The following is a 72,089-nucleotide window of genomic DNA, read 5'->3' as shown; positions in this document are numbered from 1 at the left end:
TAAACAATAAAATTCAAAGAATGAAGTAGCCAAGTTTAAACATTTTGACTATCTTGAATTGTGGCATGAGTTACAAGCTGCACACAATCATTTATTATAAATAAAAGGTAAATAGTAGTGGCATTTTGACTTGCACACTTTCATGGTCTATTTTTACTTTTTGGGGTTCATATATTTTCATGTTTTTTGACCTTTTTCATTCTTTTTTTCCTTTGATTATTCTTTTAGGAAATACCCTCTTTACATTTTTAAATTTTTATAATATGGAAAACATTTGCAAAAAGAAAAGGTATGTACAATATTAAAAGGTTTAATATAAATCATTCAAAATTATAACTCCTATTGGTATAGGAACATAACAGTATTGAAGTCAAATCCTAAACTAATTGTAGAAAATGAAATGCTCGAAATGAAAACCTTAACCTATTGCAAGAAAGAAAGTACAAGGAAATAAACCTATTCTAATTGCATAAAGATCATGAAATAAACATTAACATTACATTTCAGAGAGTTTGTATCCATTAACAGAGTTCATTGGAGGTGAAAATCAAGAAAATCATCATTGTATTACCCAATCCATAAATCTGTCCATTAAGCCAAAACGTTGAAATGTTTTGCATAGGTAAAAAGGCGAGTCCTAACTAGTATTTAGTCTTCCCTAATCATTTATTTAGAGCCTAGAGGTATTGATGCAATCCTAAGGGATAATAACCAAGCTTCTTGAGTGAATCTCGGCAAGTAAATGCATGTTGGAAGGCTACTACAGGAAACTACAAGTTGTTACAGATTTACTATAGGAAGTTATAATTCATCGAATGACCCAGAAAATTAATTCCAAATTTGATGGGACAATTTTTATTATTGACTAAGATGTCTTAGGTCTCCATTCCAAGTGCAATCACTAAAAAATACCTCCGTTCACCCATGCTAAAAAATAGCAGAAAATTACTAGTCTAAAATCTAGAAATTCGAGAACTAGTGAGCTAGTAAGTCTATCAAATGCCTAACCTAATCAAGTGCAAATGCAATAGATTAATTTTTATTATTAAATAGATTTTTTTTTAATCTAATGCAAGTGGAACCAACTCAATTGAACCTCATTACTCTAAAAAATAGAATAAATTTACCATTCTTTGCCACAAAGGAGTTCCAGAAATCTAGATTTGGGAATAAGAAAACGAATCCAAGTAGCTCAATGATTAATATGACCTTCCAAATATTTTCCAAGGATGAAATAATGCTTTTTATCCTGCAAAAAAACTTACACAAACAATTTAACCCAATCCCACAACAAGAAATCATTAATACTAAATGCATAAATAGAAAGAAACAAGAACAGGAGATGCATGTGAATAAGAAATGAAAAGAAGAAAAGAAAATGATACAAAAGGGATCTGAGGTTCCTGGGTTGGCCAAGCCCAAGGAAACTCAAATTCATATGAATGAGACCAAGATTTAAGGTAAACATGACATCAATCTTCATTATTTCCATAAATACAATTACATCTCTGCAAGAAATTACAATGGAGTTACAAAAATACGAGTTTTCTCCACAAGAAGACTAATAAAAACCCACCACAAGAGGCAAATTCGACTTGGTACTTATAAAAAATGATTAGGAATCATTCCAAATTAAAGGAGGAAGATTTCCCCCACCAAAATTCCTTGATTAGTGGATTTGGTTTCCAATACTAGGAATTTGCATTAAATGGCAGGGAACACATTCCTATATTTTCTCAATCATTGGAGCTCCACAATCTATGCCATAATTCCAGAATATATTGTTGATTTATTATTTAATATTGATCCTCCTATAGTAGGAAGCAGGTCCTTAGATTATCTCCTCCTCAAAATCTCCATAATCTGCCAATATTCTCATAATATTCCACAAAAATAAATAATATTAGGCAAAAATATAACGTTATCCATAAACCTTCCTAATGAACATATTAAAATTAAAAATACATTATCTAATGTAAAAGGAGAGATTTAATGTGCTGAAGGATGATCATATGGACTTTAATTTATGTCTAATTTAGAGGCCCATCATACCCACTTACTGAAAGTGTTTCTCATCCTCTGAGCAACTTAGTGACCTCATTGTGCCTCATTCATGGCCCTAGTGGCCTCTCTCTTGTGCATTCCTCGGTCCCTTCTCTTAAGAATCTTGGTTGTAAGTTTTGCAAGGAAAAGCCCAAAAATGTAGTTGTTCTTTTCATGATCGTTTAACAGTATTTCAAACAAAAACAATAACTTTCCTCTTTGCAAGTGAACTCTAGTGGCTTGTAGATCCATTTCATTACTATCCTCTCCCTTGAAACCTTCATTCCATTTTCACTCATTTTTCCAGAACTGTTTGTGCATAGAAAAATCATTGTTCCTTGAGACCATTAGCATGTCTTCTTCCCCTTAATCAAGATGGGTTATTGAATATTTTTCAGTTTGGCAAGGTCTTCCACATCCTTTTCCAAACATCTACTATTTTTTCAACATTTGGACACCTCTCAAACCCTCAAAACGCCTTTAGATGAGAACTAGGACATCTTGTAGTAATTCCTGTAAAAAATACAAGAAACCTTGTAATGGTTCATGTAGTACTACAAGAAACCATGTAGCAATTCCTGTAGTACTACAAGAAACCCTGTTTAAACCTGTTTTGAGTAGAAATGGTAGTCTAAGCCTAGGGTAGGCCCTCAACTTACGTTCCATGCCTTTCTTCCAGTTTTATAACATCTTTTAGGCCTTGGACAAAAGCTATAAAGAGATTACAGACCTCTTGGAAAACTTCTTTTCATCACTGCAGTTTGAGTTTTATTTTGATGGTGAATTCTTTATTTACTTTTGTTTCCTTCTTCTATTTTGTGGCCTAGATTATTTCCTAATGGCCATGGAGTTCTCTATTTTTATTAGGTCTCTCTTAGGCACTTAAATTTTGGGTTTTAGCATAATTTGTTCCTTTGTTCCTTCTTGTCGCAACATTCTATCTTCCTGCAGCAGACATTCCTTCTTCCTTCAGGGTCTTCTAACTGTATAGGAGTGATGAGATATGATGTATAGGGGTTGGAAGATGATTCCAGGGTTTAGAGGGAGTAGTGTAGGTTTGTGAAAATGGAGAGGATGCTCTGTTTGTTTTTTTTTAAGACATTTTCAGAGCGAGATGGAGTGTAGGGTTTTTTCTTGAAAAATATAAATTTTTTCTTATGAAATGGGATGGATGAATGATGGATAGATAGTGGATATGAAGTGGATGGAGGGCTTGGAGTGTTGTGGTGACTTGGCCTTTGCAAAAATTTCTTCTTTTAACTGTTGTTCCCATTCCTCGAAATCATCACCCTTCCTAATTTGACTTTTCCACATTGCATGCATGAAGGAGTGAGATGCAATTAACTAGTTCAAGGTGGCCGAGAGTGTTGACCCATCCTTAGCTTATAAAACCTCATCTCTCATGAATTTACAACAAATTTATAACTATACTATGCTAAAGAGAAGAGGTTAAGTATATTGCATACGTGTACCTACCTGATGGTTATTGGAGAGACATGCATGTTGCTTTTGAGTTGATTATTAATCCATGGTCCTTTGGAGGTGATAATTTTCGTTGTCTACTTTTGCACAGGTCTCCATATCTTGGTGATTCTAAACCTCTGTCTTCCAGTTACCATGAGCAAGCTATCCTAGTCAAATTTGGCCTTCTTGTAGTGATGGGCTTGTTCATGGGTGATTTTCACCTTCCCTATACCTTATTCCACCATTAGACACCTTTCCCAAACTTTATTTTACCTTCCCTACCATCTCCTAAGCTTTCGGCCTATTTCCTGTAGTAAAACAGGGCATCCTGTAGTAGAACTAGGACATCTAGTAGGAGTAATACAGGAAACAATATATTTTCCTTGTTTTGTCCATATCTCCAAAATGATAGAATGGATTGGCCTAACATTTTCTGAGCATGTTTCCATTAATTCACCTCCCCATAAAACAAGTTTGGCCAATGGATGCACGAATCTCGAGAAAAAAATGGTTGAAGTTCATGGAGGTCGATTTCTTGGACATTGTGCACTGGAATTTGCTGAAATTGCTTGGGCATGTTACCATCATCCATATGCATCTCCCCATGAAACAAAGTTTTAAATGGATGCACGAATATCGAGAAAATTAAAAAACGGTTATAGGTGATGGAGGTCGATTTCTCGAAAAGTGTGCATTGGAATTTGTTGAAATCAATTGAGCATGTTACCATCATCCATATGAATTTCCCACTGAAACATATTGGCAAATAGATGCATGGTTTGAAAGATATGACAAAAATAGTTTTATGCTCTATGTATTTATGTTTCCTGTAGTAAAATAGAGCATTCTTGTAGTATTTTAGGACAATAAGGAAAATGAGTGGTAAAATCTTGGGATTGATCAGTGGATGGTGGAAATAGGTGAAGGTGATGGATTTGCATGGCCTTGGTCCTTCTAGAGCATCTTAGCAAAGGAGGAGAAAGTCTAAGTTTGACTTCCTTTGACTAGAATTTTGTCCAATCTTTTATTTTTTGTGCCAACTTGTTTTTGTTGCTTGTAGTTGTTGGAGAGAACCTACATTCATCAGAGAGATCCATGGAGCAAAGTTTTTTTTATTTTTTCCTTTTTTTCTTCTAAGCCTACTAGTCGCCTCAATGATGTTTTCAAATAGTAGATTTTCTTATGCACCTCAAAGAAGGTTTTCACTTAGGATCTTTCTTTTTTCAATTTTTTTCTCTTTTTTCTAACAAATTGACCGCCTCATGGAGGTATTCAATCAATGAGCCAATCTCAAGCGCCTCAAAGGATATTTTCACCTGAGTTTTTTTTTTCTCATATTTTTCATTTTTTTACTTTTATTTTGATTTTTACACTACTCTAATTGAAAAACAAAATCACTTTCAAGAATAAGAATACTTCTAATGGAGCCATGTGCACATCAAGATGAGAGACAAACTGACATGTAGGTTTGAAATGTATGCTTTGACATGTACCTGAATTTGAGAGGTAAAATGATTTGACTTTGATGATATCAAGAATAGTTGAAGAAGAGAGTGTTTGTGCAACTTAATGATTGTATGGAACCGTATTTGAATAAATTGTGATGCGCCTGGTCCACTTGCTGATTTGGTTCATCTTGGATGTCTTCTTTTTCCATGACCTTTAAATATTCATCTTTTTGCTGATTATTCTCTTGAACACATGGAGGATTTGATGGTAACCATGAGGGAGATTTATTAATCTCTGATTTTGATGTCCTCTCTTCATCAAATGCAGCCCATGATCCTTTGCTATTCTTTTTTGAATCTTCTTCTTTTGGATGTGTTCCTTCAATGATATCAAGATAATTTCTTTTTCACACTACTATTCCTAAGCTATGGTGAATACCATTTAGCTCAAGAGAAGATGTTTGGAAGTTTTGTACCTCAACATTGTAAGTGGGTTAAGCTATTTCAATATGTGGGTTTGGAAATGCTGGTACAGGTAGTTGAGTGGGAGTGGATATTTGAGATGGATGTGCTTGGGGTTGTGGTTGTGGTGGAGGTGGATGGTAGGGATAAAATGGAGTTGGGTATGGAGGATATTGTGGATGGCTCCCATAAGTTTCTTACCAACCTTTTTTCCAAGATTGGTTTTGGGTTGAGATGACCAATGTTGCCAAGGAGATGGTGTGTTCCAATTACTTTGAGGTGAATATGCATAACCTTGAAATTATGAATTAGGCTCTTACATTATACTAGGTTGACTAGGCTGTTGTTATCGTCTTGGAGCTACATAACGTAGTTGCTTTGGTGATTGACTTGCTCCATTGTCCTCTTGGTAAACTTCTTTCAACCTTGGTAATGAGGGGCAATATTTAATAGCATGTGATTTTGCATGGACAACACAAATATTAGCATCTTCATTTTCCTCATTTTTCTTTCTTAACATTTCTACTTGTTTGGTTATAGTGCTAAGAATTTATGTTTTAAAGTCATCAAACAAACTTCCAAGTTTAGCTTGACTTACAGATCTTGATGCTGATTGACTTACTCTTGCCCTTCCTCTTGATATGTGTTTTCATGTTTCAAAAATTTCTTCAAATGATAATGGGTATACATCACCTATATTCATGAGATCAAGAATATCAACCCACTCATCCCTAATTGTTCTAAGTAAGAGGGTTTTTAATGTGTCAGGTCTTAAATGATGTAGTTTTTCCCTTTTAACATTATACATAAACCTATATATTAGATCCTCTAGACTCTCATATTCTTTTTGATTCATTCTAAATATTTCTTCTTTAAGAACACAATCTTTATATTTTTCTAGAAATATCTTTTGTATTTTACTCCATGATCTTATTGAAGTAGTCCCTAAACTCATGAACCATTTAAGAGCTCTATCCTTCAATGTTGTCAGAAACAATCTCAATTTTTGAGTGTTTAACAAGTAACCATAAGATCTACAATGGATTTAAAATTCAAAGAGAGAGGTTTCCAGATCATCTGACCTTATACCATGGAATTTTGGAAGAAAGGATGGAGGGATGTTCTTCATATACACACTGATCTCAATATCTTGAATGGGAAATCCGAGAGGATCTTCTTCATTGTCATCATCTCCATCCATTTCATCTACATTCTTTGCCATATCTTCTTCTTCTACCTACAAAAGTGGATGGTGATGTGGGTCTTACTACACACGTGATCAAATGGGGCGGTGAGTTGGTGTTGGAATTTGTTTTTGTTTTATGATTGAATGAAAACACTAATGCAATGCACTTTTCTATTTTTGAAATGAAATATTCCTAATGAAAATATTTTTTTTTTTTTCTAAAAGTAAAAAGAAATGAATCAACTAGGGAAGAAAATAATGCATACTTTGACACCTCCTTGACAATGACTCCAAAAACTGATGAGCCTCGATAATGCAATAAGAATGTTGCAACTTGATGAGCCCCAAATTTGGTAAAATTTTGGGCTCATTTGGCATAATTACCCTTGCTCAACCCTTCATTTTTTATCACTTATGCATCATTTCTTAGTATATTCATGTTATTTGTAGGAAGGAGGGCAGTCACTATTCCTAGGTGGCTAATACATGTTTTTTTCAGGTTTTTTTGACATTAAATGGAGCAAAACCACGCATATGGAGGCAAGGAGACAGCCAAGGTGGCATTGCAGTTTTCTAGGAAGGTTGTCCACAGCCTTGAATGACCTTCCTCGTGATCTCCACGCCAACTCCGAGCTCCAACAACTATCACCACCGAGCTAGAAGGCAGCCAACGGATTCTAAACGAACAACAGTTTACTTTTAGTTGGACAGCCAAGCCACACTAATTTAGGAGGCCAGCCTGGCCCTCATAATGTATAAATATTGAGGTTGTAGCCTTCGATGAAAAGCTTTTGAACTTTGTTGTTTATCCTAGACTACGAGCGGATAGCTCTGTTTTTCTTTTTGTAAGCCATTTTCGGCATGTTATCAGACTTTTGACTATTATCTCTTAATGAATAAGTAGGCAAATTTGAGGCAGCTCTGAGTTCTTAAAAGGAGCTTAAGCTCTCAGGGTTGGGCCCAACCTGAGAGCCTAAGGCTTCCTTCCTTTGTACTGTTACTTGTCTTTCCTTTCAGCATTTCATTTCTTTGCCTTTACATGCACTTGGAAACACAGTTTGCTGATTCAAATTCCTTGATGTGATTAAGTAGGTTAGTTTTATGGATAAAGTTCTTTCAGTAGTTTAGATTAGAGTAAGAGGATTAAAATTCATCGAGTTCAAGAAAAGGTTGATTGTACACTCATTTCCACCTCTGTTTAGAGATTGGGAGTGCAGACCGTGCCAACCACCAAAAAACACAGTTTTACATGTTCATGCAAGCTTTCACGTAATATTTCCATTTGTAGAAGTGACCATGCATTTAGATCTCGAGCAATAACTCTTTTTTTCAGCACCATGCACGATTTCTCTCTAAACTACATTGTTGTTCTTTGGTTTCTAATAAAACAGTTAGAGTAGGTTGATGACATTTCGGTTTTGTGCAAGATACAGGTGATTTGTTTCATTTACACTGCGCAGCACCACTCTATCATTCCCTTATCCTTTTGAGCCATGCCTAAGCCATCTACTTACCTCCCAGTTTGATCATTTGCCTCCCAACTCTTCTATCATCCGTGTTGGATTATCTTTTCGGCCTTCCATTGGCTCTAACCTCCTCTAGATCAACCAGCTTTACACACTCCCTATCCATCTCATCTCTCTGTCCATAAGCTGTCAAAATCTCCCCTCCTACCTCTCTATCCACCCATACAGCTCATTCACCCATCCATCACTCAAAAATCCTATTGCAGAACATCCTGTAGAAGTTAGCAAACTTCCTGTAGAAATCCTGAACTTCCTGTAGAATCCCCTGCAGACATCTTGTAGAAGCTTGCAAACACGGTTGCCAGGCATCTGAACTTTGTGAACTCCTGTGGAATGATGTGAGGGATCCCTTAGACCATCTCAGAGTCCTCCTGACCTTTTCCAAGCCTTCCTTCCCTTGATCTACCCCTGCACAGTCAAGACCGAGTAAGAAGCACAGTCATAATAACTCCAACAACTTGAGCAAAAATACAAAAACATGTTCTCTTCAGATGAAAGTAGTTTAGACACATGCATCTCATCCCAATAGAAGTAATGGCATCACTTTTAGAAGTTGCATCCCCACCATTGCATCATAAGGATTAAGCTGGTAGAATTAGGGTTTACTAGGGTTTCCATGTTTTGTTGGTTTTTCAGTTCATTCTTGCAAAGTAGGTTAATTTCCTTTGAGATAGCTTTCGTTCATCACTTAAACAGCTTCTTCTGAGAACATATAGAAGTTGGCTTGAGCCCTAGCGGACATGTACCAGCTGACCAAGTGATAGCTGCGACAAGAGCTAGTACTTGTGCATACAACACCGTCGCTTCCAAGTTTGTACGAACTACCGGGTTGATAAAATTAGAGAAGGAAGCTCTGGGAGTTGTAGCATTATTGCAATACTGGAGCCCACCATCTTTTTGGCGCCACTGCCGGGGAAGGGTCAGAGTATTAGTAATTGTTGCTTTTCTTCTATTTTCCCACTCTCGCCTTCTGCCAAGTAGTTTATTTCATTTCCATTCTACAAAAGTAGCATAGACATTTCCTGCTTTCATAGATTAACATTTCAATTCCACAATTTCAATTTTGCAAGCATAGATTAGCCTTTCAATTCTGCAAGCGTAGACTAGCATTTCCATTCCTGCAATTTCATTTGAGCAAAGTAGATTAGTTCTTTCCTGCTTTCATTTCAATTCTGTATTTTCATTTTAGCAAGATAGTTAGTTGTAGATCAATATGTTTCAGTTTTTGCAGGTACCAGAGAAAAAACAAAAGCAATAAAAAGTCTTTCCATTTCATGCCTCATAGGAATCGAGATAAAACAGGAAAATTCTTACCCAACACCCCCACCACATCACTGAGTCACCCTTCTCTCTTCTTTGGTGACAGTGATCCAGAAGAACCTATAGGTGAACCTCTTGAGATATATGAAGATCCTATAGCAGAAGAAGAATTAGAGACCATTCCATCTGAAGCTATGGCTGACAATAGAAGAGAAGATGAGAGAATAGAAGGTGCCTTCCCATCCGAGAGACCAATGGAGACATGAAAATGAAGAACATTAGCCCCTCCGCTTTACCTCACTTCCATGGACTGACTACTGAAGATCCTGATACCTTCCTGTTTGAGTTTGTTGTCCTTTTTCGAACCTATGACTATACTGAAGATGAGCAGAAGCTGAAACTCTTCCCTTCAACTCTTAAGGATGCAGCATTACGCTGGTTCATGGGCTTACCTGGGAACAATATCACCACTTGGGCTCAGATGCAACAGGCTTTCAACACTAAATACCAGGACTACTGTAGGTCCAAGGAAACCAAGGGAGAAATCTTTCGGATGACCATGGGAAATGATGAGTCCTTAGAGGATTATGAGGAAAGGTTCCAACTTAGCTATAAATGGGCCAAGTGTACACTTGACCCTGAATCCCTCAAGTTGGTCCTACTCCGAGGAGTCCCTGAAGACCTCTTAGATACCCTTCACATGTTAGCTGGGGGAGATATTTACCAACTACCTTATGAGGACATCAAGACTGTGTTTAGAAACCACTCTAGGGCAGCCCGGAAACGAGGTAGAGGAAACCTCCTCTCAGCTGGTATTCCTTTCTCCAAACATGAGTTTGCAAATCAATTAGAGGATCTCAAAAGTGAGGTGAGACAGACCATTGCCATGCAACTGGATACATTCAGGATCCAGCAGAAGAAGGAAGAAGCTGAGAGGGCCTTGGTTATCTTCTGCCCTAGGTGTACAAGGAGACACCCTAAGAACGAATGCCCATTGCATTCAGTCGAAGTATGTTTCGTTTGTAGGAGGACCACCCCACAAATCAATGTCCAACCTTACCTGGGCTCAAAGCCATGTATCAAGGGACAGAAGCCCCCACCGAACCTCTCTATTTCCTCAACCAAAGGAGGGCACAAGGACCTAGACCTTACCAACAGGGGATGCAAGGGGATTGTTGGGTTGTGTTATATTCTTTCCACGACTAACCTACGTAGTTAAATGGGGGGTTAGAGGGGGGCGGTAGCCCCCCTTCGTTGCGCCGATTGCGCAGCGGGGTGGTCAAAGGGGGGCGGCAGCCCCCCTTGTCTGGGGGTTTGAGTGGGGCGGGTAGGCTCCCTCTACGGGGTCCAGGGCAGCGCCTCGGGAAAAAAAATTTTGGACCCTATATTAGGTTGGGCGAACCTACCTATGGTTTTGTGCATGATTTTCGCACATGGTATTGGACGCGATGGTTTTTTGGTCCATGGTATTGGATGCTTCGGCATGTATAAATATGTATTGTAACATTGAAAGGAACATAATGAAAAATGAAGCTGGTAGTCCCGGTTTTGTGATCCAGGGAAAAATCTCTGTGCATATGTGTTTTATGGGTTATGCTCTCGCATTGTTTATTTTCTTTGTTTAAGAACTCGTATGCAGGTAATTTTTTGTATAGGGTTAAAACCTACATTTGGTATCAGAGCTGTTTTGGCTTCAAGGGGACGCCTTTGTTGCTGAGGGGTTTCGCTCGGGCCTGTGGTAGACCCTGTTCAGTGGGAGATCTGCGAGATCAATTCTGGTGGTGAAAGAAGATGGCGAGTAGTGGAAAGATCAAGATTGAGAAGTTCAATGGTCAGAGTTTTGAGTTGTGGAAACTCAAGATGGAGGATCTGTTGGTCAATAAAGATCAGTGGATCGCGGTAGATCCAGGTACTAAACCATCAGGAGTGACCGATGAAGAATGGAAGAAATTGGATCGGAAGGCAAAGAGCACAATACGATTGTGTGTCTCAGATTCAGTATTGCTGAATGTATCAGGGGAAGCTACGGCAAAGCCTTTGTGGGTCAAGTTAGGGACTTTGTACTAATCTAAGTCTCTGGTGAATAAACTGTTCCTGCGGAAAAAGCTGTATAACCTGAGGATGAAAGATGGAGACTCGGTGACAGAGCATCTGAATGCGTTTAATACTGTGGAAAGTCAATTATTATCTGTTGATATTAAAATTTCAGATGAAGATAAGTGCATCATTCTATTGTGTTCTCTACCAGATTCGTGGGATAGTCTAGTTATTGCAATAGGTAGCAATGCAACTGCTTTGCAGTTTGATGAAATAGTCTCAGCCTTGCTGACGGAGGAGATGAGATGGAAGAATATGGAAAACTAGAATGGTGATGCCTTGTCTGTACGACGACGGTCCCAGAACAGAAACAAAAATAAGTCATCGAGTGGGAGATCTAAATCTAGAGGGAGATCTAAATCTCCAGCAAAACCTACAAAGGTGGTGTGCTGGAAATGCGGAAAGGAAGGACACTTCAGAAGGGATTGTAAATCTAAAGCTCTTGATAAAGGAAAGGGATCTGATGATGCTCCTTCTGCAGAGGTGAAAACCACCTCAGATGAAGGTGGGGATGTGTACTTGGCTTCTTCAAGTACGCATGTAGATCATGAGGCATGGTTGATTGACTCAGGTGCATCCTTTCACTTCAATCCCCATAGAGAGTGGTTCTGCGAGTATGAGAAATACGATGGTGGTGATGTCTTCTTAGGAGATGATAGGAAGGCTAGAATTATTGGTCGGGGAAAAGTAAAGTTGAAGCTGCAAGGTGGAAGGGTTAGAACACTTCCGAGTGTTCTACATATTCCTCCATTGGCCAGAAATCTGATTTTTGTAAGCAAGTTGGATGATGCAGGTGTAAAGACGGTGTTCGAGAAAGATACCTGCAAGATGGTTCAAGGAGGACTGATATTGATGCGGGGAGTTCGAATTGGAACTTTGTACAAGCTGCAAGGTAGCACTGTTGTTGATGGGTGCAATAGTTCTATGGTTCCTGAAAATGGAGTAGAAAACCTAGTGGTCTCTGGAGAGAAGACCATGTTGTGGCATCAAAGGCTTGGACATATTGGAGAGAAGGGCCTTCGAATACTTCATGGTAAAGGTATGGTAGAAGGTATGAATGATAGCTCTCTGGATTTTGATTTCTGTGAAAATTGTGTGTATGGGAAGCAGAATCGAGTGAGTTTCCCCTCTGGTGGTAAGAGGACGAAACAGATATTAGAGCTTGTGCACAGTGATGTGTTTGGACCTGTGAAGGTTCCATCACTGGGTAAGTCTGTGTACTATGTATCATTCATAGATGACTTCTCAAGGAATACATGGATATATTTCCTTAAGAAGAAATCTGAAGTCTTTGACAGGTTTAAAGAATTTAAGGCTCTGGTGGAAAATCAGACAGAGAAGAAGATAAAGGCGCTGAGGACAGATAATGGTGGAGAATTTTGCAGCAAGGAATTTGAAGAATTTTGTAAGAAGTGTGGTATAGCATGGCAGAAGACTACTCCATATACACCTCAACAAAATGGAGTCGCAGAAAGAATGAACAAGACGTTGATGGAAAGGGCAAGAAGCATGCTCAGTGGTGTCGGGTTAGGACAGGAATTTTGGGCAGAGGCGGTGGATACTGCACGTTACCTGATCAACAGATCACCCTCATCAGCGTTGGAGGATAAGACTCCACAAGAAGTATGGACTGATAAGAAACCCTCTCTTTCACATCTAAGGGTATTTGGATGTGATGCATATGTACATGTTCCAAAGGAGAAACGAACCAAGTTGGATAGTAAATCTGAAAAGTGCATCTTTATTGGGTATAAGGATGGTTTAAAGGGTTATAAGCTTTGGAACCCAATCACACGGAAGGTTGTGTACAGCCGAGATGTGGTGTTCAGAGAGGTAAAAGATATTATTCAACATGAAGTCCAACCAAAGGAACCTGAGAAGATAGAGTTTGATCCAAAGGAGGAAGAATCAGACTCTGCAGCAGAGGAGGAATCAGAAGATGAAGAGCCACTAACTCCAGCTGTGAGAAGATCAGGTCGAGAAAGAAGGCAGCCAGAAAGGTATAGTCCATCTGCTTTCTGTTCAAATTTTGCTTTGTCTGTTACTGATGATGATCCTAGAACTGTGAAGGAAGCAGTAGATTCAGAGGATGGAAAACTCTGGAAAGAGGCCATGGTTGATGAAATGGCATCTTTGCACAAAAATGAGGCTTGGGATCTAGTAGAGTTGCCGGCTGGAAGGAAACCCATTGGCAGCAAATGGGTGTTCAAGAAGAAGACAAATGCAGAAGGAAAGGTGGAGAAATACAAAGCTCAGTTGGTAGCAAAAGGTTATTCCCAGGTGCCGAGAATTGATTTTGGTGATATTTTTTCTCCTGTTGCCAAGGTAGCTTCTATTAGATTACTTTTATCTGTTGCTGCTGCTTTTGATTTTGAGGTAGAACAGATGGATGTGAAGACAACATTTCTTCACGGGGATTTGGAAGAGGAAATCTACATGAAGCAACCTGAAGGCTTTGCGGTGAATGGTAAGAAAGAACTGGTATGCAAGTTAAAGAAGTCTCTGTATGGGTTAAAACAGTCACCAAGGATGTGGTATCAGAAATTTGATACATTTATATGGGGACTTGGCTTCACCAGAAGCAAAGCAGATCATTGTGTGTATTTTAAATTAATTGGTGACCCTGTCATTTATCTGGTCTTTTATGTGGATGATATGTTGCTAGTTGGAAATGACAAAGAAATTATCCAGGATTTGAAAACCCAATTGTCCTCCAAATTTGACATGAAAGATCTTGGTGCTGCAAACTATATTTTGGGCATGGAAATTAAAAGAGATCGGGAAAAGAGGAAGCTCTGGTTAAACCAGAGGAAGTATTTCGAGACAATACTGCAGAGGTTTAATATGCAGGATAGTAAACCGGTGAAGGTTCCTATTCCTGTAGGTGTGAGGTTATCTGCTGAACAGTGTCCCAAGACACAAGAAGAGGATGAGGACATGTCCCGTGTTCCATATGCAAGTGCAGTTAAACCGGGGTGGTGGCGCCCCTTCGTTGCGCCGATTGCGCAGCGGGGGGGTCACAGGGGGGCGGCAGACCCCCTTGTCCGGGGGGTTTGAGGGGGGCGGGTAGCCCCCCTGTACGGGGTTCGGGGCAGTGCCCTGGGAAATTTTTTTTTGGACCCTATATTAGGTTGGGCGAACCTACCTATGGTTTTGTGCATGATTTTCGCACATGGTATTGGATGAGATGGTTTTTCGGTCCATGGTATTGGATGCTTCGGCATGTATAAATATGTATTGTAACATTGAAATGAACATAATGAAAAATCAAGCTGGTAGTCCCGGTTTTGGGATCCAGGGAAAAATCTCTGTGCATATGTGTTTTATGGGTTATGCTCTCGCATTGTTTATTTTCTTTGCTTAAGAATTCGTATGCAGGTAATTTTCTGTATAGGGTTAAAACCTACAAGGGGCACCCCAAGCTTATTACAGCCCCAACCAATCTACTCCTATGCCTTCCTGGGGTCCCCCTGCTCATCCTTCCTGGTCTGTGCCTCCTCCATGGTCTTACCCACCTCAGTACCATACTCAACCCACTACTCATTCATATCACTCACATGCCCAGCCACAGCCTCAGTGGAATGCACCTCAGTCGGGGTGGAGGCCCTAGTACAGCACTCCTCCCGCCATTTTGCCTCCACCACCAGTTCAACCTCAACCATTACCTCCTGCCCCTCCAAGGCAACCTCAAATGCCTGCTCAACCGAACCCAAACCCCAACAACAGACAGGCCCAGCAGGTATACACCGGGGAAACATCATGCCCTACCTATGTCGTGGAGATCCAGGAGATCAATCTGCGATCTGGGAAGACTCTTCCGGATCGCCAACCTCCTCCCCCAGAGGATGAGGAAGACAAACAGGAAAGTGAACCAAAGGCTATTCCACCCTTTCCTGAGAGACTAACAGCCACCACACAACCCAACCTAGAGGAGGATGAGCTTCTGGGAGAGCTCAAGCAGTTGTGTGTGAAAATACCACTTCTCCAAGCCATCAAGGATGTGCCAATATACAACAAGCTGGTTAAGGAAAAGTGTTTCAGACACCCAGGCAGGCGAAAGAGAGATGCTTCAACCATCAATGTCTTAGGACAGCTGTCTGACCTTATGTTAGGACAAGTCATCTGCCCAAAGTACCTAGATCCTGGGAGTCCTGTAGTAGATGTCCACATCAATGGCACCATCATACCTCACACCTTGATTGACCTGGGGGCTGCCATTAATGTAATGACCAGGGATACCATGCTCAAACTCAACCTTCAGGGTTCCTTGAGGAAGACCTCGACAGTACTACAACTAGCATATCGCTCCACCGTGACTCCCGAAGGGATTGTGGAGGATGTCTTGGTCTCTGTTGACTCTTGGGAATATCCTGCAGATTTCTTGGTACTGCAACCAAAGGCAAAGCTCACTAGATATCCTCTTATTTTGGGAAGGCCTTGGTTAGCCACTGCAGATGCTTACATAAGTTGCCGTGCAGGAAACATGACCATCAAAAATGGTCCTATGTCCAAGCAGCTAGTCCTATACCCTCCTGCCCAACCCTCATTAGAGCATGACTTACCACTTTGGTTAGAAGAAGGAGAAGAAGACGAGGTGTACTCAACACCTTTGTGTACCCTAGACACCACTAGGGGAGACCCCCCAACCGAGGATGATTTGATTGAGACCTTGATCCAGAATCCACCTCCCAGTGCACTGACCTTAGAGGAATTGGTGGAGGATACCCAAGCTAGCACCTTAGTGGACCTTTGTGCAACCAACCCTGTCACTCCCAGAGTCAAGAATGTGGAGTTCAACCCTGAGAGAACGTTAATGATCAGCTCCTCCCTATCTCCTTCCTAGGAAAAGGAGCTGTGTAGTCTGTTGGCCATTCATCTAGATGCTTTTGCTTGGAGCTATAAGGAGATGAAAGGAGTCCATCCTTCGGTCTGTACCCATCACATTTACATCAAGGAGGATTGTAAACTGGTTAGGCAACCCCAGAGGAGAATGAATCCAGCTCTTAAGGATGTTGTCAAGGAAGAATTGCAAAGACTGTTGGATGCCGGATTCATTTACCCCATCTCAGATAGCAAATGGGTGTCCCCTCTGGTGTTGGTTCCCAAGAAAAATGGGAAGTGGAGAATCTGTGTGGACTACCGAGAACTGAACAAAGCTACCAAGAAAGACCATTTCCCTCTACCTTTCATAGATCAAGTGTTGGATGGACTGGCAGGAAAGAAGTTTTTCTCTTTCCTGGACGGGTTTAGCAGGTACAACCAAATCCAAATCATCTCGGAAGACCAAGATAAGACCACCTTCACTTGTCCTTGGGGTACCTTTGCCTACCGAGTTCTTCCCTTTGGGCTATGCAATGCTCCTGCTACCTTCCAGAGAGCCGTCTTGAGCATCTTTTCTTAGCTGGTCCATGATTCGGTGGAAATCTATATGGATGACTTCACTCCTTATGGGTCCAACTTCAAGGAAGCATTGTCCAATCTGGGAAAATTCCTAACCAAATGCATTGAGATGAACATGTCCCTTAGTCCTGAAAAATGTGAATTCCTGATGACTGAAGGGACCGTGCTAGGCCACACCATTTCTTGCCAAGGGTTACAGGTGGATCCTAACAAAATTGCTCTCATCAAGAAGGTTCCACCTCCCCAAAAGGTAAGGGATGTTCGGAGTTTCTTAGGATTAGCAGGGTATTACAGGAGATTCATTGAAGACTTCAGCAAGCTAGCCTCACCATTGTTGGTTTGTTGGCAAAAGATGTGGAGTTTAAATGGACTGACGATTGTCAGAGGGATTTGAATGAATTAAAGGACAAGTTGGTGTCTGCCCCAATCTTGAGAGGTCCCATTGGACCCTACCTTTCCACATCCACACTGATGCCTCGAACAAAACCATAGGGGCATCCTTAGGACAAGTGGAACAAAAACTTCCGTATGCCATTTACTTTGTCAGCAAAAACTTATCCAAAGCAGAACTGAATTACACTGTAACCGAGAAAGAATTCTTGGCTGTGGTCAATGCACTGAACAAGTTCCGACATTATATCACTGGCTATCAAAAATTTGTACATACTAATCATGCTGCAACTAGATATTTAAAGAATAAAACAGATGTGAATGCTCGTATTATTAGATGGTTACTTTTGTTGCAGCAGTTTGATTTGACCATTGTTGACAAACCAGGTAAAGAAAATGTTGTTGCTGACTTTTTATCTAGATTGGATCTATCTGCAGATGAGGATGGAACAGTGGATGACCAGATGCCCGATGAACATCTGTTTGCTATCTCAGTACTCTCTCCATGGTTTGCTGATATAGCAAACTACCTTGTTTCAGCACAGTTCCCTCCGCACCTATCTTCAAGAGAGAAGAGCATAATCATTAGAAAAAGTGCCTCATTCACTTGGATCGGGGGCAACCTGTTCAAGTGTGGCCCTGATCAGATCTTAAGCCGTTGTGTAAGGGAGGAGGAAGTCTTTGATATCCTCCTCACCTGTCATGATGGGCCTTGTGGAGGACATTTTGCAGCAAAGAGGACTGCCTTCAAAATCCTGCAGGCAGGCTACTATTGGCCCACACTTCATCAAGATGTCAGAAGGTATATCAGCCAATGTGACCAATGCCAAAGAATGGGGAAACCGACCCAAAGGGATGAGATGCCCCTCCAACCTCAAGTGACTCTTGAGCCATTTGAGAAGTGGGGCATGGACTTTGTGGGTCCAATCAACCCTCCTTCGAGGCAAAGGTCTTACATCATTGTGTGCACTGACTACCTGAAAAAGTGGGCAGAAACTAAGGCAATCAAAGCAGCAACAGAAGAAAAGGTGGCCGAGTTCTTAAGAGAAAACATCTTCTACAAGTTTGGCTACCCAAGAGAGCTAGTCACCGATCAAGGAAGCCAGTTCACATCCAACTTAATTGAAGACCTACTAGCTCATCACAAAATCAAGCATAGGACTTCCACCCCCTATCATCCACAGGAAAATGGGCAAGTGGAAGTCACCAACAGAGCATTGGAAGGGATTTTGACTAAGGTGGTGAGCAGCAGTAGGAAAGATTGGGCAGATCGCCTGGTTGAGGCCACATGGGCTTACAACACCACCTGGAAGACCACAACCGGCTTCACACCTTATGAGCTGGTCTATGGGAAGAAAGCTTTGTTGTCCATTGAATTTGAATACAACACTTTGAGGATGGCAGCTCAGCTGGACCTAGATCTCAGCCATGCACAACAAGAAAGGTTATTGCAGCTGAATGGACTGGACGAGCACCGAATGCAGGCCCTCCTTCACTCAGAAGTGGTTCAACTTCAGAGAAAGGTGTGGCATGACCAACACCTCAATGACAAGCAATTCCAGCCAGGAGATTGGGCACTGTTGTATGACTCCAGGCACAAATATTTCAAGGGGAAGCTGAGAAATAGATGGCTGGGACCATATGCAGTGGAAAAATGTCATGACAATGGATCTTTTCTTATTCGGACCATTGATGAGGAGTCCATCCCCATGCTTGTCAATGGGCATCGACTGAAGATCTACAGGAAACCTCTCTCAAGGCAAGAATTCATAAAAACTATGGAGAAATCAATGTTGGTCATAGAGAAGGGTTCTGCCTCTGCTTTGGGCATACCCTGAAAGATCTAAAAAAAAATAAAGATCCTTGGGTGAAAACCTTTCTGAGGCTCCCAAGGCAGGTGGTAGGGGTGAAAACCTCATTGAGGCGCCCCTATTGTCTTTCAAAAAAAAAGGGAATTTGAAAAAGATCCTTGAGTGAAAACCTCTCTGAGGCGCCCCTATTGCCTTTCAAAAAAAAAAAAAGAAAGAAAAATAGTAAGAAAAAAAGACAGGGACAGCAAGTTTGTAATGTGGTAATGCATGCAGGTTGCAGGTGTTCTATGAAGGAGAGGAGGTCTCTCAACTCAAAGTCAAGGATCCTTATCACGTTGCCAGGAGACCTCACCAGCACCTCCTCCAAGAATACTCATCCTCTCCAAGGTATGGGCACGATTTCATTACAGCTTAAGTCTTCTACAGGAAGATGCAGACTTTCTACAGGAAGGTGCAGACTTTCTACAGGAAGTTCTGTATTTCTACAGGAAACTTCCTGTAGAAGTTCGGGACGGCCCAGAATTCATTGTATGAGGAGATCTAATGACCAAGGATTGGTTTGGATGCATGCAAGCTACTATTTTCACCCTTACACACTGTTGTCACCTCCTTCTACCACCCCTGTCGACATGCAATAAAGATACCTGCACAATCAAGGTAGATCATTGAGATTCAAGAGAAAGCAATTTTTTGTTAATGAAAAAACGCTGAGATGCCGTGCCATACCCATCCCAGCTATCCAAGAGCCCTGCGAGCGAGATCGTGAGGCCACCGTCTTCATCGTGCAGCATGCACCCGAGGAGGAAAAACTGCTACAGGACATCCTGCAGGAGTCCCGTAGCAGTTAAGCCAACTAGAGTGTACACCATTCCATCGGAGCAACATGCAAGGATAACGCAGGCACATGCAGCCGAATCATAAAATTCATCGTCAGCGGCCTGTGAAGAAGAACCTCCGGACCTGTGCAATCACGCAGCAGCAACCAAATCTACCCATCGTCGTCCAAAAGCCTGAAGAATCGTGTCGCGGCCGCACAGGTAAGTGCCTCGCCCTTTCTTCCGTCGAATTGCATAAATTTTACTTTGAAATGTTTGCGAAGTGTGAAGTGAATGGGTTGAGCGGTCGTATGGCCATTCGACTGGCCACGTCGACCAGTCAGTGGTCTAGTCGGATGTTTGAACGGTTGTCGTGGCAAAAAGGAACGGGCAGTGCACACGTGAGAGCCATCCAGTCGGGGAAAACGAGTTTTAACAGAAGTGACGGTGGCGGATCTGCGGGGAATGATGCGGCAGTAAGGGAACTCGCAGACGAATGATGGAGTGACGTCGTCCAACGGTCCGGCAGGGACAGCTCACCCCTGTGCCACGGATTCCGCCGGATTCAAATCTAATCGGCTAGATTGCCACCCCACGCATTTATCATTCACCGTTTGAAAGTCGAGTGAGCACCTGGATCTCTCTGCAGCTCGACACTCCAAGTCTTTGGCCGTTCGAATGCCTGTTAAGCAGCACAGAGAGCGCAGACCCACTACAGTATCCTCCGGAATTCACGCGCTGCTTCTACAGGAAAGCTGTTTCTACAGGAAATTGGGTTCCTCACGTCAAAAGGTGGCGGATTAACAAGGTAAGCCTGAACCTTCCATGCAATTGGTTTCGAGGGTGGCAGAGTCGACGTCCTACAGTCTGGTCGTGAAAAAATTGCAAGTATTGTCTGTTGTTGCATGAATTGTCGTCCTACAGGATGTGAGTTATAGTTAAGCAGTGTTAAGGTCGTCGGGAGATAAGTTTTGTGAATTGTATGCGTGGCAGAGGCGTAATTCTACGCTCTGTCCCAGTAAGCCAATTTTCTTCCGCACCCGCCACCTCCAGTTAACGCAGCAGTTTTTCACCATGCCGGGTGGGTTCATCAGAAGGGAACCAACCGACTCCACAAAGCTAAGAGAAAATCCTGAGGTGGTGGAGCTGTTCACGCAAGCGCAATGGATATCATTCTGTGACAAATTGCAGGGCTATGACGATGAGGTGGCAGAGGAGTTTTTGCAAGCTCTGAGGCCGAAATCCAAAACATTGGCCACCGTCAACTTCAGGGGTTTGAGTCTCAGACTCACCCCACAATTTATCAGCCGAGTTACTGAGCTCCCAATGGGATTACCATGGGATAAAGAAGAAAGAAAATTGGGCCAACAGGCTAAGAAAGAATTCTTTCCACCAGAGGAGGAATTCTCAGAAGATAAAAATGGGGTTCGTAGAACCAGCTTACTGCCACCGTGGAGTGAAGTTAGCCTGCAGATTATGAAGTACATCACCTGCGAAGGTCGATTTAGCATTGTATATGGGTACCATTTTCGGTTACTCACGGAATTAAGGCATCAGATGGACCTACCTGTAGAAAACAAACTCAGTCTCCCCTACTTTCTACTACAGTCTCTGATTGAATGTGCCACCAAGTTGAAAGAAGGCACACCAGACCAGGTAGCCCACCATGGACTCATCAAACTCCTCGTGGAGGATGCGCTCCACACATACAAGGTTCCTCTCTCATGGGAAGCCTTCAGAAATTTGACCAAGGATGGTGATATAAAGATGCTGACCGAAGAGCTCGGTTCATCTAGCAGTGAGGAGAAGGAGTCAGCGCCCGCAGGGAAGAAAGACAAAGGCGAGAAGACCATGACCACGGAGCAGAAGAAAGAGCAAAAGAGGAAACAAGAGAAAAAGGGTGCCAAAGAGAAGGATGACACACCCATGTTGACAACCAGAGAGAGAAGATTGCAAAGCAGAGTGGACAAGGCTGAAAAGGTCCACATCAACAAAAGTTCCTCGACAGCAACCGCAACCAAGTCAAAAAGTAAAACTCATGCAGCAAAACAAACCAAAGCAGTGACACCTGTTTCTACAGGAAAACCGAAACCGGCTTCTACAGGAAGCCCGAAATCAACTGAAAAAGGGTCTTCTACAGGAAGCCCGAAATTAACTGAAAAAGGGTCTTCTACAGGAAGCCCTGAGAAAAGGAAACCCAAGGAGAAGAAAGATGACATTCTTGCAAGGGAGGCAGCAGCTGTGCTAGCTGCCCTTAGTACACCTCCTAAGCCAAAGGAGAAGAGAAAGAGGGAGACCCCTCTATATTTTAAAGCTCGAAGAAGTGTGAGAATAAAGACGGGCAAGCCACAGCCTCCGTCCAGCAGCCCAATCATTATCGAAGATGCCCCTACTTCGCCCAAGGAGAGGTCCCCCTCAAAGATATCAGTCACCTATGAGAGGGGGAGCCCGAAGAAAACTACCTGGAAGGATAGGTTGGACCAATTGGCCTCGAAAGCCCGGCTACAGGATGCTGAAGATGCTCTACAGGAAACTTTAGCCAGACTTAAGGAAACAGAGAGAATGGAAGGAGAAGCACCCTCATCACCACCGAGGGAGGGCGAAGTAGAGCCACCAAAAGAAGTGGAGAAAGAGCATATACCAGAGCCCAGCCCTCAGCCAAGTCTGAGCTCATATTACAACTTTTTAGAGGCTGGAAAAATTATACCTCAGAAATTTACTGTGCCACTGTTTTTTGCATTGGAGGAAGAAAGAGTCCGTACACACACGTGGATGAAAATAGCCAAGTCAAAGGGTGTGGCGGACATAGGTCCCTTGCAGGAGCAGCTCAAGGAGGCCAGAAGTGAATTGTCCATGGCTAAACACGTGGAAAATTTCCAACGAGTGTTCCTACAGGAAGAAAACCAAAAGCTGAGATTGTAGCTACAGGAGCTGAGGACAGGGACAACTACATCCTCCAAGGACACCACAGCAGAACAGCAAGGCAAAAAGGAACTGAACACCGGTCTTGGAGAGCCAACCACACATCTACAGGAAGTAGAAAAGCAAGCACAAATTGAGGTGCAAGCTCTCAGACAACAGCTGCAGCAGAAAGAGGCACAATTGGCCTGCATGGCCAGTTGGGCCATGGATGCTATCCAATGCAGACAGCCAGCCAAATCCTATGGCCTGTACTTGAAAGACCAATGGCTGCAATTTCAAATCAATACCTTGGCGCAAAGAGGTATCTCTCAGCTCCAAGACCCGCAGCAATTCACTGAAGTATGCAGCACCAGCTCATCAGAGGATAAGGCCAAATTAGCGGAGTTCTACCTCCATAATTTGGCCCTGCCTAATGTAGTTTCATGGGATCCCAATACGGCCTTGGGAGATATGCAATTAATGGCATTTTCCTCATGGCTGAACCATGAGGACAAAAGAGCAGCAGAAGCCAAAGTGGTCATGAACCGAGAGCTGAATGAGCCATTGCTCATCAGACCAGAACTAGGGGATCCAGTTGCACTAATCTCGGCACACCAACATTTGTCCACTGACCCTCAAGCTTCATTGAGATATATGGATCAACAGGCCCAAGCCATAGCTCATTTTGAGGACATGGAGAGACTGTTAGGAGACAACGTTGTCCAAGCATGCACCCGCAGATGGAATACATTGGCCCACAGTCTGAAAATCCGAGAGTATCATACCCCAACTCGGATGAGGGAAGCTCTGGTACGGGTGGCCCTTTATAAGAAATCCATGCAAAACCTCCAGGCCAGCTGGATTGGCCTTAAGCTAAGCCCACCACTGCTGCTAGGATTGATGGAAGGCAGCACAGAGAAAGATGATAATGAACAGTGGGAAGAGGTGAACAGAAGGGCTGGGTTCCATATCAGCAAGGAGGACACTACTACAGAGGCTTGGGATGTAAGGGTGGCAGTAAAGGCAATGCAGGATGAAGAGCTGGACTAGTTGCTCAAGGATGAGCAAATATTTTAGCTGGGGGGTGATGATGAGCCCCAAATTTGGTAACATTTTGGGCTCATTTGGCCTACTTACCCTTGCTCAACCCTTCATTTTTTATCACTTATGCATCATTTCTTAGTATATTCATGTTATTTGTAGGAAGGAGGGCAGTCACTATTCCTAGGTGGCTAATACATGTTTATTTCAGGTTTTTTGACATTAAATGGAGCAAAACCACGCAGATGGAGGCAAGGAGACAGCCAAGGTGGCATTGCGGTTTTGTAGGAAGGTTTTCCACAACCTTGAATGACCTTCCTCGTGATCTCCACCCCAACTCTGAGCTCCAACAGCTATCACCACCGAGCTAGAAGGCAGCCAACGGATTCTAAAGGAACAACAGTTTACTTTTAGTTGGACAGCCAAGCCCCACTAATTTAGGAGGCTAGCTTGGCCCTCATAATGTATAAATATTGAGGTTGTAGCCTTCGATGAAAAGCTTTTGAACTTTGTTGTTTATCCTAGACTACGAGCTGATAGCTCTGTTTTGCTTTTTGTAAGCCATTTTTGGCATGTTATCAGACTTTTGACTATTATCTCTTAATGAATAAGCAGGCAGATTTGAGGCAGCTCTGAGTTCTTAAAAGGAGCTTAAGCTCTCAGGGTTGGGCCCAACCTGAGAGCCTAAGGCTTCCTTCCTTTGTACTGTTACTTGTCTTTCCTTTCAGCATTTCATTTCTTTGCCTTTACATGCACTTGGAAACACAGTTTGCTGATTCGAATTCCTTGATGTGATTAAGTAGGTTAGTTTTATGGATAAAGTGCTTTCAGTAGTTTAGATTAGAGTAAGAGGATTAGAATTCATCAGAGTTCCAAGAAAAGGTTGATTGTACACTCATTTCCACCTCTGTTTAGAGATTGGGAGTGCAGACCGTGCCAACCACCAAAAAACACAGTTTTACATGTTCATGCAAGCTTTCACGTAATATTTCCATTTGTAGAAGTGACCATGCATTTAGATCTCGAGAAATAACTCTTTGTTTCAGCACCATGCACGATTTCTCTCTAAACTACATTGTTGTTCTTTGGTTTCTAATAAAACAGTTAGAGTAGGTTGATGACATTTCGGTTTTGTGCAAGATACAGGTGATTTGTTTCATTTACACTGCGCAGCACCACTCTATCATTCCCTTATCCTTCTGAGCCGTGCCTAAGCCATCTACTTACCTCCCAGTTCGATCATTTGCCTCCCAACTCTTCTATCATCCACGTTGGATTATCTTTTCGGCCTTCCATTGCCTCTAACCTCTTCTATATCAACCAGCTTTACACACTCCCTATCCATCTCATCTCTCTGTCCATAAGCCATCACAAGCTCCCCTCCTACCTCTCTATCCACCCATACAGCTCATTCACCCATCCATCACTCAAAAATCCTATTGCAGAACATCCTGTAGAAGTTAGCAGACTTCCTGTAGAAATCCTGAACTTCCTGTAGAATCCCCTGCAGACATCCTGTAGAAGCTTGCAAACACGGTTGCCAGGCATCTGAACTTTGTGAACTCCTGTGGAATGATGTGAGGGATCCCTTAGACCATCTCAGAGTCCTCCTGACCTTTTCCAAGCCTTCCTCCCCTTGATCTACCCCTGCACAGTCAAGACCCAGTAAGAAGCACAGTCATAATAACTCCAACAACTTGAGCAAAAATACAAAAACATGTTCTCTTCAGATGAAAGTAGTTTAGACACATGCATCTCATCCCAATAGAAGTAATGACATCACTTTTATAAGTTGCATCCCCACCATTGCATCATAGGGATTAAGCTGGTAGAATTAGGGTTTACTAGGGTTTCCATGTTTTGTTGGTTTTTCAGTTCATTCTTGCAAAGTAGGTTAATTTCCTTTGAGATAGCTTTCGTTCATCACTTAAAAAGCTTCTTCTGAGAACATATAGAAGTTGGCTTGAGCCCTAGCGGACTTGTGCCAGCTGACCAAGTGACAGCTGCGACAAGAGCTAGTACTTGTGCATACAGCACCATCGCTTCCAAGTTTGTACGAACTACCGAGTTGATAAAATTAGAGAAGGAAGCTCGAGGAGTTGTAGCATTATTGCTACAATACTGGAGCCCACCACAACTCACAAGGATACCGACTTTAATTATCAACCCGAGGTTTGTACAAACTTAAGAGGTATCAGAACTATAGGTGTAGAATACAATGTGTCCTTCCTTTGATATCATGATGTAATGAAGTGCATGTACTGAAGTCAAATCCTAAACTAATTGCAGAAAATGAAATGCTTGAAATGGAAACCTTAACCTATTGCAAGAAATAAAGTACAAGGAAAAAAACCTATTCTAATTGCATAAATATGTAAACCATTACATTTCAAATATTTTATATTCATTAACAGATTTAATTGGAGGTGGAAATCAACAAAATCATCATTGTATTATCCAATCCATAAATCTGTCCATTAAACCAAATCACTGAAATGTTTTGCATGGGTAAAGAGGTGAGTCCTAAGTGGTCTTTAGTCTTACCTAATAATTTATTTAGAGCCTATGGGTCTTTATTCAATCCTAAGGGATAATAACCAAGACTCTTGAGTGAATCTGGGCAAGTAAATGCATGTTGGAAGGCTACTACAGGAGACTACAGAATGTTATGGATTTACTATAGGAAGTTATAATTCATCGAATGACCCAGAAAATAAAATCCAAATTGGATGGGACAATTTTTTTATTGAATAGGATGTCTTAGGTCTCCATTTCAAGTGGAATCACTCAAAAATATCTCTGTTAACCCATGCTAAAAAATAGCAGAAAATTACTAGTCTAAAATCTAGAAATTCAATAACTAGTGAACTAGTAAATCTATCAAATGCCTAACCTAATCAAGTGAAAATGTAATGGGGTAATTTTTATTAATAAATAGAATTTTTTTGTGATCTAATGATAGTGGAACCAACTCGACTGAATCTCGTTTAGCATTCTCTAAAAAATAGCAGCAATTTAGTGTTCTTTGCCACAAAGGAGTTCCAGAAATCTAGATTTGGGAATAAGTAAACTAATCCAAGTAGCTCAATGATTAATATGAGCTTACAAATATTTTCAAGGATGAAATAATGCTTTTGATCCTATAAAATAACTTAGATAGACCATTTAACCCAATCCTACAACAAGAAATCATTAATACTAAATGCAGAAATAGAAAGAAACAAGAACAAGAGAAGCATGTGAATAAGAAGTGAAAAGAAGAAAAGCAAATGATAAAAAAGGGCTCTGAGGCTCCTAGGATGGAAAAGCCCAAGGAAAATCAAAGTCCTATGAAGGAGACAAATATTTAGAAGTGGAACATGTCACCAATCTTCATTATTTCCATCAATACAATTACATCCTTGCAAGAAATTACAATAGAGCTGCAAAAATACGAGTTCTCTCCACAAGAAGACTAATAAAAATCCACCACTAAAGGAAAATTTGACTTGATACTTATAAAAAATGATTAGGAATCATTCCACATGAAATGATGAAGATTTCCCCTACCAAAATCCCTTTATTAGTGGAATATGGTTCTCAATACTAGGTATTTGCATTAAATGACAGGGAACACATTTCTAGATTTTATCAATCATTGGAGCTCCACAATATGTGCCATAATTCCAGAATATCTTGTTGATTTATTATTTAATATTTGTTCTCATGTAGTAGGAAGCGGGTCCCTAAATTATCTCCTCCTCCAAATCTCCATAATCTGGCCAATATTCTCATAATATTCCACAAAAATAAATAATATTAGGCACAAATATGAAATTATCCATAAATCTTCCTAATGAACATATTAAAATTAAAAATACATTATCTAATGTAAAAGGATAGGTTTAATGTGCTGAAGGATGGTTAGATGAGCCTTAATTTATGTCTATTTTAGAGTCCCATCAATTCCCAAGGTCAACTAGGAATAGGTGGAGGAGTATATAGGCCTTGCTTCTTGATGGTTGGTTTGGAAATGGTGTGGGTGGTGCAGGATCTAATGCACTTCCCAACATATTGACAAAGTTTCAGCCAATAATAATAATTCTGTAGTATCACCACTATTTTCTCTTCTCTGAAATGCCAATGACCCAACTATAGTGAGCCTCCCAAATCATCTCAGTACGCTCACTTGAAAGAGCAAAAATCTGTCCCAAGTGGCATAATAGTGCATCTTGGAGGTGAAAATTTGGAACTTGTTTCCCTTCTAGGACTAACTGGTATGTGCTGTCGAATTCTAGATCATTCATGTAAAGATGTAGCCATCCCAAAGTCTCGTGCCCACAAGAGTTAAGCACAGTCACCAACACCATGACTGGTGGTTGGTTGAGGCAGTCTGCCACATTATTGGTGCTTCCCTTGTTGTACTTAATGTTCAAATGGAATGGTTGTAGGCATGTGGACCATTTCTGATGGTGATCGTTCTGCAACTTCCCTTGTGTCTGTATGAATTGTAGATTTCAGTGGTCTGTGTAGATGATCATTTCCTTCTCCATAATGTAATGCTTCCATTAATGGAAGACTTGCACAATGGAATACATTTGTTTGACATAAGTGGCATACTTTCGAACTGTGTCTGAAAGTGTCTCACTGTGGTAAGCCACTGGATGCCCCTGTTGATTATAAACTACACCAATAACATAGTCGAAGGCGTTTGTTGCAATCTCAAATGGTTGTTGTAGGTTTGCTAATGTGATCACTCGTGAAGAGAAGAGGCAATACTTCAACAAAAAAAATGCCTTATGTTAGGTTTTGGACAAAAAATATTTTCTTTCGCTCTACCCTTGGTAACTTGACTTAAAGGCCAAGTGATATGAGAGAACCCCAACATGAACCTGAGATAGAAATTGGCAAGGCCCAAAAAGTTGTGGAGCTCTATTAGAGTGGTTGGGGCTAGCCAATCCTGAATGACTTGTATCTTGGTTGGGTCCACATGCACAGCCTGCTCATCAATGATGTACCCCATATATTGAACCTGAGTCATGCCAAAAGTGCATTTCTCCAAATTGGCACACAACTTGTGTTGTCGCAATGTTTGAAGGACCTGTCGAATATGGTGGAGGTGATCTTCTCAACTGTGGCTAAAGATCAAGATGTCATCTAAATACACCACCATTAATGCATTGGTGAAGGGTCGCAAGATGCCATCCATCAACTACATGAAGGTTGCGGGGGCATTCGTCAACTTGAAAGTCATGACCAACTATTCGAAAAGGACCTCCTTGGATTTCAAGGCAATTTTCCACAGATTAGAGGGTTCGATAGGCACCTAGTGATAACCAGACTTCAAGTCAATCTTGCTGAAATATTTGGCCCCTTTGAGCTGGTCTAGAAAGTCATCAATCCATGGGATTGGGTAGCTATTCTAGATAGTGATCTTGTTGAGCACCCGATAGTCAATATAGAGTATCTAGGTCCCATCCTTCTTTTGTACCAATACAATAAGGCTCCCACAGAGTGATGATCTTGGTTTGGTGTGCCTTTTCTACAACAGCTCTTGAATCCACCTCTTGATCTCATCACTCTATAGAACAGAGCGTCGATAGATAGGTCCATTGGGTAGTGGTGCACCTAGGGCTAGATCGATGGAGTGCCTCACCTGACAGTGTAGAGGTACCCCTATAGGTGAGAAAAAAATGTCCTGTACTCCTCCATGACCTTGTCCATATGCTGCTATTGTGCAGAGGAGCCCTTTCTGGAAGCCTTTGCCAAAAGCTTCTTCTTTCCCTATGTTAGGTTCCAACCCTAACCCCCTTATTTATGTCATAGGGTCAAGTCATAGTTATAGTTAGTTAAAGAGTCAATAAAGCCCATATTAATAATTGTAAGTGATTGACTCGCATTTAAAGAAGGGACCACAGTTAGTTGCAAATGGACCATCGTATTAGATAGATGGTATTAATAAGAACCATGATACTGATCCATGGTATTGCATGTATGAACGTTATATAAAGGATAGAGACTCTCCTCGAGGAGCATCATGTCTTATTTTGTAATTGAGCCCAGCTCTATTGGAGGTTGCCCCCTTGAAGAGGCAAGTGAACATTACTTTCCTTTCTAAATAATAAAATACATGTTGTTATTTCTTATTGCTCTGTGTTCTGGGTATATTTCTTCGCATATTTGGTATTCTGGTATCTTCTCGCAGGTCAAGAGCATAACAAGTGGTATCAGAGCACATTCCAGGGCCGGTGGGATCTCCATTTTTAGCGGAATTTTTTTTTGGCTAGAGACATGTTCTGGCGTCTTTAAACCACAGGATCTGTCGTTGAGCCCATAAACTTGTGGATTTGGGGAGGCATGCATGCAGGAAATACAAGAGGTGGTCACGCTTGTTGGACTCCCTTGTAACCCCTATGGGTACCCCTTCGAGTAGTAGCGCATTAGACAGAACTATGCACAGACTATTTTCCAAGTACCCTCTGGGTATATCAGAAGCCCCCTAGGCTCTCTTGAAACCTCACCATAGATGAACCGTCGGCCATCTTACTGCTACAGTACACCAAGAGCAACAATCAGGGAGATTACTCGCACATACAATAGTGTAGTCGGGTTGTATGGCTAAGGGTATGGTTCATCCTCTTTGGTTAGTGCCCTGAAAGATTGGGCCGAGTACTACTATCAGACCCTTATGTATATTACGATCTATAGCACTTGATACTCCTTGAGACCATAGTTCCCTTGTATCTCTCTCGATTACGCATCATCTTTACCAGATCAGATCTAGTAGGTTGGGTTCAGTTGCAGCCGCAACAATCAATTCCGCCATTAAGATCTATCAGATCCACCATTCAGATCCAGCAGTTTGGGTTCTGTAGCAGTAGCAACAATCAGATCCGCCATTTAGATCTAGTAGCAGGGGTTCAACCACTACCACATTTCTACTCATACTCTGCAGTTGAGGGTTTCACCAACAGATCTAACTATTTGTGTGGCTCCTATACCTGGGCATGATTCTCATAGGACATTGGGTAGCATTAACTTTTCTGGGAATCGGCTACTGTAGTATTCCTAAGCGAGGAGTAAAACTACTTTCGGAGTAAAATCCCAGGACGCTTATAAGAGACTTAGCCCATAAGAATCAGGTCGACGAGCTGAGCAAGGTGGTACCATTCACTTGTCAGCATTAAAATTTTTGGTGGTCGCAATTTTTTTTTCACAGTAACGACAAGGGCACCAGATCTGTGCATGGTACAAACTAGAGCTCAAGCTATGGCCAATGAGAAGTTAGACACCCTTGAACAAAAGTTGGAGGCATTAACGAAGTAGATCCAGACCTTACATGACACAATAACAAAGGGCAAGTCAGGGGAACAATCAGAGGCATATGATTTTAATGAAAACCTTAAGGGCGAGTCTAGCCATTCTCTTCACTTCTATGGAAACCACCAATAGTCCCAGCCTCAACCACCCAAGTCAAACATGTATAAATTTGATGGCTCTCACCTGGCCACATGGCTAGCACAAATGGAGTAATATTTCACATTGAATCACATCAGAGATGATGCGACTAAGCTAAGTGTGCGAAGCCTGTACTTGGACCAAGAAAAATGGCAATGGTGGCAGTGGCATCAACGCTGCTATTCAAGGGCAATGATTTGGTAGATATTCTCAAAAGCCCTTTCTGATCACTTTGACCATGAATCTAACTTTTTGTCTTGCCTTACTAAGCTCCGACAGACAGGTACAGTGCAAGAATATATTAAAGCCTTTGAAGCATTAGCCTTTCGCACAGGAGGTCTAGTAGATGAATTCTAGTTGGAATGTTTTGTCAATGTTATCAAAGATGCCATACAAGCCCACATCCAACTACAACACCCAGTCTCATGGCTAGTAGCTTGCAAGATAGCTCGTGAAGTAGAATGCGCGTTAACGGCCTAGTCGACTCGTCCAAAGTTCATAGCCAAGGGTCGCCCCACCCAAGCTCCGAGCACTACCCAAACACTTAAGGTTCAAAAGGTGTCACCAGAGGAAACGGCAGAAAGAAGAAAGCAAGGATTGTGTTACTACTGTGATGAGAAATACTCCCCGGGGCACAAATGTAAGGAACCCAAATTCTTTCAAATTGATGCTATTGATCACAGTGCATCTGAGGAAGCCCCACCATTTGAGGGACCAAAGGAGGAAGATGAGGACAACCAGCCAGACAATGAGCTCCTAGCTACACCTTGAGAACTAGTTATCTTGCTTCATGCTTTGGCAGGAATTTCCTCTCCCCAAAATCTCAAAATCATTTTTTTACTAAGCATAGCCCTGTAGTAGTCTTGATTGATAGTGACAATATGCATAACTTTATCCATCAAAGAGTCGCTGAAGCAATGCATTGTTTTGTCAGAGCAGTCCCTAATTTCTAGGTCCAGATTGCTGATGAGGGGACAATGAAATGTGAAGGCCATTGTGAAAATGTCAAACTTCAAATGGGGGATTATCACCTAAAGACCCACATGTTTTCCATCAACATGGGTGGGTGTGACATTGTCTTGGGTGCCAAATGGCTCCGCACACTCGGCCCAATCACAATGGATTTCTAGGAGTTATATATGAGCTTTAAGCATAATAAACACACACAAACCCTCCATGGACTCCAGGAAGGTGCTCCTTCTATCATCAACTCGTATAGGATGGAAAAATTGTTAAAAAAGGACCACCATGGAGTTATAGCCCAATTTAATGCCATCGAGGCCTTCATATCCACTTCTCTTCTTATTCATCCTGAGATGAAACAGGTCTTAAACAATCATCTGCCGGTCTTTGACAAGCCTCATGAGCTTCCACCCTCGAGAGGGGAACATGATCATAGCATTACTTTGGTCCTAGGGGCACAACCACCAAATGTGCGCCCATATAGATATCCTTTCACCCAAAAGAATGAAATTGAAAAAATCATTAAGGAAGTCCTGGAATAAGGTGTCATTCGTTCTAGCATTAGTCATTATTCATCACTTGTGTTCATGGTGCTCAAGAAATATGGGGAATGGCATATGTGTCGAGACTTTAGGTCCCTCAAGAAGTTGATGATCAAACATAAATTTCCCATCCCGGTTGTTAATGATTCGCTGGATGAACTAAATGGGGCTCAATTCTTTACTAAGCTCAACCTTCGCTTGGGCTATCACCAAATTCACATGAAAGAAGTAGACATTCCAAAGACTTCTTTCCGAACTCATGAAGGCCATTATGAATTCCCGGTCATGCCATTTGGTCTTTGTAATGCCCCATCCACTTTTTAGAGCCTCATGAATCACCTGCTTAAACCATATCTCAGAAAATTTGTCCCTTTTTTGTTTGATGGCATCGTCATCTACAACCTCACCTGGGAAAAACATCTCCAGCATGTAGATCTGCTCTTGCAACTACTCTGGAAGCATAAATTATTTGTCAAATTGTCCAAGTTCTCTTTTGGCATGGAAGAAGTTGAGTATTTGGGCCAAATTTGTCAGGGTGGACCCCAAAAAGATCCAGGAAATGTAGGATTGGCCTCAAGCAAAGACCTTGAAGAGCTCGAGAGGATTTTTGGGTCTCACCGGCTACTATCGCAAATTTGTCCGCAATTATGCTCACATTGCTAGACCCCTCACTCACCTTCTCATGTGTTCCACTCCCGTATTGGCACTACCCGACTTCACCAAATCTTTTGTGATTGAATGTGATGCTTCAGGTATGGGTATTGGGGTTGTCTTAATGCAGGAAGGTCGACCCTTGGCCTTCACTAGCCAACAACTAAGTGGGACAAATCTGGGACAATCTACCTATGAGAAGGAGATGATGGCCATCTTATATGCAGTGGATACCTGGCGACCATACTTATTGGGGCGGCATTTCCAAGTCCACAGACCATCAAAGCCTTAAATATTTTTTGGAGCAATGCCTATCCTCGCCACAACAAAATAAATGGCTATCCAAAATGTTGGGATATGATTATGAGATAATTTACAAGAAAGGGTGCAAAAATGTCATAGCGGATGCTTTATCACGCCAACTTGAGGAGGAAAGCACCTTGCTAGCAATCTCTCTTCCCATTCCAAAGTGGATTGAAGAGGCTCACAAGGAATGGTTTTCACATCCTTTGCTCTCCCAACTCATTAATAAATTGCAGGCAGATCCAAATTCCATAGCGAGCTACTCTTGGTAGGATGAGATTCTTCGCTATAAGGTCAAAATAGTGATATCACCAACATCCACTGTGAAAAGTCACATTTAGGTAGAGTTGCACTCATCTCCCATTGTAGGCCATTCAGGCTTTCAGAAGACTTATGCTCACACTCGACGTTTATTCTTTTGGACAAGCATGAAAAAGGACATTCTTACTTTTGTAGCTGAGTGTGATGTGTGTCAGTGCCACAAAGGAGAAACAGTCAAATCCCCGGGCACATTACATCCATTGCCCATGCCGGCCTCAATCTGGATGGAGGTTTCTATGGATTTCATTACAGGTCATCTGAAGTCAGGCAACAAGTCAGTCATCATGGTGGTTGTGTACAGAATTTCTAAGTATGCTCATTTTTGTGCCCTACCCAACTCTTTTACACCAGCTTTGGTGGCTTAATATTTCATGGACCAGATCTTTAAATTTCATGGCATTCCCACTTCCATTATGTTTGATCGTGACCCGATCTTCACCAGTAACTTTTGGCAGGAACTCTTCAAGCTACAAGGTACCCAACTACAAATCAGTACTTCCTATCATCCCCAAATTGATGGTCAAACTGAAGCAGTTAACAAATGTCTGGAGACCTACCTCAGGTGTTTCACTTCGGAAAAGAAACATCTATGGGTATAGTTGTTACCTCTAGCCGAATGGTGGTATAATACTAACTATCATGCCACCACCAAAATGACTGCATATGAAGCAGTTTATGGTCAACTCCCTCCTTCACCTACTTCTTATATCCAGGGATGCTCGAAGGTACAAGCAGTGGATCAACTCCTATAGAAACATGCTGGCCCACCTTAAAGAGAATCTCCATCAATCTCAAAATCGCATGAAGCAATAGGCAGAACAACATCGTTCAGAGTGCAAATTTCAAGAAGGGGATCACGTATTATTGAGGTTGCAACCATATAAGCAAACATCACTCAAAGAAAAGGGTTGTCAGAAATTATCTCCAAAATTCTACGGACCATTTCAAATACTTCAGTGCATTGGAGAAGTAGCCTACAAGCTAGCCTTGCCACCCACTGTAAAATTCCATCCCATATTCCATGTCTCATGCCTCAAGAAAGTGGTTAGGAACCATTGTAGAATTCAAACCAACCTACAAAAATTGGATGAAGAAGGTTCAATTTGGCTCCAACCTGAACAAGTTCTTGACACGCGAGAATGACACCTGTGCAACCATAAGATCAAGGAAGTCCTCATCAAGTGGAAATACACCTCTCCAGAAGATGTGACCTGGGAACCAGCCACTGTTCTTCAACAGTTTCCGCAACTTCAGCCTTGAAGACAAGGCTATTTTTATGGGGGAGGGCATGATAGGGTCCAACCCTAACCCCTTTATTTATGTAATAGGGTCGCGTCATAGTTATAGTTAGTTAAAGAGTCAATAAATCCCATATTAATAATTGTAAGTGGTTGACCCACATTTAATGAAGGGGCCACATTTAGTTGCAAATGGGCCATGGTATTAGATAGATGGTATTAATAAGAACTATGGTACTGACCCATGGTATTGCATGTATGAATACTATATAAAGGATAGAGACTCCCCTTGAGGAGTGTCATGTATTATTTTGTAATTGAGCCTAACTCTATTAGAGGTTGCCCCCTCAAAGAGGCAAGTGAACATTGCTTTCCTTTCTGAATAATAAAATACATGTTGTTATTTCTTATTGTTATGTGTTCTAGGTATATTTCTTCACATTTTTGGTATTCTGGTATTTTCTCGCAGGTCAAGAGCATAACACCCTAAGAATGAATCATAAGGAAGAAAAAATATCCTGGTCCGGGAAATAGTCTAATTGCATTTCTTTACAGTGATCAAAGAAATGGCGATAGGTGGGGTTGCCTCTGGTATCCTGTACAACCTATTGGCTAAAGTAATAATCATAGAGTGAGGTCTAGACTCATATACATGATGTCGCTTCGAAAAGTATGGTTGTCCTAATAATAAATCACAAACTTGAAAAGGAGCAACATCACACAATACCTCATCCGTGAAGGGCTTGATGTTGTAGGGAAGGTGAAAATATTGGCTAAAGTGAAGATCTTGTCTTTGGTGAAGCCACCCAATGGTGTATGACTCTGAATGTGTTGTCGTCAGGAGGCCTAACTACTTCACAACTTCTATTTAAATGAGGTTCTTTTTTATTCCACTATCAACAATGATTTGCAGCAGAGAACCCTTCACCCACATCTGTGAGTGGAGGAGACATTCCCCCTCTTCTGGATCTTTAGGCTCATTCTTTTGGATCTTGGTGGTGGCCAAGGTGGCACTGGTCTCTACGTCAATTATTTTCTTCCCTTTGTAATTTCCCTTATTTGGTTCTAACTCAAGGTCGGAACATCCATCTGATTCAAAAACCTTCATCTTAGCCACCAGTGACTACTTGGCCTAACACTCACTTGTGTTGTGAATGGAGCTCTTATGGAACTCACACCATTTTCCCATGTCCTTATTTGTCCTCGTGGCATTTTTCTTTGCTTGCGGCTTTGTTAGGTTGTCCTGAATTTCCCCTCCTTAGCTTTGGCCTTTACTATGTTGTTTGGGAGCACCTTTTCCTTGCTTCACATTCATAGATCGAAAGTCTCGTTTCTTCTATTTAAATTTTTTCTCGATCTTGACAGTGTATCAGTATGTCATGCCAAGTGAGGAGATGTCTAGGAACTCCATCTCATCTTGGATGTACTTGTGTAGACAGTTGTAATACTTGAGTACCAAATGTCTCTAATAATCCTTGATACACAACTTCGTGCGGAGGGTATGGAAAACATTTTTGAACTTCGAAACATCTTAGTCCCTTCCCTATTGTAGCATGGTCTAGTTTATGTATTTATCTTCATAGCTCCCGATAGGGTAATATTTTTCCTTAATGACATCTTAGAAAGAATCCCAAGTGGGTGTGGCTAAAAATAGTGAGGATTCCCTCTTTTCCTTTTGTTCACAGTAGGTTTCCCACCAATCCTTGACGTGTGGGGCAGATTTGAGAAGTGAAAAAGTAATCTTTTCTTGATTGGAAAAGTCATGAACTGAAAAATATCCTTCCAATAGATTCAACTATTTAATTATGACATCTGCATCTATCTAGCCCTCAAATATAGGAATATCAAAGTTAACTTGCACCTTAAAAGGAGTGGCACCTCTAGAGTGGCTTCTAGATGAAGATTTATCGCTTGTGGGTAGTCGTCGAAGGATCTGGGAAAAGTTATCCATCATCAAGTTCCTCTATCACTTAAGGGCTTCCTCGAGAAATATTTTGAAAATGTCTCCTACCCCCTTGTCTTTCTTTTCTTCTCATGGGAGTTCATCGGGTTTGCAAAGCTAGTCTTGCAAAGGTTCAACTAGATTGAGCCTGAACTCCTTATACCCTGACTTCATTGGGGACATGCAAAGAAAAACAAAGAAAGAGAAGACCGTTATGATACCATTGATCCAAACTTATATTGGAACACAACAATTATAGATAACCATAAATACAAAGATGATGCATAAATAAGACTTCATTTCATTAATATCAAAATATTGAAGTATGCTTACAAACAAAATGGAAATAAACTAACTTGGCAATGGAAGATTATCTCTAAGAAGAGATGTGGTGGCTACATGCCTCTAACTTGTGTTACAATGAGGCTCAAGGGTCTATTTATTATTGAATAATAAGGGAAAACCATAAACAACCAAAATCCTAACCCCAGGAGATGGAATAACAAGAGTTTGTGGGCCTCGTTGGGGTTAGTTGGGTAGCCAACTTCTCGGGGTCATAACTTCGTCATATTATCTCCGTTTGGCATGTACACTACCTTGTTGGAAAGGTCTCTCCAAGTATTATAGGATTTGTGGCAGGCCCTTGCCTATGGCAATGGGTTTGTTGCGGACCTCAAAAAAACATCATTTAGGGGGTCAAAACTACTTCGGAAGTTTAGGATCCAAAATATTGCTAAAAACAGTAAATGCTGAAATAAACAAGGAAACAGATGAGACCGACTAGAGGTCTAGGTGGAATAGGCAGGTGGCCACCAATATCCACCTAGATCATGATTGCAATATGTATTTATTATATGGATCAAGATTTGTATTCTATGAATTTCAACTAAAGAAATGAAGTTTTAAGTTAGAAAGTGTGAGTTTACATGTGCCACTTTTTCAATTTGTAAGTTTATGTAGGTTGGACGAGAGACTAAGTTCAAGAGAGAGATCCATCCAAGAGAGAGATTCGTGTCGATCAATTTTTTAATTTAACAACTTAGCATAAATCTAAAGAAGAAGAAAAATACTTAATTTCTTAATATTTTTTTTTAATGAGAGTGGTTTATAAATATATAGTTTTAAAGATTTTATTTTAATTATAGTTTAGATTTTTGTATGAGATTATTTATTTGTCATTTTTATTATTTTGAAGAATAAAAGATTGATTTCATAGGTGACCACTAATAATATTTGACAAATCATATTATTGTGATTAAATTAATAATAAACATTGAACAAATCAACAATTAACTAAATATATATTAATATTTATATCATATTTAATTAATTATTAATGACATATTTTTAATTAATCACATATTTTAACTAATAGATGAAATGACCATTTTCAAGCTATTTTTTTGGTTAATTTTAAGGAAAACCCTGTGGAGATTTTTAAAAATTTGAGTTTAAGTTATTTAATCTATAGATTTCGAATGTCTCGGGAGTTTTTCAAGGTGCTAAATCTATTTATGCATCCAATTTTTTTTTTAAACAACAACAAAATTACAATCTTGCTTGAAATGGTATGGTCGAATTCTTGTGAAAAGAAGACAATTTCCAATATTAATATTTAATGTGGAATACCTTCACATTTAATGATGTATATATGGAATGCTTTCACATTTATGATGTAGATCTCAATATATTGTTTTTTTTTTAATAATAAAGTTATAAATAATTCACATGAATCACTAAATTAAATTTCTTAGTTATCATATGAATATTCCTTTGTTATTTTTACAATAATGGAGAATGAGCTATTAACTTGGGAGATAATATGAGATAATTATATTAATGAGTACAAAAAAAAAATTGTTTATAGGCTCAGAGGGCTCTAGCTCAATATGGAAAAGATGTTGTAATGTAGTTTTGTAAATATTTTGATTCACGTCAAATTAAATAATAATAATAATAATAATTATTATTATTATTAATTAAACTAAACTATCCTAGATCTATTTTAGCTCTAGATCTACCAAGTATCGAGATCTAAGTTAGTAGGTGGAGGCTTAAGATGGATCTAAGCTGGTTTAAAAAATTCAAATAATAAAAATAAATATAAATGTATAATCAATTGATTAGAAAAAGGAAACTAGTAAAGAAGATTAAACTTATTAACTTAATTTTATAAAAACATTGTTGAATTGCTAGATATATAAATAAGAAGATTAAACTTATTAGCTTAATTTTATAAAAATATTGTTGAATTGATAGATACATATTGTTTTCTTTGTGGTAGTGAATCAAATAGAAAGGTACATCTCTCCATATTTTTTTTATATGAAGGGGTATGTCTCTCTAGAATATTTTATTTGGAAAGAAAGGTTAAGTAGAATGGGATTTGAACTAAAATGTTATCTTTTTTTATAGAAATTAAAAATGTATGAATAGTTGCACATCTTTCTCCATGAAAAGGTACATAAAAGTTTTATGTAACACCCAATGACACTCCAACAACTATGGTTATTAATTTTATTTACTACTCTTATTTTATTTTATTTTATTCTGAATTATTAAAAACATTTAGGTTGAAAAGCCAAAAGAAAGGTTGTTAAACATTAATTAAAAGACTCTAATTTTAGTTGAGAATGGAACTAGAAAAACAATTTTAGGAATTGTTGATGAAAAACATTTACAGACAGTTCTATGATTCTTTTCTCTTGAAAAGGTTAAAAGAAAGGAACCAGTAGGGGTTGTAAGGAGGTAAAAACTGTACTATGAGAAATTTCATTTCGAGAGCTGAGCAAGATAGCCAGTGGGAAATGAGGTACTCGACTTGAGGCTAGATTAGTTTCTTGATGCTCAAGGTACCAAATTGTCTGTCCTTGATAGTAGTGGAAGAGCTCGGAGGGGAATTCTAGACATAATCGCCAAATCTGAGCCTGGGTGGAGAGATCTTCTAAATCAAAGGGATGTAGGCTAGAACTATATTCATTCAGATAGCCAAATAAGTACTTATTATTATGTTAGCAGCTATTTGTTACCTTAGGATATAAATTAATGTTTATTGTCATGGAAGAAATTTAATTTAGCAACTAAGAATGTTGTAGTAGTATTTCTATGACATAGAAATAAGGAGTAATGAATCTTTAATAAATTAAATACAAAAAGGAGAATATACAGTCCCTTGAATACATGAATATAGGATATAAAAATAAGTATTGCTTCTTTTTATGATGATATTAATTTACTAAAAGAATTCTAGTTTACTTCCTGAGGAATCACGAGTCTAACAGTCAAGCATTGATTAAGAGAACTATCATTCGAGTCTAGACTTCTTGTATTTAACGGGTCTACTGCCCAGCTATAAACCAAATATGTTCCATAACAAATCCATTTAACTAGATATAGTAATAGCTTTCCTAAAAACAAAACAATGATTGATGTACATTCATAGAAAGCAAAGTAAAACATGAATATAATGATACGAGTGACATTTGAGTGAAGAAATGGATGTATTGAAGGTTAGGGATTCAGCCTCAGTTGAGTTTTGCAAGAACTCTTCCAGAGCTGAATGCCCAGGCTCGTTAAAAGCTTTGAACCCTCAAATCATAGAACATAGTCAGTATATCAAGCTTGTACACTTAGAAATCATTCATGGAAAAACTAAAGCAACAATTCATTACATGCAAAAAAAAAACCTCAGAACATTCTCGACCTTGAAACAAACTTAATCAACATTTATAAATAATAAAGCTTCATAATATGTGGGCATTGGAGCCAATAAATTACAACAAAATATGATTACCCAACCCCTGTCCAGCCTCCATTGGTTATTAGTCATAAACCAAAATGCATATATAATCAAATCAAAATACGAGTACATATATCAGGCTTAAGACTCAAACTTGAACTTAAATCAAATAGTTAAACCTTTGAGCAGAGGCATTCCGGCCACAAGGCCTTTTATACAATTTCAAGCTCTCTAAAATTAGGAGTAAGCTTAACAAACTCGACGTAGGAGGAGTTCTCGGACAACCCACCTAGAGAAAGATGACATAACAATTTTAGAATGTGGAAGCCCCAAATGGTTGTGAAGTAAGGTTGAAAGGAATCCATCAATTTATTACCTATTCAAAAGAGAAACCAAATGAGATCAGCTCTGGTTAAATATTCCCGAACTAAATTCAAATGTTAAGAGAAGAATAGACATTACCTGAAGCAAGACCGGTCCTGCCAGGGGCTGAGGTCAAACCCTGTTGCATAAAATTAAACCCTTAATGAATACCCAAGAAAAAGGAAAAAACATTTAAACAAAATGGGTAAAATGGCTACCTTTCCATGACAGGTGAAGCTGAATTGCTCCATTTGGAGTTTGCTCTTGCTCGAAGAATAAACCCCTTTTAATATCAGTAAAACCCCTACATATGAGAGACAGTGAGGAACCCCAACTCATCCACTTAAAATAGGAACAATAGAACAGTCAACAGAACGTTTAGCTTTTATGGAGACTTACATTATCTGAAGGAGAGGCTTGTAGCCTTGGCAGGACAAGGATGACGGAACTCCAAACTAGGACCAAAAGTCTACCAACTAAACAACACTATGGAAGAACCACAAACAGAGGAAGAACAAATGAATATTCCCTCATAGCTAAAGGATATTAATCCTATCCATCAACTTCAAGCAACCAGGACCGTGGATCATCCTATATTCAACGACAAGGACCATGCCAGGTGTATGGTCTCGATAAATATCAGAGAGGCCAAGTTTAATGCAGTGTTATGAAGCCAACAATGAATGGGACAAAAGAGGATAGCAGGAGGACCTTGGGGTTCTCTCGCCTTAATGAGGTGGATGGCCCCGAGGTAAGGACCAGGATGACACAGACTTAATTTCCACCTTTAGCAGAGATACGTGGAGTCCAACAGGGATCTAATGCGATGTTCCCTCATATGGTATATGGTAGCCATGTAATATGTGTAGACTGTGGATAGCTTAGTTCCCATTGACATTAATTAAATCATATTCATAGATTAATTCTTTTATGACATATGGTTATATATATATATATCTATATATATATATATATATATATATATATATATATATATATATATATATATATGGATGTTACAAATGGTATCAGAGCCTAGGCTGAAATACTGAGACTTTTGGGTTATTTTAGTACAATGCTTTAAGTCTTTTTTGTAATATTGTGATAATAAATTACATAAACTGAGTTTGGATGTGTATGAACACAGAAGAGAGAACAAAAAATAGAAGTCAGCACAAGAAAAAAAAACAAAAATGTAGAGAAGCCCCAGACCCGAAACACCTTATGGGGAGACAAACCCCAAACTATGGGTACAACTGGTAGAGGAATTGCGACAAGCCAACATTGTTCTACTGGAAACTGTACAACAACTATGAGCAGAAATGATGAACTTGAGGACAAACAACAAATGACTAAGACAAGAACAAGAGAAGATCCTTAAAAGTATGTCCGATTGACAAAATCAACGTGGTCCCAACCCTAGTACAAAAAACAGAGAAAAGACCCCAACTGCCAACAATGGGGAGGATAATGCAAAATCCACAGAAGGCCATAATGAGGAATAAGAAGGGAATTCAGATAATGTGTTCGATCAAAAGAGGACAAAAAGGCATAAGACAAAATTACAAGGTGAGTTAAATAAAATCAAACCATCGTTGTTTGAAGGGGAATCTGAAGAAGCAATGAAAGCCTAGCTGATTGACATGGATAATATTTCCAGATTTACAAGTATACTGGAAAAATTAAAGCTCGACTAGCAGTTTACCAACTACGGGGAAAGGCCACCCTTTGGTGGGAAGAAATTAAAACCATGAGGAAGATAGATGAATAACAAGTAACGTGGCAAGAATTGCAAAAAATTTTTAAAGATAAATATCTAACTAAATGTTACTATGACGAAAAGGCCAAGGAGTTCCATGAGTTAAGGCTGGGAGTCTTAACCACGGATGAGTATGTGAAGCAGTTTAATTCCTTGTTACGGTACGTTACATATATGCAAGAAGAGAAAGAAAAAATTTGTTCATTAGAAGCTTGCCAAATTTCATGTAGGAAAAATTACAATTCAAGTATCCTAAAACAATGGATGATGTCGGACGTAAAGTCTGCATCTATTATCAACAGATGAGGTAGAAAAATGAAGGACCTAAGGGAGCCAATGGCAAGAAAATGAGGAACATACCACCAAACAGGCAACCAAAAGTCGTAAATATTAGAAATAATCAACGAAGTACTTCTGGAAAATTTGCAAGAAATATGCCCAGAACTCAGACTTATATTGAGAATAGACAGTGGAAAGGAGATGGAAAAACCATTATAGACGAACCACCAAAGCCACCACTACAATGTTGGGGATGCGGGGAAGCACACTATTACAAGAATTGTCAGCACAAGGCTCAAATTGAACAACTGTCAAACATGCAAGAAGCATCTACCATGGGAGATATTGCAAGAAGCATGCCTAGAATCAATGCAGCCTTGGACGATCATCAATCCGAGTATCAGCACACTATGATTGAATGTGAAGGTATAATTGCTGATCGACATGGTTCTATTTCATTTTATCCAAGTGCTAGCTTAAGCTACAATAGTCCTAATGTGGTAGAAAAATGTAAACTGCAAAGTAGTAAATTTAAGAAACCTTGGCTAGTACAACTAGCCACTCGGACAAAAAGGAGGATGTTTACAGAAATAGAAAATTTCCCCATAACAGTTTCAGGACAGCTGATTCATGTTGACTTGAACATCCTTCCCTTGGGTTCGTATGATGTATTGATAGGAATGGATTGGTTGGAGGGTCGCTAGTCTCTAGTGGATTGCAAAGAAAAATTAGTCAGTTATCTTACCGAATCTGGGAAACGAGAATAAGTTCAAGGAATCAAGAAGAATGCTAAATTGCACCTATTACAGCCAACCAACTTGGAGGATGTATAAGGAAACGCTTGCAGATTTATGTTTTTCAAGTAGGATATAATAATGATAGGAATAATATGACCTCCTTAGAGAGCATTCCTGTAATTCAAGAATTTGTGGATGTGTTCCCTAAATCCATTCGTGGATTGCCACCAAAGTGGGACATCAATTTTACCATTGAGTTAGTGCTTCGAGTAGCTCCTGTTTATAAGGCCCCTTACTGTATGAGCATTCCTGAATTAACAGAATTGAAAATGCAGCTTCAGGAACGGTTAGATAAAGGTTATATCTACCCTAGTGTGTCCCCTTGGGGAGCCCCAATACTATTCATATGAGAAAAGGATGGAACATTAAGATTATGCATCGATTACTGTCAGCTGAATGAGCTGACCATAAAAAACAAGTATCCTTTACCACGTATAGATGATCTATTCGATCAAGTACAAGGAGCAAGCATATTTTCTAAGATCGACTTAAGGTCTGGCTACCATCAAATTAGAATAAAGAACAAAGACATTTGTAAAACCACATTTCGAACTCGTTATGGGCACTATGAGTTCGTGGTACTGCCTTTTGGCCTTACCAATGCTACGGCCACTTTCATGAGCTTGATGCATGGCATTTTCAAACAATTTTTTGGATAAATTTGTACTAATTTTTGTTGATGATATCTTGATCTATTCAAAAAATTAGGAGAAACATGAGCAACATTTGAGAACAGTATTGCAGGTTCTGCGTGGTAACCAACTGTATGCAAAATTAGCAAGTGTGATTCCTACAAGGATAAAATCCAGTACTTAGCCCATGTAATTTCAGCAGAATGAATAGTAGTGGATCCAGAAAATATTAGAACTATCATGGAATGGACCACACCAAAAAATGTTGTTGACATAAGATCCTTTCTAGGCCTAGCAGGGTATTATCGTCGGTTTATGTACAGATGCAAGTAAGGAGGGTGTTGGTGGAGTATTAACTCAGGAATGAAAATTCATAGCCTATGAATCACACAAACTGAAGGAATATGAATAGCGTTATTATTCTTATGATCTGGAGCTGACTCAAGTAGTGCATGCATTCAAAATGTGGTGACACTACCTTCTAGGAATGAAATTTTTGTTATTAACTGATCACAGTAGTCTTAAAAATTTATTTAACCAATCCATTTTAAATTCTCAGTAGGCTAGATGGACCACATTCTTGAGTGAGTTTGAATTTGATATGAAACACCTCAAAGGAAAAGAAAACTGGGTAGCAGATGCTTTAAGCCAAAAAGTACTTTGCATTTATGAAGTACAATTCAACCAAGCACAATCTCACCTACCAGAGGTTATCTGAGAGGCCTCCCTCAGAGACCCGAAATATAGATTCTTATGGCAGTAAGCTTTGGAAGCTCTGGAAAAAGGGGGGTAGTCGGAGTATGGGATTAGCCCCGATAAATTGTTAACATTCAGAAATAGGATTTATATTCCCAATCAAAAGTCTGCCAAGAAACTATTATTAGATGAGTTTCATAGAAAGCCTTATGCAACGCATCCACGATACCAGAAATTGTTTTTTGCTATCAAGAAAAGTTATTTCTAGCTAGGTCTAAGAAAAGATGTGGGAGAATATTTTTCCAAATGTTTAGAATGCCAATTGGTAAAGGCAAAACACCAACATCCTACTAGTTTGTTACAACCCTTACCCATTCCTGAATGGAAATGGGAGTCAATCACTCTGGACTTCATTACTGGTTTACCTCATATGAAAAAACATGACTCAATCATGGTTGTGGTGGACAAGCTTAGAAAAACTGCTCAATTCATTCCTGTAAAATCCACTAATAAAATGGTGGAGATTGTAGACATATTTATGACGGAAATCTTCTGACTTCATGGGATACCCTGTGTAGTGATTTCCAACAGGGATGTAAATTTTACATCCGCATTTTGGAAAACTCTCTTTGTGGGATTAGGCACTCAAATTCAATTCAGCACTACCTACCATCCACAAACAGATGGCTAGACAGAGCGAGTGAACCAAGTCTTGGAGGACATGCTCAGAATGTTTTTAATGCAATAACCCCAGAAATGGGAGGATTACCTCCACTTGGTGGAGTTCACCTACAATAATGGACATCATGAATCATTAGGTATGATCACTTTTGAAGTGCTATATGGATGGAAGTTTCGAGTACCCACGGACTGGAATAGTCCAAATAACAAATTAGCATTGGGTCTTGATATGTTAGAGAAAATGGAAGCCACCATAAAAAAGGTTCGCCAAAATTTGAAGGCTAATCAAGACAGGCAAAAGGTGTACGCAGATAAGAAAATAACCCATAAAGAGTTCTAGATAGAATATCACGTATATTTGAAGGTTAAGCCCGAGAAAAGCACATTGCAATGGAAGGGTTGTGCAAAATTGGCACCACAGTACTGTGGACCTTTTCAGATTCTAGAATGAATCGTACCTGTGGCGTACAAGCTAGCACTTCCGGGCCACATCCGAGTCCATAATGTCTTCCATGTATCATTACTAAAGAAATATGTATACAACCCTCGACATATTATTAATTGGGAAAGAATTCAAGTAATGATAGAATGGAATATAACTATTAATAATTATGGTTTATAAAAAATTTCTCACAGAAGGTTATGATTGTGCAGGTAGAACCCGAGGGAGAATTTCAGGTAGAGTGTTGAAAATGGCAACAAGAAATGCTAAAAAATAGCATTGCTATAAATAACATTTCAAGATATACTCCAACTCTCTTGGAAATAGAAAAAAATAGCATTGCTATAAATAGCATTTCATGATAGATTCCAATTTTAATTAGTCCCTCAATTAAAATTGAGAATTAAAATTCGAATTTAGTCTGAGCAGCGATTTGAAAAATAATTAATTAATTCATCTTGAGTTAATTAGTTGGAGAAAATCAAACACGAAGTATATTTTAATACTTGCAACATTTATCCCTTTGATTGAGGAAGTTATCCCTTAATTAAGGAGATAAAGATGAGTTGTATTTGAGTTGTAACTACTTAGCTCAGTTAACTGAGTTAAGTCTAGTTAAATTAGTTCCAAATAGTTGGAGGAACTAATTGTGAGTTCAGTCAGTTAATCCATGCATGCATGCAACTATTGTTCTCCAAATAACTGAATATTCTCTCATAAATAACTCATGCATGTCAGTTTAGAGAAAGACCCAATTGAGATTAAATGAAGGGACAATGTACTATGAGTTGGAGGAATTTTCCTATAAAGGAAACTCATCCATGCAGAAGGAATTATCTCCTTCAGGTTTATGCAGTTACTTCAGAGGTCAGAGCAGTGTGTGAGGGATTATTACACACAGGTGGCAGCTTGAGGACCTAGGAGAAACTGCGCAAGGAAATAGGAGGCTTGGACGACTGAAGGAAGGCATATGTGTTATCTATTTTGTCTATGAGCAACAGTGAGGGATTGTACTAAGAGCTAGATAGCTTGAGAGCTAAACTTTTGTGTAATCCCGAGATATTTCCACTTGTATGATAATACAGATAGTGGGGTTTTTAGCTGAGGCTTTCCCTAGAGTATTCTTCTATGTTTCATGTGTGATTGAATCTTCTTCTCTGTTATATGTGTTATGTATGACCTTTCTCAAAATTGATTAAGCTTCCACAAGTTTGATTGTAAAAGTATATTAAGTATTTTACTTGAGTACATTGCATAATCAGTTTAATCTATAGTGAAAATTTCTACATGGTATCAGAGCAAAGGTGATCAAAGCGGAGAACAATATACTAGAGGAGGTTTAGAAGTTTTGAGTTTTGGGCCACAAGTTTTTAAAGCAGATCTGAAATGTTTTGTGAAAAATTTTCATAAACAAATAGCATATCACGATTCCTTGCGGAAAAAGACCCAAATTCAAAAAAACAATTTGCTGAATCGGAGTTCAGATGAGGGAGATATCATTGATTTAATGTCAACTCTTTTTCCAGAAAATTTCATGACGGTGGGAAAGATGAAACATATTGGTGTGCTAGCCAAGAACCTGTATGCTCTTGAGGTTCAAGATGCATGAAAAGCCTTGAGGAGCAAGGCAAAGGTTAGAGACTTGGTGGTTGAGAGGGAGAGTAAATTACCTCTCAACATACAGTCTGAGAAGAAGTCTGAGACAATTGTGGAGGAGCCACAATTGGAGATGGTGAGAAGAGAGCGAGTGGAGGAATCCACTCATGCAGAGACCTCTAGTAGGGAGAAATTTTGAGCCAAGTGGGTAGAGGGATCACATACATCCATACATCTAGGTGTGAGGTGGGGCGATGTGAAGTGATTGTATCAATAAGGATGAAATAGGGGCAAGATCCTTGAGGTACCCAACCTCTTTGATTAGACCTTGCTACGGGAGCCCTGATGAGGAGTAGTAGGACTAGCTGAGTGGGTATAAACAGATGCGGATGGAGCAGCAGAGGAAGCTTCAACATCAAAGGATGTTTCTAGCCCAACAGGAAGGTCAGTTGGGAGATCAGTTACTTACTTCTCAGTAACTGAGTTGCAGTGCAACAGTGGGAAACACGATGCAACATGATGAGAGGAGGTGCAATATGGATGCAATGATGGGAGATAGGACCAGCAGCAGCATGGATGGAGCAGCAGGAATCAGTGTGATTGATGCAGTCAGAGATCAGAGTGACAGAGGGTAGAGTAATTAGATACTGAAGAGCACAAAGGTGAAGAGTTTTCAGTTGACAGAGGCAATAGCAGTGAGAGACTTTGATGACAGAGGCATCATTCTGATTCAGGTTTTTGGAGTTGTTGGAGAAACAACACTTGAGAGAAGTGTTGCATGCAGAACATTCCAAGGGTTCAAGATCGGGTTCGAGTTGAATGCCTTTCTTGTTGAAAGGGAGTGTTGAAAATGGCAACAAGAAATGTTAAAAATAGCATTTCAAGATATACTCAACCTCTATTGGAAATAGTAAAAAATAAAAATGCTAAAAATAGCATTGCTATAAATAGCATTTCGAAATAGATTCCAATTTTAATTAGTTCCTGAATTAAAATTGAGAATTAAAATTCGAATTTAGTCTTAACGGTTGTTTGAAAAATAATTAATTAATTCATCTTGAGTTAATTAGTTGGAGAAAATCAAACATGAAGTCTATGTAAATAGATGCAACAATTATCCCTTTGATTGAGGAAGCTATCCTTAATTAAGGAGATAAGGATGAGTTGTATTTGAGTTGTAATTAGTTAGCTCAGTTAACTTAGTTAAGTCGAGTTAAATTAGTTCCAAATAGTTGGAGGAACTAATTGTGAGTTCACTCAGTTAATGCATGCCTAGTTTTCTCCATATAACTGAATATTCTCTCACAAATAAGTCATGCATGTCAGTTAAGAGAAAGACCGAGTTGATATTAAAGGAAGGGACAATGTACTATGAGTTGGAGGAATTTTCCTATAAAGGAAACTCATCCATGCATAAGGAATTATCTCCATTAGGTTTGTGCAATTATTTCAGAGGTCAGAGCAGTGTGTGAGGGATTATTACACACAGGTAGCAGCTTGAGCACCCAGGAGAAACTGCACAAGGAGATAGGAGGCTTGTAGGACTGAAGGAAGGCATATGTGTTGTCTATTTTGTTTATCAGTAGCAGTGAGGGATTGTACTCAGAGTTGGATAGCTTGAGAGCTAAAGCTTTATGTGTATGATAATACACAAAGCTGTGTTTTTAGCTGAGGATTTCCCTAAAGTATTCTTCTGTGTTTCATGTGTGATTGAATCTTCTTCTGTATTATATGTGTTATGGTTAATGTTGCTCAAAATCGACTAAGTTTACACAAGTTTGATTGTAGAACTAGATTAAGTATTTTTCTTTATTACATTGCATAATCACTTTAATCTAGAGTGAAAATTTGTACATAGAGCCTCTTCGTACCCTAGATGACAGAGAAACCATCCTGCGGAGGTGAGCCATCACCGAAGTTAAATTGCAATGGAAGCACTTTCACCTGGATGAGACGACTTGGGAAGAAGAGTAAGCCATGCAGAAATTTTATCCTACAATGTTCACTTAAAGACAAAAACACTAGGGACGGTGTTCCTCTCAAGGGGATGGAGCTGTAACACACAGTGACACTCCAACAACTATGGTTATTAAGTTTATTTACCACTGTTATTTTATTTTAGTTTATTCTGAATTGTTAAAAACATTTAGGCTAAAAAGCCAGAAGAATGTTAAACATTAATTAAAAGATTTTGATTTTAGTTGAGAATGGAACTAGAAAAATAGTTTTAGGAACTGCTAATGAAAAAAAAGTTACAAAAAGTTCTTTGATTCTTTTCTCTTGAAAAGGGTAAAAGAAAGGAACCAGTGGGGGTTAGAAGGAGGTAAAAACTGTACTGTGAGAAATTTCATTCCCAGAGCTAAGCAAGTTAGCCAATGGGAAATGAGGTACCTGACTTGAGATTGGATTAGTTTCCTGATGCCAAAGATACCAAACTATCTATCATATACCAAACTATCTATCATTGACTAGCTGAAGAGCTCCGAGGGGGATTCGAGAGGTAATCCTTAGAAGTGAGGCTGGGTGGAGAGATCTTCTAAATTAAAGGGATGTAGTCTCTAACTATATTCATTCAAATAGACAAATAAGTACTTACTATTATGTTAGCAACTATTTATTACCTTAGGATATAAATTAATGTTTACTTTCATGAAATAAATTTAGTTTAGCAACTCATAATGTTGTAGTAATATTGCTATGACATAGAAATAAGCAATAATGAATCTTTAATAAATTAAATACAAAAAGGAGAATATACAGTTGCTTGAATACATGAATATAGGATATAAAAATAAGTATTGCTACTTTTCATGATGATATTAATTTACTAAAATAATTCTAGTTTACTTCCTAAGGAATCATGAGTCTAACAGTCAAGCATTGATTCAAAGAACTATCATTTGATTCCAGACTTCTTGTATTTAAGAGGTCTACAATCCAACTATAAACCAGATATGCTGCATAACAAATCCATTTACCTAGATATAGTAATAGATTTCCTGAAAACAAAACATTAATTTCTATAAATTCATAACAAGCAAAGTAAAACATGAATATAATGATATGAGTCACATTTGAGTGAAGAAATGGATATATAGAAGGGTAGGGATTCAACCTTGCTGTGCAAGAACTCTTCCAGAGCCAAATGCCAAGGCTCATTAAAAGCTTCAAACCCTCAAAATCGTAGAATAGATTCAGTATATCAAGCCTGTACACTTAGAAATCATTCACAGAAAAACTAAATAAATGATTCATTACATGCACAAAAAAAAAAAACTTTGAACATTCTTAGCCTTGAAAAAACCTTAATCAAAATTTATATATAATAAACCTTCATAATATGTGGGCATGGGAGCCAATAAGTTACAGCAACATATGATTACCCAACCCCCGTCCAGCATCCATTGGTTATTGACATAAACCAAAGTGCATATATAATCAAATCAAAATACGAGTACAAGTATCAGGCTTGCCGACTCAAACTTTAACTTAAATCAAATAGTTAAACCCAAACCCACTTTTTACAAATTCAAGCTCTCTGAAATTAGGAGTAAGCTTAACAAACTTGACACGAGAGAAGTTCTCGGCCAACCCACGTGGAGAAAGGCGACACAACAATTTTAGAATGTGGAAAACCCCAAATTGTCGTGCCGTAAGGTTGAAAGGAAGCCATCAATTTATTACCTGTTCAAAAGAGAAACCAAATGAGATCAGCTCTGGTTAAACATTCCCAAACTAAATTCAAACATTAAGACAAGAACAGACCTTTCCTAAAGCAAGACCGGTCCTCATGGGGGCTGAGATGAAACCTTGTTGCATAAAATGAAACCCTTAAGGAATACTCAAGAAAAAGGGAACACCATTTAAACAAAATGGGTAGATTGGCTACCTTTCCATGATAGGTGAAGCTGAATTTCTCCATTTGGAGTTCACTCTTGCTCAATGAACAAACCCCTTTTAATATCAGTAAAACCCCCGCATATGAGAGACAATGAGGAACCCCATCTCATCCACTTATGATACTATTGGGTATATTTTAATTAAATTTGAATTTTTGTTTCCTTAATGTCAATTGTTTATGCCTTTATATTTAGTTCTTCTATAACTCTTTTTAAACCATATAAGTAATAATTTAATTAGCTAATGACAGAATTAACTTTAATAATTTTATTGGAATATTTATCTAATATAACTATCTTTTGCCCAATTATCTTACACCTAATATAACTAAATTTATATAGTTATTTACCTCACTAATAATTACCATTTATATAAATTAAATAAATAATTTACTATTATAATTATTAATTTATAATTTTATATTTATTTATTTATTTAATAAATAAACAAATATATTTTTTATTATTGATATATTTATTTAAAAAATAAATAATTTACTATTTTATTTATATATCTATATATTTAGTTATCTCCACCTAATATAACTAAACTTATATGTTTATATATGATTTTATATTTATTTACCTCACTAATAATACCATTTATATAAATTAAGTAAATAATTTACCTTTGCTATTATATGTATTAATTTATATTTTTATATTTATTTTTATTTAAAAAATAAATGAATATAAATTATTATTAATTTAAATAAATAAATATAAATTATTATTTATATAGTTATATATTTTTAATAAATAAATAATTTATTATTACTTTATTTGTATATTAATTTGGTTATCTCACACCTAATTTTAACTAAATTTATATATATTTATTTATTTTTGATTTATTTATAATTTTATCATTGATATATTTATGTATTTATTTTTATATTTATTTTTATTTAATAAATAAATATAAATTATTATTAATTTTATTTATTTAAATAAAAAAATATAAATTATTATTTATATAGTTATATATTTTTAATAAATAAATAATTTATTATTACTTTATTTATATATTTATATATTAATTTGGTTATCTCACACCTAATTTTAACTAAATTTATATATATTTATTTATTTTTGATTTATTTATAATTTTATCATTGATATATTTATGTATTTATTACCTTATATAACTAATTTTGACGTTGCTCCTTGAGTCAACCTTTTGCCAGGTAACCGTTGGTGTCTCTGCTCTAGCTATTTAAACAGGTTAAGGTGGATCTGTTCTTCAACTTGTCATGAGGATGAACCACACTGGTTGGTTCGAAAAGCGTCCACAAAAGATTGGTTATGTGATTTTGCCGAAGATTGTTTAACTTCAATGGTGACTTACATTAATTGAAGGTGAGGCTTGCAGCCTTGGCAGGACAGTGATGACGGAACTCCGAACCAGGACCAACAGTCTACCAACCGAAACGCGGAGTGGAAGAACAACAAATAGAGGAATAAAAAATTAGTATTCCATTTATACATCAACTTCAAGCAACCACGACCATGGATCATCTGAGATCTAATGACAAGGACCACGCTAGGTGTACGGTCTCTAGAAATATCAGAATGGCCAAGTTTAATGTAGAGGTGGCAATGAACCGGACGAAAGAGGATAGCAGGAGGATCTCGAGGTTCTCCCCCTTAATGAGTAAGGGAAATAGCTAATCAGCCATATATTGGTCATTAATGCCTTTAGAGCAGCACGCCACTTAGCCCAATAATACTGGAGCCAACGAATATTATTTAATGTCGAATTTGCCTGCTCCCCCTGTTATCGCGTTAAGTCCCGTGCTGCTCTGAAGACATTAATGACCCAATATATGGCTGGTTAACTGTTTCAGTGAGGTAAGGACCGTGGGAGTCCAATAGGGATCTAATGCCACCTTCCCTCATACAGTACCATGTAATATTTGTAGACTGTGGGTAGTGTAGTTCGCATTGACATTAATTAAATTATATTCATAGATTAATTCTTTTATTATGTATGGTTAAAGAAATTTTTTTATATATATTTATGGATGTTACATTTTAAATAATTATTATACATTTTTAATTGACAAAATGCTATAATAATTTTGAAAACATGGTATAATAATTCTCATGCATTTTGACATGAGAACATGGTATCATAATTATTATGCATTTTGAGATGAGAATATGATATGAAGGTCAAAATTTTATTAAAAGTTACAATTTTATTTAAATAATGGCAACTTTAATTTTGAAATTTTGTTCATGAGAGTTTAGTTTATTTAAAAATTATTCAAGGTAAAAAATAAAAAATAGAGTAAAACTTCACTTTACTAAAATAAATCTATTTATGAAGGGTAATTTTATATAGAAAGATTATATTGTTGGATGTATCATACTTTCTTTGTTATTGTGATTTAAATAAAGGGGTATATCTATCCATAATATTTTATTTGGAAAAAAGTTAGTAGCAAGTTTTGAACTAAAATGTATATTCTTTTTTTTTAATTAGAAGTTTAGGAATGATTACACATTTTTCTAGATAATAAAAAAATAAATAATTGTTTTAATTTTTCATTTAAAAATATTTTATAATATTTTTTTTGCATTTCAAGATGAGGGTATGATAATTCTCTTCCATTTAGAAATGAGAACATAGTATTATATTTCTCATGCAAATGAGAACATGATATAAACATATAATTATGTTGCTACAATCTTTTTAACAACATTTTATGAATGTATATTTTGATAGAGGGTGATGAGCCCCAACAATGCACAATTATTTGGGCTCATTCAACTTCCTAATTTGACTTAATCCACCATTCTCATTTGTTTATTGCATGTTTTTGATTATTTTTATGTTAATAGAGTGAATTTGGTTAGTCATTATGCCAACAAGTCTAATGGGTGCTTTGTGTAGCCTTGTTGGTCAACTTGGAGACAAAATTGAAGGTCTTAATGAGCACTTGGCAGCCAAATTCGTGGGAGAACAAGCTAGAGGATTTGTACGAAGGTGTCCCCCTCATTTATGGGCCCTTACCTCGAATTCTCCACCATCAGCTCGGAGTTCAAAGGCCACCAAATCAATGAGCTCAAGGGCAGCCAAGCAAGTCAAGTTGGACTGCTGTTAACTACAAGTCTTGGGCAGCCAAGTCCCTAACTTTTAGGAGGACTGTTGGGTCCTCAAATTGTATAAATAAGAAGGCTTGGGGCCTCATTTTGGTTAGCTAGTTGGTAGTCATTTTTGGTAGCTAGTAGTTAGTCATTTCGTAGCAGCTAGTTAGTCAATTTGGTTTTCGCTCTTTGTAAGCCAGTTTTGGCATGACATTAGACTTTTGATTATGAATAAAAGCAAGCAGTTTTGGATTAGATTTTGAGTTTTTAAAGGAGCCTAAAGCTCTCGGGGTTGGGCCCAACCTGAGAGCTCAGGCCTCCTTCCTTTGTATCAATATTGTTCCTTTCGCATTTCGTTTCCATTTCCCTTTACATGTATTCGAGTATAGCTGCTGATTTAGATTTCCTGTAGTGGTTAAACAGTTGCTGATTTGGATTTCCTGTAGAAGTCAAACAGATTGGTTTTATCAGTTAGAATTGCTGTAGTTGTTTGGAAGTAGGCTGACGCATTACTTAGATCCATTCATGCACTTTTATATTTAGCATTACTTCTTCATTCCACTGCCATGCATGAGTTTCCTTCACAATTTATATTGTTGTTCATTGATTTTATGTCACAGGTCGCTCAGGTTGAAGCATTCTCGTTTTGGTGACACTCATAAACAATTTGTTTCATCTACACTGCCCCATACCACTCCATTACCTTCCTCCTCTTGTCAACCACACCTAAAGCCACTCAGCCACCCTCTGTTCAGCTCATTCAACTTCCAGCTCTTCTATTACTCACATAGCCCCATCTACTTAACCTTTCATAGATACCATCCTTCCATTCACCAACCCACTCCATGCACTCTTTCCCCATATGACTTCTCTGTCTCTGAGCCATCACCAGTCCCATCTCCACCTCACCTATCCTCCCATACCACTCCATCACTTCACCATCACTCAAAACCCTCACGGCAAAACATCCTGTAGAAATTCCTTAGTTTCTTGTAGAAACCCCTGCAGACCTCCTGTAGAAGCCCATAAACATGGTTCCTTGACGGCCAAACTTTGTGAGACTCTCTGGAAGGGTGTTAGGGACCCCTTAGATCCTCTATGAACCTTCCCAACCTTTCCCAAGCATTTCTCCTCCTTGATCCGCCTCTGCACAGCCAAACCCTAATAAGAGCAAATTCATAATCACTCCATCCACTTAAGCAAAAACACAAAAACAATGTTCTTTTTCATAGAAGTAGTTTGAGTCCATGCATTTCGCATCATTAGAAGTAATGGCATCATTTGTAGACATTTGCACTCTCACTATTGCATCATAGAGGTTAAACTAGTCAAATTAGGGTTTCCTAGGTTTACATGCTTTGATTTGCTTTCAGTTCATTTTTGTCAAGTAAATTAGTTTTCTCTGAGCTAGCTTTCGTCCATCATTTAGCAAGCTTCTTTTGAGAGCCTATAGAAGTTGGCTTGAGCCCTAGCGGACTTGTGCCAGTTGACCAAGTGACAGCTGCGACAAGAGCTAGTACTTGTGCATATAGCACCGCCGCTTCCAAGTTTGTACGAACTACCCGGTTGATAAAATTAAGAGACAAGAAGCCCCAGGAGTTGTAGCATTATTGCTACAATACTAGAGCCCACCATCTTTTTGGCGCCGTTGCCGGGGAAGCGTCAAAGTATTGGTGATTGTCGCTTTTCTTCTATTTTCCACTACAACCTTCTTCTAAGTAGTTTATTTCATTTCCATTATGCAATTTCATTTATGCAAAAGTAGATTAGCCTTTCTTGCTTTCCTAGATTAGCATTTCTTGCTTTCATAGATTAGTATTTCCTGCTTTCATAGATTAGCATTTCCTGCTTTCCTAGAATAGCCTTTCAATTCCGCATTTCAATTCTGCAAGCGTAGATTAGTGTTTCAATTTCGCAAGCGTAGCCTAGCATTTCATTCTTGTAATTTGATTTGAGCAAAATAGATTAGTCATTTCCTGCTTTCATTTCCATTCCGCATTTTCATTTCAGCAAGATATTTAGTTGCAGTTCAATTTATTTCAATTTTGCAAGTAGAAATAGAAAAAAACAAAAAAAAAAAACAACCAAAAAGATTTCATTTCATGCTTTGTAGGAGTAGAGATAAGTTAGAAAAATGATTGCACAACACCCCCACTGCTTCACACAGCCAACGTTCTTCTTCGATGGCTGTGATGAAAGAACCCCTGGGTGGACATCAAGACATATCTGAAGAACCTCTAGGGGAGAAGAAGAAGAAACATTCCTCTGAAGCAAATGGCTACAAGCAGAAATATTGGGAGCATTCCCTTATCCAAAGATGAATTTGCAAATCAACTGGAAGATTTCAAGAGTGATATGAGGCAGTTTCTTGCCATGCAACTGGATACCTTGCGGATCCAAAAGAAGCAAGAAGAAGCCAAGAGGGCTTTGGTCATTTTTTGTCCTAGGTGCCTTAAAGAGCATCCTAGGAACGAATGTCCAATGCACTCCCTAGAAGTGTGTTTTGTATGTGAAGAATACCATCCTACAGATCAGTGCCCTTCCTTGCCCAGAATCAAAGTTGCATATCAAAGAGCCAAGGGAGCCACTGAATCACTCTATTATATGAACCAAAGGAGGCCACATGGACCTAGATCTTACCAGCAGGAGATGCAAGGGATACCCGAGACCTATTATGACCCTTATCAAGCGACTTTCATGCCTTCTTGGGATCCCCCTGCTCATCCTTCCTGGTCTACACCTCCTCCTTGGTCATATTCTCCTTGTTCCTTCACAGATCCATATTATGCCCAACCAGTTGCTCATTCATTTCACTCTTATGCTCAGCCACAACCTCAGTGGAATGCACCTTATCAGGAGTGGAGGCCCCTGTATAACTCTCATCCCGCTCATTTTCCTCCACCACCTGCTCATCCACAACCATCGCCTCCTCCTCCACCAAGGCAACCCCAAATGCCTACCCAACCACAATGCCATCCATCTCCATCTCAAACTCACACCTCCACTCATCTACCCGTACCATTTCCAAAGCCATACAATGGAGCAGCTCAACCCAATTGCAAATCTGAGGCACAACATGTGCAAATGATTCCTCGTGAGCCCAATGATCTTCACCAAAGCTCAGGAAGAGTGTTGCAAAAGAGAGAATCTATTGACAACATTGAAGGACCAAAAGCAAAAGAAGATTCCAAAGAGGAGATCAAAGAACCATGGGCTGCACTTGATGAAGAGAAGAGATCAGAATCAGAGATCGAGAGAGTTCCTTCATGGTTACCATCAAATCTTCCATGTATTCAAGAGAAAGATCAGCAAAAAGAGGAAGATGAGAAAGTCATGTTAGAAGGTGACATGAAGAATGATCCAGATCAGCCAAAGAACCAAGGATATCAAAGCTATATTGAGATATGGTTTCGGAAGGTCACTAAGTGGCAGCAGTACTTTCTTCCTCAGTTTTGTTTGATCCCTTCAACGCCATATCCTTTGGTCTCTGAGATCTGGATACCTATCAAAGCATGCATTTCGAGCCTTCGCATCGTTTTTTCTCTAATCTCGATGTGCACATGGCTCCATTGGAAGTATTCTTATACTTGAGAATGATTTTGTTTTTCAAGTAGGGTAGGGTAGAAAAAAAAAAAAAAAAGAGAGAGAAAAAAAAAGAAAAAGAAAAAAATGAAAAAAGAGGAAAATAGAAATCTAAGGTGAAAACCTCCTCAGAGGCGGCTTAGATTGGCTCATTGATTGAAAACCTCCATGAGGCGGTCAATGGGTTGGAAAAAAGAGAAAATAAAAGGGAATAAGATCTTTGGGTGAAAACCTCCCTTGGAGGCGCCCAAGGCAGGAAATTAGGGTGAAAACCTCCATGAGGAGCCCTAGTTGTTTTTCAAAAAAAAAAAAAAAGAGAAAAAGAAAAAAGAACAAATAAAACTAATTTCCATTGGCTAATTGCAGGTTGCAAGAAGGACATTGTAGGTCAGGTGGATCACTCAAAATCAAGGTCAAAGGAGTTGTTGTGCCTTCTACAGGATGTTTCGTATCTTCTACAGGAAGCTTACAAAAAAGCCAAATTGATCTCCAAAGAGGACCTGAAGGCTTGGAATATGTCCATGAGGCCTACACTCATCCATGTTTCAACTCCTCACCCCTTTTCCATCATTTTTTCATGTCATTATGCTTCTTTCCTCAAAACTGTGTTTTCTACAGGAAGCTCTGTATTTCTACAGGAAACATCGTGTAGAACCTTTGGACGAGCCAAATACAATTTCAAAAATGAATCTAATGGTGGGAGTCTATTGGTTAGGCCTGCAAGCACTTGTGTGTCCATCTCTTGCCTTCATCCATCATTTTTTTCACCACCTTGTGCTTCTCATTGTGCTTCTACACGATCTTCCTGTAGAAATTGTGGGAAACTAGGCATGCATTTCAAAAAGTGGTTTGGCGAGCATGGTAGCTTCCTCAAAGGTTCAGAAGTCCTCTTGCAATCTTCCAACTCCTCCTCCATCATCTCCATACCTGCATCACAACCAAAATTCGTTTTGTCATACCATGCAAGCACATGCAAAATGCCTTAAAGCCAAAAACACATAGAGCAGAATTTGTTTTTGCCATAACTTGAAAACCATGCATCCATTTGACAAACCATTTTATGGGGGAATGTACAAGGCCGATGGCAACATGCTTGAGCAGTTTCAGCCAATTCCGGCGCACGGTTTCCAAGGAATCAGCCTCCATCACCATCAGCCATTTTTGCATTTTCTCCATATCCGTGCATCCGTTTCAAAACCTGTTTCATGGGGAGATGCACTTGGATGATAGCGGCCTAGCCAAGCAGTTTCAGCCGATTCCGACGCACGGTTTCCGAGAAATCGACCTCTGAAATCTTCAGCCATTTCCCATTTTTCTCGAACTCTGTGCATCCATTGATCACGAATTTTCTATGGGAGATGAATAGTGATGGTGGTAACATGCTCAGCAAGTTTCAGATCGATCCGCTTTGGCGTTTGGGAGAAATGTCGAAAACAAGTTCTGGTTCGGGGAAGATGCAGCAACAGCAGCTTGAATGTGCAGATTTGAACGTGGAAACAATTGTCTGGAGCTTGGATCCGGCCAGAGGACACCTGCACATGAAAAACACAATCAAAGGTTAGCAGCCAAGCCATCATGCAATCATAAAATCAATGCATGCAGCAAGGACAGGCCACAGCAGCTCACGGCAACCATTCAACTTCGAGGTATGTGACTAATCTCATTCTTCTATTGCATATATTTAATTGGTAACTGCATAAACGAATGGGATGAGGGATTAAGCCACGAATGTAGCAAGGCTCAACTAATTGTCTGCTTCAGAACTCCGCCGGCAGCCACGCAGTGCACGTGGACAATGGACTCACGTAAAAATTAAAAGATTGTAAAAGAAAAAAAACAGTGATCAGAAGTTTAACTCTAGTGCAGTTGATTAACAAATAGAATACATGCAGTTCATCTTCAGTTCGAAAAGGCCAGCATGCATGTGTTTTTCCACCTCACCACAAGTCACGCAGTAATTCAAGGGACGCTTGGCTGCAACTCTCACCACTCTTTGTTCAACAACGGTCAACTGAAGCGCATGTCCACCATCCAGATCGGTTAAACAATGGTGCTCTATCGATTTCTACCTTTTATTCCCGAGATCTCTCCAGTTCTTTAAACAATTCCCGCCGGGTAGTTCTACAGGAACGCAGTCTACAGGAAGGTGTTCTACAGGAAAGTGCAGTAGAGCAGAGAAGCCTGAAATTTTAGCATTCTTGAGGCTCCTCTCAGTGGTTCAACTTCATATCTAGCTGAATCAAACATATCTCTGTGACGTTTAACCAAAAGTAAATCTAAGCCTACTTTGCATATGTCTGAAGCAGTTCTCCATTGATTTATCAAAGATCTGGTCTCGCCTTTCCTCTTGAGCATATATCTGGTCACTTTTGAGGCAGAGATCATTTCTTGGAGGTAAATTAGTTGTCTTTAAAGATCTAATCTAAAGCTCTGTGCAATAAGATGTATCAGGAGCAGTATGAGGCCAGATTCGAGCTAACCTGTTGTATGGTTCTGAGGCATAATCTACATCACTTTATAAGGCAGCTTGTATCAGAAGCTGTTTGGCTCCTTTCTGTCAAGGCCTTCTGGCATATTCTCATGCTTTCCTGAGGCAAAGGCATCTTGCAGTGGGTTTTATTCATGTATCCTTTTTGTCATTCTGATTGACATCTTAGCATAAGGCTACTCTCTGTGATGATTGACATCTTCACATAGGTCTGAGACTACTCAATATGACTATTTGATCCCTAATCTGAAAATTTCTGAGTTCAATTGCATGGCTGAGAATCTTGTAATCTTGCTGGTGCATTTATTTTTTATCTGAGCAGCATTCATTTTGATTTGCGCTTGCATGGTGTAATGAGGGTATATTTGCATTTATCTCTATTCTGAAAGGTATGAAGCAGTGGTTCTCTTCATCAAGCTTGGGGCTTGAAGAAAGGTGAGAATAGTTGAGGTGGATCATGCTATTTTTTGCCCAAAGAACAGAGTGACACAACAGCTGCATTATTGGGGTCTGATGAGATCATATACCAGTTATTATCCTTAATAAATTGGACACCACCTTCAATACATGGAAGCATTGTTCGAGCATTTCATGCCATTTGTTGTGTACCAGCGGCTGTTGAGGCAAGGACAACTTGATCTATCTTATGTTCTGTTCTGCTTCTGTTATCAATTCTTAGTAGAATTCAAATCCAAGATTAAGAATGTCATTCGATTCAGTTAAAGGCCTGGAAACACTCCTTCCCATCCAAATTTGGCATGCACTATCTATTCTCGGGCAGCTCATTGTACTTGTGTGATTTTATAATACATTGGGCTTGCATCAGTTGGATTCGTCAGCTTCCAGGTAGCAGCACAGTTCAAGGAGAAGGCCGCCTCAACCAAGCAGGCCAAAACAGTGAATACTGTTTCTACAGGAAGACAGAAAAAGCCACTACAGGACTGTTTCTACAGGAAGACAGAAAAAGCTACTACAGGAAGCCAGCGAACAGTTTCTACAGGAAAGTTTGAAAAGAGGGAAGCCAAAGGAGCAATCGGCCGAGATGCTAGCCAAGGAAGTCACCAGGGCCATCAAGGACAAGGGGAGAGATTTGGTTGCTCAGAGGATGAGCAACACTTTCAGTAAGGGGGTGATGATGAGCCCCAACAATGCACAATTATTTGGGCTCATTCAACTTCCTAATTTGACTTAATCCACCATTCTCATTTGTTTATTGCATGTTTTTGATTATTTTTATGTTAATATAGTGAATTTGGTTAGTCATTATGCCAACAAGTCTAATGGGTGCTTTGTGTAGCCTTGTTGGTCAACTTGGAGACAAAATTGAAGGTCTTAATGAGCACTTGGCAACCAAATTCGTGGGAGAACAAGCTAGAGGATTTGTAGGAAGGTGTCCCCCTCATTTATGGGCCCTTACCTCGAATTCTCCACCATCAGCTTGGAGTTCAAAGGCCACCAAATCAATGAGCTCAAGGGCAGCCAAGCAAGTCAAGTTGGACTGCTGTTAACTACAAGTCTTGGGCAGCCAAGTCCCTAACTTTTAGGAGGACTGTTGGGTCCTCAAATTGTATAAATAAGAAGGCTTGGGGCCTCATTTTGGTTAGCTAGTTGGTAGTCATTTTTGGTAGCTAGTAGTTAGTCATTTCGTAGCAGCTAGTTAGTCAATTTGGTTTTCGCTCTTTGTAAGCTAGTTTTGGCATGACATTAGACTTTTGATTATGAATAAAAGCAAGCAGTTTTGGATCAGATTTTGAGTTTTTAAAGGAGCCTAAAGCTCTCGGGGTTGGGCCCAACCTGAGAGCTCAGGCCTCCTTCCTTTGTATCAATATTGTTCCTTTCGCATTTCGTTTCCATTTCCCTTTACATGCATTCGAGTATAGCTGCTGATTTAGATTTCCTGTAGTGGTTAAACAGTTGCTAATTTGGATTTCCTGTAGAAGTCAAACAGATTGGTTTTATCAGTTAGAATTGTTGTAGTTGTTTGGAAGTAGGCTGAGGCATTACTTAGATCCATTCATGCACTTTTATATTTAGCATTACTTCTTCATTCCACTGCCATGCATGAGTTTCCTTCACAATTTATATTGTTGTTCATTGATTTTATGTCACAGGTCGCTCAGGTTGAAGCATTCTCGTTTTGGTGACACTCATAAACAATTTGTTTCATCTACACTGCCCCCTACCACTCCATTACCTTCCTCCTCTTGTCAACCACACCTAAAGCCACTCAGCCACCCTCTGTTCAGCTCATTCAACTTCCACCTCTTCTATTACTCACATAGCCCCATCTACTTAACCTTTCATAGATACCATCCTTCCATTCACCAACCCACTCCATGCACTCTTTCCCCATCTGAATTCTCTGTCTCTGAGCCATCACCAGTCCCATCTCCACCTCACCTATCCTCTCATACCACTCCATCACTTCACCATCACTCAAAACCCTCACGGCCAAACATCCTGTAGAAATTCCTTAGTTTCCTGTAGAAACCCCTGCAGACTTCCTGTAGAAGCCCATAAACATGGTTCCTTGACGGCCAAACTTTGTGAGACTCTCTGGAAGGGTGTTAGGGACCCCTTAGATCCTCTATGAACCTTCCCAACCTTTCCCAAGCATTTCTCCTCCTTGATCCGCCTCTGCACAACCAAACCCTAATAAGAGCAAATTCATAATCACTCCATCCACTTAAGCAAAAACACAAAAACAATGTTCTTTTTCGTAGAAGTAGTTTGAGTCCATGCATTTCGCATAATTAGAAGTAATGGCATCATTTGTAGACATTTTCACTCTCACTATTGCATCATAGAGGTTAAACTAGTCAAATTAGGGTTTCCTAGGTTTACATGCTTTGATTTGCTTTCAGTTCATTTTTGTCAAGTGAATTAGTTTTCTCTGAGCTAGCTTTCGTCCATGATTTAGCAAGCTTCTTCTGAGAGCCTATAGAAGTTGGCTTGAGCCCTAGCGGACTTGTGCCAGCTGACCAAGTGACAACTGCGACAAGAGCTAGTACTTGTGCATATAGCACCGCCGCTTCCAAGTTTGTACGAACTACCGGGTTGATAAAATTAAGAGACAGGAAGCCCCAGGAGTTGTAGCATTATTGCTACAATACTGGAGCCCACCAGAGGGAGGGGTAAGTTTCTCCATAATATTGCATGAATTTTGATCTAAAATATTTTATTTTTATTTTATTATATTAAAATTTAAAAAATAGTTGCACATTGTTCAAGATGAAAATAATAAAATAAAATAATAATAAAGTTTTAAAAAGTTATTATTTTGTATTGCCAATTAAATAGAGGATACATCTTTTTAAAATATTTTATTTAAAAAAAAAGGAAATGTGATAAAATAAATAAACTTAGTTTGAAATATTACTTCTCATCTTTATTTTTTCTATAATAATTTAAAAATTATAACTAAATACACATTTTAAAAGATAAAATAATAACAATAATAAAAGAAAATTAAATAGTTATCATACATTCTTAAATAAAAACATATCATAAAGATATAATTATGTTGACTTCCTCCAACAAAGCTATAGATAGAGCATTCCATAATATTTTATTTCAAAACCCAAATGGGTGGTTCCAGGTGGTGGACCCACAACCCAACCATCTAATGCATTTTTTTACCAAAAGATTTTATTGAATATATTATTTTTGTTTTTATTGTTTATAGTAATTGAACATTTTTAAATAACTACACATCTTTCAAGATGAAAATACAACAATAATAATAAGTTTTGGATAATTATCACATATTTCAATAATAATGTATATTCCAAAATAAAATATAATTATGTTGATACTTTCAAATAATATTTTTCTTAGAGATAAATACTAGTTGGTATTAATGATAAATATTCATTGTGGAATATAATTAATATTAAGAAAATCTCAACTGAAAACACATCAATATTATTAAAATTTAAAAAAATTATCACATTCCAAAAATTATCACACATTTTACGCTAAGAACATATTATAAAGATATAGTTATATTAGCTAAAAACATATTATAAAGATACAATTATATTAGCTAACACTTTTTATAATTTTTATAAATAATCACAATAAAATAAAAATTAATTTTACTAAAATGTCAACTTAAAAAGAAGAAAAAATAATTAAAATTGTAATTGGTATATTAATAAAATTTAAAATAATTATCACACATTCCAAAAATTATCATACATTTTATGATAAGAACATATTATAAAGATACAATTATATTTGCTAAAAACATATTATAAAGATACAATTATATTGGCTAACATCTTTTATAATTTTTATAAGTAATCACAATAAAATAAAAATGAATGTTAATACAATATCAACTTAAAAAAATAAAATAAAAAATTAGAACTATAATTGATACACAGTTATATTGTAAAATTGTATTTATTTAATACCTTTCACTTACAATAAAGTGAATGACATGATATCCCCAAAAAATAAAAATAAAAAATACAACAAAGACTTAAAGAAAATAAAAAGGAAAAAATTAGACAAAGTATTGTGTAATGGGGAATTCCCCACACTTCTTTATTGGGGCGAAAATTGTAACACACAATTGTAACACCTCTTAGTAATTAATTTACCATGTACACCCCTCAGTTAAAAGTAAATAATTAACTTACTTTTAATTCAATAAACTGTGTGGAAGCCTCATGGAAAATTTAATGTTTAGGGTTATTTTGATTTTTTTAATTTGAAAGTTGGTTATGGCCAACTAGGAAATTTACGGAAAAGTCACTAAGTGAAAGTTTCATTTACTAGACAGCTAAGAGAGAGTTACTCCCACCCCTAAAATCATCTCAGTTATGGTATGAGAGGAAGCAAGAGGCAACCAAGAAGGGGGGAAAAAGATTAATCCCTTGAACATGACAATGTCAAGGGAAGGTAGGGTGTTGTCAATTAGGGTATTCTTGAGTTGGCTAGGGCCACTAGAACCCATAAGTCATAGTTGTTGAATCTATGAGTACATTGGTTGGACTTGTACAGTCTTCATGCCTTCAACACACCTGGTTAGGTCACTATCTACAACTGTTCTAGAAATGAAACTGGCATGGGGTGAGATTTGGTAAAGGGTGTCATTCTTAATGGTTGGGAGGAGTGAACATTTTTCCCTATGTATTCCATGGAAAGATAGAACTGGAATATATAAGTAACTTAATTTGTTGGTTCTTGAACATGAAAGTAAATTTTGTAATTGCATAAGTATGCTTTCTCTGCATAATTTTTTATGAAAGACAAACTTTGACTAGTTGAGAGGGAATGGTGTAATTCCCTTCATAAGAAATCTATATTCAGTTTATTATGAAAGAATGGAAAAAAATTTGCTAAGAAATTTGTACTTAATAATGTTGATGGTTTGAAGAGAAACCTAATGTTCGATAAAAAATAGAATTAATGTGTGCTATGTTGATAATTCTGGTCTCATAGATAGTCTGAATAATGATATTGAAATAGGTTAATTCCAAAATAATGGACTCGAGTCCATATGTGGAACACGTCTCGAGGGTTCTGGGCTAGAGACGTGTTCCAGCGTCGTTAAGCCTCGTGACTGTCGGTCTCGTGGAAGGTGGGTGATTCCTCCTGAGGGACGATAGCGCCAGTACGGATTGTGCTCCCACGTACCGTCGCGTATATATTGGGAGACCCCTATAGGCATAAAACCTTTATCCTTAGGAAGCCGTGTCGGCCGCCCTACTGATCGCAATGCACTGAACACAACATTCAGGAAGATCGACTGCCCGTACCTTAAAAAGTATTTTGCGGTTTTGTGAAAGGTTTGGCACACCCTCTGCCTAGAACTCCAGAGCAGTTCCTTTTGGCCTTTTTTCAGACTCTATAACGGAAAATGTCCATCCGAGCATTTGTCACTTCGGGCTCGTTAAAACATCGAAGGAGACTAGAGTCATCTTTTGCTTTTTCTCGACTCTTTAAAATTGAAAAAGCACATTGTGTCTAAGCGTCGTTAAAATTTATTTTAAACGGAATAATCATCACCATTCCCTCGTTGATCTTCGAAGTTAGTCTCTTTTCATCGTAAGTTCTTGTAGAATTGCTAGAAAATCTTTTGGATAGACTAGATATGTCTGAACAACCGTCGACATCGAGGACTGTGTCGTCTGACACAACAGCGACAGAGCCTCCTGCTGCTACCCCAACGATGTTCGTTGGTATACCATCTGTCCAGACAAGTTATCGACAACAAGCCGGAGTCCCATCAGGGACTGCTTCGACGACATGGTTAGTTCCTATTTCTTCATCCGGATTATCATCTGGTATTTCTTATGTTGAAACTCAACAAATTGATCCAATGTGTCTTCAAAGGCCAATCTGCCCTTTAAGTACTGGATTGCCACCATATGGAGGGCAGTATGCCTTTTCATTGTTCCCTCCCGGAGAACAGCCATATGGGAGTTTACAACAAAGTTCAGGTCAAATTGGAATTACATCGAGCGGTTGGGTACCAATACTGCCTCAACAACCAAGGGTTGTATATTCAATGCAACTAGTCCACCCTGTGTCGAATATTCCCACTATACCTGCTATGGTGAATGCGTCGCAAGTACAAGCGCTACCTGTTGTATGTCAACCCCAACAGCCTCAGGTTGCAATACAACAGCCTCTTGTCTCAACGACTCAATCACAACCTCAGGTTAGTGCCTCCTTATCTGGAGCGACTCAGGACCAAACAAGTACTGTGACTCCTCATCTTGGTCAATCATCCAGTATTGGTCAACAGAAAATGGTTCAACAACTAGAGCTAGTTCAAACTCAACAACCCCCATTCCAGCAATCATATCAAGGACCTGAGCAACAAGTCTTTGTAATTAATGGACAATCGCATTTCCAAAGCGGTAATCAACAACCATATTATAATGGTTATGCCCATCAACCTTGTCAAAGTTGCCAACATCAAATACATTATGCTGGTATGCAAAGACCCACTGCTCAGGCGATTCCGTCTTATCCTGGGTATGCTTCGCCTAACCTGAATCAACAGTTGCCCTTTGTAGCAACTCTAGAATTACCAGATCTAAACCGGCTGACGAATGATCCAATTGCTTATGCCCCTTGGTGGCCAGCGGTTCCGCATAAACTTCCGTCAGATGTTCCTAAATTTAATGGAAATCCAGGTGAAGATCCGTTGAATCATGTGATGACATTTCATCTGTGGTGTTCATCAAACACCCTAAACGATGATCGATTAGGCTTCGCCTTTTTCAGAGGACGTTAACTGGTCCAGCGGCAAAATGGTATATTGAATTGCCTAGAGCTTCGTTCAACAACTTTAGTACCTTAGCCACGACTTTCTTAACCCATTTTCAATTACCGATAAGGTATGAAACGGGAACGAAACTCCTAACCAACTTCAAACAGACAATGGCCACTCACATATCTGATCACATACATGAGTGGCGACATCGTCGTAGGATGGTAAAAACGTATGTTCCCGATCAGCTATTAGCTGAATGGTTTATCAAATCCTTACTTCCTACAATCACGAAAGATGTGGCAAAGGGGGGAGTCGTAACGGAAGAGCAAGTCATCGCTCGTGCGCAATATCTGGACTTGGTCTATACTTAGTCTGGCACGCTCTACGACAAAATACATGACGCCCCTAGACCGGAATTCTCAATTCCTCCTCCTCCTAAATCAAACAATGACTCTCATGCCATCGATGCCGTGATTGGCACGACAGACACGAAATCGACAAAGGCTACATCTAAAAGGGCCCGTAAGATTTCCAGTCAAAATGCAAATGAGGAACTTCTTGCCTCGGAAGTAAATGTTGCGTCGACCGACAAGGGCAAACAACTGAAGCAACCAGGGGGCAAGAAGAAAAAGAAAGGGAGAAAAAGGAAACCCCCTGCGGGGTGTCATATATGCGATGAGGATCATTGGACGAGAGATTGTCCACATATAACTGAAGTTAAGAAACTCTTTAAGAGTTCAAAAACCTCAGCAGTATTGACTGATCCGTTTCCAAGCCCGGGTACCAAACTGGTTGCTAATCAAAATGGTTCCCGATCCCAAGTGCTTATGTTGTCTATCTCAAAGCAGCAAAATGATGCTTTGGCAAGGAATAAAGATTACGGGAATCCACAGGTGTCGAATAACAAGGATAATGAACAACCTAGTAGTTCGACAACAACTTTGACCAAAGTTGTGCCACCCACCATTCCTGAACAAATGATAAAGTCGCCAAAGGGAGTAGTGTACAAGTCGACATTTAATCCTCGTGCAAAAATAGCACAGAATTATAATATAACAGAGGACCTGGCCCAATCGCCGTCCGCTATGTCGACGCTTGAGGTACCGCAAAATTGCCTCTCCCAAGTGCAAGCTTTATTATCAGCAATAGGTGAAATTGACCCAATGGACTCTAATCTTGTGGCCTTTGATCATAAAGGATATGACCGTCAGTTACCAGCTCAACTAGCTTTCCTTATTCAAGTGAAAGCCCTCAACAAAAATGTTCGTCGAACAATTATTGATGAGGGGGCATCTACGTGTATTATGTCGATGAGTTGCTGGAAGAATTTAGGCTCACCGCCCTTGTCGAGATCGTCAACGACGTTAAAAGCATTTGATGGACGATCATACACTCCATACGGGATTTTAAGTAACTTGCAAGTTGAACTAGGGGGCAAAACAGTAGGAATTGATGTTGAAGTAATTGATGGAAACCTTGATTACAACATCCTACTGGGAAGGCCCTGGATATATGCCATGGCCGCAGTTGTGTCGACCTACTTCAGAAAGATTGCATTTCCCTTTCAAGGAGGAATTACAGTCGTCGACAAACAAACTTTCCTCCCCGACAGTTCACAAGTTACAGGAAGCATTCCAATGATCCATGGAAGCAATCATTCGCTTCAAAATATTGGAGTAGGTCTCCTAAAAGACCCTGCTTTAATGGGTACTTTTGCCCTACCGCCTGCAAGTAATCTGGCGGAAGTGGCCACAGTGGAAACCTACAATATGAAATCTTCTATATCTAGTGGATTCGGAAGATTCCTAAACATTTTGTCAGCATGGATCATCACCCTAATAAAAATATTGTAAATATAGTGGGCTCTGGGGACGGTTCTTATCTCGTGTCGACCTTGTTAAAAAATGAAACAAGGAGTCATGAGGATAGTTCTTTTATTGTGTCAACCTCATTAAAAAATGAAAACAATCCCCTTTCCAAATCTCAAACGTAAACCTTCATTCCAACCACCAAGTTGAATGCAATGAAGCTTGGGGGGCATGCAAACTTATATCGAGTAGTTTTAGCACATAGCTCATGCTCGTTAAAAAATAAACATAAGTTCGAGCAGTTTTAGCACAAAGTTCATGCTCGTTAAAAAAATAAACGCAAGATCCGAGCAGTTTTAACGCGGACTTCATGCTCTTTAAAAAATAAACATAAGCAATGAGCAAGTATTTCCACCAGCGTTTAAGCTCATTTTAAAATAAAAAATGAACCAATTCCCGGTAAATAACCATCTGTAAATGTAACCTTATCGGCCATTAAAGCCTTGGTCGTGTTTGCACCGTCACCTCCACTTTTCATTTGGCCAATTGTTCACCTCCATATGATTGTTTACCTATTTTGAGGAACAGCTGCGAAGAGTGATTTCACCTAGCCATCCTTGTGACACTACCGTGATTGGAAAATTCCAACCTGTACTTGGAATCAGCTGCTACCCCTGTTCATCACTCGTTCCTCAAAAGACGAGTCTTCTTTCATCTCTTTTCAACTGACTCGTAAAACATGAAAAGAATGTCGAGTTTTGGCCTTCCAGCTCATTAAAGCGACTGGAAGTGCTATCCCTCCTCTAGATTTTAATCTTTTTGGACCTGAGGGATTATTGCACAAAAATATCGAGCGCTTGTTTTGTTCGGCTCGTTAAAACTATCGAAAACTCATCCCTTCTGTATTGTTTTATACTTTTTCGGACTTAAGGGATTAGATGATGAAAAAGGACTTTTGGAGTTAACTTTATGTACCTTTTCAGACTCTCCAAAAATGAAAAGGACCGAGTTATCCTTGTCGTTAGACTCGTTAAAATCACTAAATAGCGACAAACTTGTCTTTAGACGAGAACTAGTTTCACTATCGCTAGGCTCGTTAAAACATAGCGATGGGCTTGCCCGAAGGGCATGTTATAGAACAAGCATATGTTATCCTCCTCAAGCTTGACAAAAATAAAGAGGTACTGGTCAGCAAAGACTGGGGAAAAATTGGGAGAAAATCAAGAAAACTTTGATGGTAGTAGGTCGCTCTTGAACATGACACTTTTCCTCCGTACCACAATCGGGTTGGGTTGTTTCATTCACCGGTCACATCACCATGGTCTCGCCATACCGTCCATACTTGGGGTAATGCTACCAATCCATCACAACAGTGTCGCCATATGTTCAAGAGAAGTCATTCACAAAGAGTCCACCGGGTCCCATCCACTGCCATACATTATCCTTCATCCATTCATGACCGCCACCGTGAATCATATGTCACAGATCGTTTTCACCTCCACTAAAATCATTAGCTCCGTTCCGTGTCACTAATGTGGGATTCATTAAGACCCTCCTTTGACGGATCGCTTCTTGTCGACATCAGCTCATTATCCAAGAAGTTGATCTAGGAACAACACCTTCAGTACTTTGAAGCTTGCATGCCTCAATGGCAAGTTTCTCACTTCCGACGACAGGTATACATCAATGACCTTCGACCAGAAGATTTCGCGTGGTGTTCGACGCCAAGTCCTTTATTCACACCACGTGAATTGTACTGC

At 39.1% G+C, this 72,089-nt stretch overlaps 1 protein-coding gene across 2 annotated transcripts; it reads right to left on the bottom strand.

The window, feature by feature from the left end:
* Positions 1 to 40,988: 40,988 nt before the first annotated feature.
* LOC149235763 (uncharacterized) lies at positions 40,989 to 52,218 on the bottom strand. Of its 2 annotated transcripts, none has more exons than XM_089461460.1 (6): positions 52,115 to 52,218; positions 51,822 to 51,909; positions 51,341 to 51,433; positions 41,562 to 41,647; positions 41,443 to 41,482; positions 40,989 to 41,356 (listed from the first exon to the last, which is right to left on the bottom strand). In XM_089461460.1, exons 2-6 carry the CDS (start codon positions 51,896 to 51,898, stop codon positions 41,353 to 41,355), a joined length of 300 nt encoding a protein of 99 aa, XP_089317586.1. In that variant the 5' UTR covers positions 51,899 to 51,909; positions 52,115 to 52,218; the 3' UTR covers positions 40,989 to 41,352. The 2 variants fall into 2 exon arrangements, with proteins under 2 accessions (XP_089317586.1, XP_089317585.1); XM_089461459.1 differs by having other exon boundaries at positions 40,989 to 41,269.
* Between the last annotated feature and the right edge of the window lie 19,871 nt (positions 52,219 to 72,089).

Source organism: Pinus tabuliformis, chromosome 8 (assembly GCF_031772625.1).
Source record: "Pinus tabuliformis cultivar Carrire ecotype Pingquan chromosome 8, CPIR1, whole genome shotgun sequence".
Taxonomy (NCBI): domain Eukaryota; kingdom Viridiplantae; phylum Streptophyta; class Pinopsida; order Pinales; family Pinaceae; genus Pinus; species Pinus tabuliformis.
Note: the sequence above shows the minus strand (reverse complement) of the source record. Positions and strands in the feature narration are given on the sequence as shown.

Excerpts from the sequence above, each read along its gene's own strand:
- LOC149235763 (XM_089461459.1), bottom strand. The coding sequence starts at position 51,898 with ATGGCTTCCTTTCAACCTTACGGCACGACAATTTGGGGTTTTCCACAT. Across the intron at positions 41,648-51,340 it reads AAGAGTTCTTGCACAGCAAG|GGGTTTTACTGATATTAAAA; the intron begins GTTGAATCCCTA and ends TCTCATATGTAG. Across the intron at positions 41,483-41,561 it reads GCTTCACCTGTCATGGAAAG|GGTTTGACCTCAGCCCCTGG; the intron begins GTAGCCATTTTA and ends TTTATGCAACAG.